Source organism: Scleropages formosus, chromosome 13, assembly GCF_900964775.1.
Source record: "Scleropages formosus chromosome 13, fSclFor1.1, whole genome shotgun sequence".
NCBI lineage: Eukaryota > Metazoa > Chordata > Actinopteri > Osteoglossiformes > Osteoglossidae > Scleropages > Scleropages formosus.
Window position 1 is genome coordinate 20,941,303 of NC_041818.1, and position 69,617 is coordinate 21,010,919.

Genomic DNA, 69,617 nt, shown 5'->3' on the forward strand with positions numbered 1-69,617 from the left:
CTGGTCTCTACAGGCAGTGAACTTAATGTTTACTTCTAAACAAAATCACACAGTCAAAGAAGTCAGACACAGAATGAACCTTCAAAATATTTTATTTTATTCGCACTTTTTTGTAGGTTTCACATGAAAACGGCTCGGAGGAAACCATGATGCAATACACCTCCACAGAGCAAAAAAAAAAAAAAAAAAAAAAAAAAAGGAAATCACATTTAATCACTTTCCAGTAGTTTCCCAAAGAGCTTCCAAAGAGCTCCCCTTCTTTTGTCTTCACCCAAGCCTCACATTTTCCACTCACTATTCTGCCTCCTGTGCTTTTTATACCTCCTTGTGATAAATACTTCAGCCTCAGTGTTTTACTGCTTGGAATTCCTTCAGTGCTTATATTTCTCTCCTTTATTCACTGTCAGCCGTTGCTTCTGCAGCTGCTGCTGTTGTTTTATTATGATGTGGATGCTGACAGAGAGATGGAGTGGAGGAGATGGGGCAGGAGCACAAACCGCCCCACTATGTTGTGATCGCTCGTGTCATGATTTTAATAGCTAGTCTTCCTGCGGCTCATTTAAATTCTCACGCTGCGTGAACGCTCGCCGGCGGGACACGGGTCAGGGTGTGTGTCTGTGTTTGCGTGTTTTGCGGGTGTGCGTGGGTGGGCGTGTGTGTGTGTGTGTGTGTGTGTGTGTGTGTGTGTGTGTGTGTGTGTGTGTGTGTGCGCGTGCGTGTTTTAATTTCCGTCCCTCAGCAGGAACGCATGTTCGCTCACTTCTAAAGCAGATGTACTCCACTTGCGTTTGTGAGAGTTTGAGCGTGTGTGGGTGTGTGCGAGTGTGTTGATTCCTAAGGCGGAGGCAGATAAGAGGAGGGAAGAGTTTCAGGTGAAGGCGGCGCAAAGACGGAGGGACTTGGGGAATGGAAAGGGAGCCACGGGCGAACGGGGGGGAAAACAACGATGGTGGGGAGAAGGAGCGAGGCGCAAGGATGGCGAGAGGGTGTGGCGCACGGTGAGGTTATCCCTGCGCTGTCTACTGAACGAAAGTGATCACAAATCTACAGGCTCTCGGTTTAGAAGAAATGGAGGGAGGCAGAGGAGCAGAGGAAGATCACACAGGGGAGGGGGTAGAGAAGCTGGTGTAAAGATTAAGTATGGTATTAATTCAGGCCCATAATCTCCTTGCCTCTGTAATTGAGGTCATACTCCAGGGGAAGGCTGTTTGGGGGTTATTTGTCTGATTTGCCTTGCCGTCAAAGTGGGAGGAGGCACAAGACGGGAGTGAACGAGTGGTAATCTGCCCCTGTCAGGGGCCCGATCGTGGCTTCATGGACCATGCGATGGGGCAGCGGTGGCGCGAGGACAGCGATGCCCTACGTTAGTCCCGACATTGCTGATCATGCGTTCGTTCCCAGCACACTTTTCATTTTGTCCAAGTTCAAAACGCTCGCAACACCGGTAGCCAGGCTTTACGGGGGGGGGGGGGTCCCGTCAAGACTTCGGACTGCCATCGTTCTCCAGCGTGCGCTGCGCTGTAACTCCTAGGGCTATGGATGTTCCCCGTTGCTGTACCGCAGCCCTACGTTCCCCAGTGTAGCATCAAGTGTCATAAATCCATGTGTCATTTTGCCCCTGGTGTCCACCTCTGTTTTCACCACCTATCTGCTCTCACTGCGAGGGCTTCGGTGAATCTGTGAATTTTCCTTTGCGAGTCCGTGGTAGGATTCGGTGCAGCTGTGAGCCGTCTGTGTGCCTGGTCACCGGCCTGCGCGTGAGCCGTCTGTCTACCGGTACTCTAACCTGTCTGCGAGCTCTGCCTCGCGGCCAGTACATTGACCCGCCGCGCACACCGGATTTGGGGCTCGGTTCGAGCTGCTCGGAGGCAGCCGTATCTGATCAATATTTTAATAACCTGAAAGGATGAAGGCCTCATCATAATCAATAAGGCAGCGTGTGGCGGCTGTAGGGGGACAGAGAGAAATCATTCCTCCTGACAGCCAGGTTGAGCGGCTCTGACACCTCGTTCATTACACTAACGAATGCCCCTTCACAGAGTCGGGCACACACACACACACACACACACACACACGGAGCAAGATGCAGCGGTGGAGCGGACTTATCAGGGCCACGGACACATTCGCTTCTCATGCTGAGCACAAAGAGAGAAGACACACTCACTGCATATAGTGAACACAACGAAAACACACACTCACTACCAATGCTGGAGACAAAGAGAGCACACACACACACACACAGAGCCATAACTCATGCCGAACACAAAAGAAGCAAAGAAACATACGGACTCATACCCCCAGTGGCAGACGCACACTTGAGCTCACATTCATCACTTGCGGATGCTCATTATTACACGTAATGCGCGCAAAAGGAAGGAATTGCACTCACACGCATTACATTATTTATTTGCTTATGAGATGCATTTCATCCAACGTAACTTGCACAGCTTTTAGTTTTGCAATTTTCTCCGTTGATCAGCACAAAATATACTTCAGCAGCTCGGGTTGTACACCTGGGTCAAGGGTACAACGGCAGCTGTCCACCTGGGACCCGGATCTGTAAGAGACCTTGGCAAGAACACCTGAATGCGGCTTCTTTCTCTCAGGCACGTCAAGCCCAGCCACAGGTGTACCTCCAAGGGTGCGCTATTTCCCTAACGACACCGCCAATGTGGCTGGCTCTTGAGCTTCAGTCGTTGCTGGATTTTATTTCAAGAACTGATTATGTCAGAATATTTTGTCATTTTAACCAAGGGAGGACAATATTCGCTTTCGTTTATTTTAACGGGTAGATAGTTGAATGTCAGTTGAAATACACACACACACACACACACACACACACACACACACACATTGTCTGCAACCACTTATCCGAAGCGGGGGTCGCGGCGAACTGGACCCTAACCCAGCAACACAGGGCGTAAGGCCAGAGGGGGAGGGGACACACCCAGGACGGGACGCCAGTCCGTCGCAAGGCACCCCAAGCGGGACTCGAACCCCAACACCACTGGAGAGCAGGACCCGGTCCAACCCACTGCACCGCCGTGCCCCCCTTCAGTTAAAATAATACATCTACAATGTCTGGTTTTTCGTCTACTGTGAAAGCATTGAAGGGGGCGCGGTGGCGCAGTGGGTTGGACCTGGTCCTGCTCTTCAGTGGGTCTGGGGTTCGAGTCCCGCTTGGGGTGCCTTGCGACGGACTGGCGTCCCATCCTGGGTGTGTCCCCTCCCCCTCCGGCCTTACGCCCTGTGTTACCGGGTAGGCTCCGGTTCCCCGTGACCCCGTCTGGGACAAGCGGTTCAGAAAATGTGTGTGTGTGTGTGTGTGAAAGCATTGATAAATTCTTTATTTTACTATTGATAATAATAATAATGTTAGAATTAATGAATAGTATGAATATCATATAACAACAACAGCAACAATAATAATAATAATAATAATAATAATAATAATAATCATCATCATCATCATCATCTGATCCCTTTGTCCAAGGCATGTTACAATGCTAGATAATGTAAACTAAGTAACTTCCACCTATGTACCAGCCCACACAGCAGAGCAATGCAACATTCTCACACACACACACACACACAATATGGGCACTTCAGATTGTTTTTTGGCCTCAATAATTGAATATTTCAGTTTTATAGATGCGTATGTGTAAAATATTTAGTTGGCTGTCAGCAAAGTACAGCATTCTTAGGCGACAGGAAGCGTCATCCCCAAAAGTCACATTTCTGCTCGTGCAAAAAAACTTTTTAGCCCCTTGAGAATAATCTGAGCCAAATATAGGAACACAGCAAGTGCCATTGTCCCATGTGGCAAATGTTACGTTTTCCTGACAGAATCAGAATGAATCTGGTAATCTGTGGTAGGGGGCATGGGACAATTAACCCATAGTTACCGGATCATTTACAGGCTCAGATACAGGCACAGAAAAGTTATTGAAATGCAGAAATGTGTGACAACACCTGGGAGGAATGACACAGTTCATGAACGTAGCCAATTGGATTTGGGTCTTGCAGAATGCTACGGCACCGGAACTTCCGAATGGTGAATGCATGCACAGGAGTTCGTGAAATCGGGTGGTTATGGGGCTCAATCCGAGAGTCGAGTAGAAACTTAGCTGCTATGATAAATATAAGTGCAAGTTTGTTTAAAAAAAAAATTAAGAAGTAAGATGTCCTATTCACTTATATTTAAATAGGGCAGACTGTGATGTTTTCTGTTATTGTTATTAGTTTCATAATTTCCAGCATATTTGTTTTTTTTTTTTTTTTTTTGCATATTATCGTCATATTTTCATTTTTTTTGCCAACCACCAAAGTGATGGATATTGTGCTGCAAACTCCCATCTTCCCAACTATCTGCCCAGTAACTTGTCATTCAGTTCAGCTACGAAGATAATTGGCTTTGGGGACCCATTGAGAAGAAGTAGCTTCCTCCTATAAGCTTTTTTGGCTGCGATCCTACTAAAACGCAGGATCGTTTCCCAGCATTCCAGATGGAAATTTTCTGCTGGGCTGTAGACCCATTTGTTATCTATTTTGGTAGAAGGGGACTTATGTTTGCTCCGCACAGAAGAGCTGAACCATGCTGCTGTTGATGGTGCCTGACAGGAGGCAGTAAAAAGACTGGGTCGGGGGGGGAAAGGGGCCTCCCCACAGGTACACGCAAGCTTATGTTCCACAAAGAAGTGGGTGTTTGCTCTAAGGTCCAAGGTCTTTGTCTGAGGACTGACACACCAGAAATATACTGTAGCCTCTTTTCAAAGAACGGTGAACAGTTCGTTGCTTCTGGGATGAGCGGAGTTTAGCCTTCAAATTCAATCTACTAAACATTCCCCCTCAAGTGGATCCCCAACCCTCAGCAATGTCCTCCAGCCAGCATGGCCATCCCTGAAGGTGCTCCAGACTGTGGAACCAATCAGATGTCTGTCAATCCATCCATCCATCTATCCATCCATCCATCCATCCATCACCAATAATCACTTGTCCAATGCTGGGTTCTGCTGGTCCTGAGCCCATCACAGAAGCATGGGGTATGAGGCAGGGTACACCCAGTATGCAATGCAGATCGCCGCAAGGAGATCACACACATTCGCACACTACGCAGTTCGGAAGTTCACTTGAAACATGTTTTTAGACTGTGGGGTAAAAAACAGCAATGGAAAGAAACCCACAAATACGGGCAGAACGTGCAAACCCTATACAGACTGAGCCGGATTCAAACCTACATCTGAACCCGCAGCCCAGGAGCCCTAAGACACCAGGTGTCTAGAGGGCCATAAGCGCCGTCTTTAAAAGTCGTTAAATGCTGTATATTACTCCTCAACTTGTGCGTTTGTGTGTGTTGGGGGGGGGGGGGGGAGAGAATGACGGAATAAAACCTCACTGTAAGTACGGAATGAATAAACCAATTCATAAATTGCTTTTCTCAAATTCTTGCTGATACGGAAGTTAATGTTTTGTTGCGGTGTGTGCGCGAGGGAGAGAGAAGGGGCTGAGTTAATGCGCATGACGGTACGTGAATGCGAGCGTGCGCGCGCGCGCGCGCGTGTGTGTGCGTGTGTGTGCGTGTGTGTGTGCGTGTGTGTGTGCGTGTGTGTGTGTGTGTGTGTGTGTGTGTGTGTGTGCGCACGCAGAGGCGCGTGGGGCGAGTTCGCGATGCGCCGCGCGGCTCCCGCAGTATAATACGGATGCGAGTTAATCAGGGAGAAAGGCAGCTCTGATTAGCTGGGGGATCAATGCAAAGGGAATTAAGTCCTTGGGACTGCACTCTCCCCTCTGTCTCAGCGCGCAGCGTCGGGGCTCCTTCGCACACCATTCAATACGCATTACTGGGCCATCAGGCGCAGCTCAGTCGCCGCACACGTACGTGGAGGCATTTTCACGTGACACACGGGAACAGTCGCTTTCTGCTCGTGCGCTCAGGCTGCATCTCACACACGTAAGCATAGAAAGACACCATAGTTTCCCACAGTCAATGTCATCGCCCACACCGGCTGAGACGACGTAAGGCCCGGCGGACTGGCGATCACTGTCGTGTACAGGCAGCAGGTGGCGTAGCTGTTACTGCTGAAATCTTCCGGTCGAAAGACTCGGGTTTGAATCCCTGCTGCGGTACCCTTGACTGAGGTACTTACCCTGAACTGGTGCAGTAAGAGTTGCACTGCCGTATAAACGCGCCAGTCATTGTAAGTGGCTTATGTACAAACCCAGCAGCGTAAGTTGCTTTGGAGAAAAGGGGGCAGCAGGTGGCGTAGTAGTTAGAGGTGCAGCGTTAGATCCAGGTAAGGCAAGGGCAGCTTTCCTGCAACTGAAGAACGTGTGGGGGTCCAGAGTTCTGACAGTTAAGACCAAGACCCGAATTTTCAACTCCAACGTAAAGTCGGTCCTACTTTACGGAGCAGAGACCTGGAGGACCACCGTCACCGCCACAAAAAAAAATACAGACGTTCATCAACAACTGTTTGCGACAGATTCTCAGGATCCACTGGCCCGTGATCATCAGCAACCAAGAGCTATGGCGGAGATCAGGACAACAACCAGTAGAAGACGATATCCTGCAAAGACGCTGGCGATGGATCGGCCATACTCTGCGAAAGCCAGCTTCAAACACTACAAGAAGAGCCCTCACGTGGAACCCCCGAGGCAAGAGGAAGCGAGGCCGGCCAAAAAACACATGGCGACGCCACCTGGATGCAGAAGCCAAGAGGATGGGCCACACCTGGGGAAAACTGGAAAAACTGGCCCAGGGCAGAGATGCCTGGAGAGCCCTTGTTGACGGCCTATGCCCCAAGAGGGGTAGCAGGCATTAGTAGTAGTTAGTTAGATCCAGGTTAGAATTCTGCCGTTGTACCATTGAGCCAGGTACTTATCCTAAACTGCTTCGGTAAAAATTACCCAGTTATATAAATGGGCAAACACACACATACACACACACACACGCTGTCTGCAACCGCTTATCCGAAGCAGGGGTCGCGGCAAACTGGACCCTAACCCAGCAACGCAGGGTGTAGGGCTGGACGTGGAGGGGACACACCCAGGATGGGACGCCAGTCCATCGCAAGGCACCCCAAGCGGGACTCGAACCCCAGACCCACCACACCACCACGTCCCCCGTACTGGAAGGTACATTGGAGAAAAGCGACAGCTATTGAATTATTAGTAGCATTAAATGAATAACAGAAGAGCGAAATTAATAAACGATCACAAAACTAATCACAGAATAATCACAAAACTTTATTTGCTAAAGAAATGCCGGAATACGACTTTCAAAGCCGCTGCCAAAACGTTCACGCTGCGAGGAGTCACCTGTCCGCAGCACACTATGCAGAGGAAGTGGTCCAGCGCTGGCAAAACTGACCATTTTTCTGCATATTGAAATATTAATCTGTATCAAAGTCGGAGGTGAAGTGAAATGTTCCGGTGCAGGAGGAATGTCAATGTAATGTCGCACACAGAAAATGGTATAGATGTGAAAGAAATGAAGTTCTTGCGCCGTGAGGAGCTGTACTGCTGTGTCCCAGAGCGAGGACCGTGACCTGAATCGCTTCGCCGCAACACCCGGCTACATCGGTGAAATGCAAATCCTGCGGCTTAAGCCACTCGGAACGCAGGGGGTCTTACTAAGGACCCGCGACCGCAACGCGGTCATCCGCGTTTGCGTCGTTCCGCCTTTGTTTCCTCAAACTCTTCCCCAGAGCGCTTTATTGGGATGATCGGTTGGACGCCGGAGCAATAATGAGAACTGTCAGACATTTACACATTTCTAAGAGAAAGTGAACGAGTGCAACACGGGGCATAAATCACAGGTGCGGCGCTGGCGCACGCAAGGATGTTTCCATCTGCCGCCTTCCTGCTCGGCCCCCGATACCAGGCCTGCGTTATCTGTCCGACTTCCTCTCCGTCTTTTATTACTCTCCCTCCGATTGCCCGCGTTGTCATCGTAATGAAGTAGGGCGCCGCAGGCTCCAGTCACGAACGCACACCTGAGCGCCGGCACACCCGCGCAAAACACGCACGCACGTTCGGTCCAGGTTGCCTTTTCACCTTGATGTTCTTTTTCTTTTTTTTTCTTTTTTTTTTTTTTTAAAAGACAAACGTGAAAGAAAATGAAATAAAAGCTGTGACATTTCTAAAAAGACCCCCCCCCCGCCCCCCAATCCATGTTTTAATTACTGAGCCTCCCTGAGGATCTGCACCCAATTTCTGTTTTGTCATACTGAGTTTTTTTCCCCCCTTCATTCGCTTCCGCGATATAACTTTCATCTATCATAACGCGCCAAATGACTACGATGCTGCCAAGCTTGTTTTCCGCTACAAACGCTTTGCGACGGAGCCCCGCGATGGCTGCCGCGGCGGTAGCGGTGTGCGTCCGCTACTCCCCGCCTCGCCGGCCCCCTGCTAACGCGATGAACAGGGAACCTCAGATTTCCCTAAAACACTTTGTGTTAAAGCACTCTCCTGGGCCGCTTTAAATTATAATGCCATTGTAATTTTTAAAGGGCATGTGGAATATACTGTGCGATGATGAAAGGAAAAATATTACAATCCCTCTTTCGGGCTTATAAACTTGTTTGTCTAAAAAAACGTTTGCGGTTTTGTTCCGTTCTGCAAGTGCGGTAGCGCCTTTGAGAACATGCCCTCAATTACTGCTTGCAAAAAACTGGTTTCTTGGGCCCAGTTTGCCGGCATTGCGTTATTCTAATGGCCTGGGTACATTTGCTCATTCCACCGATGCTTTTCTCCAAAGCGACTTACAGTGTTAATCTTTTTACCCTTTTATACAGCCAGGTAATTTTACTACAGCAATTCCGAGTAAGTACCTTGCTCAAGGGTGAGATTCTACCCCGCAATCCGTGGGGCCAAAGGCAGCAGCTTTAACCAACATGGTACTAGCTGCCTTTGTATGTTGCTTTGGAGAAAAGCGTCGGTGAAATGAATAAATGTACCCAGGCCATTAGAATAATGCACTGCTCGCAAACTGGGCCCAAAAAACAATTTTTTTTGCAATGTAATGTGACTATACCTGAGTATGTGGGTATGCGGGTATATGGGTAAATCAGTGTGTGTGTGTGTGATTGATGCAGGCCTGAATGTGTATGTGGGTACATGGGAGCCTGGGATATGTGGGTATTTGGGTAAATCAGTGTGTGCGTGACTGATGCAGAGCTGCATGGGTATGTGGGTATTTGGGTAAATCAGTGTGTGTGTGTGTGTGATTGATGCACACCTGTGTATGGGTATATAGGAGCCTGGGATATGTGGGTATTCGGGTAAATCAGTGTCTGGGTGGATTGATGCAGGGCTGCACGGGTACGTAGGCAGATGAGCGTGCGTAGATGGGCATGTGGGTACGTGGCGCTGAACGCCGCAACGCGCACAGGTTGGCGAAGGCGCAGGAGTCATAGATGTGCTCGGGGGGGCCTGCTTCGGAACAATTCAATTCGGGTGCTGTCAGGGCCGCGCGCTTTTCCCACTCGCGCATCCGCCGGCTTCCCTTCACCTTTTGTTGTGACACTGAGTTGTTAAGTGACTTTATTTGATGACACAAGCATTCTAACTTTTCTCCTTCGACCGTGCTTTTGATTGAATTTTAAATCGCTGTCAGGCGCCGCCGCGTTCCTCGAGACGCTCCCTCCGAAGGCCTCCGTCTTTGTAGAGCAATTCCCAAAGTTTTGCAGCGTTTCAATCACCCTACTTATTCGGGCTCTAATTTGAGCCGACCGAGCGCTCCGTGTCATAAATATTTCCTTAATGTGTTTGTTCTCTGTTCTACAGCGTGTTAGCATTATTTACACAGTCTGACAGCGCACGCAACGTATTCCGCATTTTGTGGCTAATGCGGGTTTTTTTTTTTTAATCAGGAAGCCAATGAATGACAATACCCTGATTTTTCTGGTTTCACCACATCCTTATCGGCTCGTTTTTCTCCGGCCTTTAAATATAAAATGGATTGGATGCTTGAACCGCCACATTTCCCGCAGATTCGTCATCTTTGAGTTTCGCCCTTCGGAGGTATTAATAGAGGACCCCCCCCCCCAATTGAACTTATTGCTCTGATAGGTTCATCTGTACTGTTCAAAGCCCATTTGTGTAATTACTTGAGAATAAGTGCTTTCAGATGCGTTTATTTTAATAACATTTGCACTTTGACATGCGCGCGCACATACGCACGCGCGCACTCGCTCCTGCAACTTTGCGTTTGGCACGCGCGTCGTTGTTCGCGCGCTTTACTTTGGACAGTATTTTTCCAGTTTGCATTAACTTTTCAGCAAATAAGTCCTTTAATGCATTTTGAAGTCCTGCTGCATGCGAAATGAGCAGGAGTAATTTATGTCTGCCGGCATCAGCAAATACAGTCACGGGGAGATGGAGGAGATTGAGGGAGGGAGTCGTGTAGGTAGAGAGGGCGAGCGTGTGTGTGTGTGTGTGTGTGTGTAATACAGGGGAAGGAGCAGTAGACGAGGCTTCTCCAACAAAGATGTCACTTGTCAGCTTCAACCCAACCAAAGGTCTCCGCCCATCCTCCGCCCCCATCTCTTTACCCGTGTCTCCTCGTCCGCATCTGTCCGCACCTGTCCCTTGTCCTTTCGCCTGACCGCTCTGTCGAACCCTCATCGCCTGCAAATACAGAGAAGGACAGCCGTAGCACAGCAGGTCGTACATGAGTTAAGGACGCAGATACACATTTAACCTGGTGGTTGCTGGGTCAAGTCCTGGGAAAGGCCCCCTTGAGAAGGGCACTTAAACTGAATTGCTCCTGTGAAACATCCTGCTATATAAATGCTGAAAGCTTAATGTCTCTTTGGATAAATGCACCAGCTAATGAAATAATAATAAAGAGCTGTTTTTTTCTCTTTTTTTTTAAAGAAAAGAAGAAAGGAAACCGGAGGAAATTGACGAACGTGTCACAGCGTTGTATTCTGTGTATTAGCGGACGCGCACATGCGGCGAGTGCGCATGAGTGCGAGTCCCTTGTGATGGACTGGCGTCCGGTGGGGGACGCACCGCGCCGGCGCAGCGCGCTCCCTGGGATTGGCTCCGGATCACTGTCACCCTAACTGGATGAGCGCTTGCCGATGATTGATGGATGAATGCGGGGAATGGTCCTGTCACTTCCGTGCGATGCCGTCGGTGGCGTTCGCCGGTGTTCTTCCCCTCGGAGGATGGGCAATACGTCTTGCTTTTGCATTATATTTATGACTGCTGTGCGTTAGTTATACTTATTTATTTGCAGGCTAATTACCTGATCTCTAAATTGCTCTTATTGTGTGACCCTGTGGGTGCATGAGGGTGTATGTGCATGAACCCTGCATATTACTGGGAGTCAGTTCATGGCATACTGCTCCTCCTCACACCCTCAGATCCACGGGAGCAGTTCTGGAACACTGTGACCATAAAAATCGATGAATGGATGGATGGATGGATGGATGGATGGGTGGATGGATGGGTGGATGGATGGATGGATGGATTGGGGATGGATGGATGGATGGGTGGGTGGATGGGTGGGTGGATGGGGATGGATGGATGGATGGGGATGGATGGATGGATGGATGGATTGGGGATGGATGGGCGTTCTGGCATTTTTCACAATTTAGAGCAAAACGCAGGTCTTTCTCTGTCGATTGCAGAGTACAGCTTGAACACACCCTGTTCCTTGTAGGCAGCCAGTCACACTTGATGAAGACACCCTGTCTGAAGTCTAATGTTTGTTATTTTGGATATTTTCACGCGGTGTTAAGGTCTCTTTAAGTGTTTGCTGAAGAATAATAACCTGCTGCGGTGCAACGAGGTCCGGCAGCCATAAATATGCTGTCCTCTGTTTTCCCAAGTTCTGAGTTAGAAAGGCCTCTTTCTGTGAGTGTGTGTATGTATGTTCGTATGACGTAGATCCAGGTGGCACAGAAGCCTTTTCAAAACGGTTCTTCTCACGTAGAGCGTGCATAAAGACTCCCGAGCGCAGGACTGCCATCTCGCCCTCGGTTTTACCGGAAATGGCGCAGGAAGCGGGGTGACGTGGAACAGCCGGGTTTACGCCCGCAGGCGGGGAGAGGGGGCAGCGCTGCGGAGGGAGGCCGCGCGCGAGGTGCCGGGCGGCTGAGACGGGCCGTCTGAGGACAACTCGGAACGGAGTGGCAATTGCGGAGAGGGGCCCAGATCAAACGGGGAGAACTGAGCCGCAGAGAGAGTTTTCTGAAAGACACGAGCAAACTGAGGAGTTTCATTAAAAACGGTAGCGGCCCGGACCGGACAGAGCAAAGGCGGTACGAAGAGAGGGATGGAGGAAGAAAGAGAAAGTGGATGAAAGCGTGACGGAAAAGACGGAAGCGATGGCCGGAAAGTGGGAGAAACGAAAAGTGTGAAGTCGGGCACTTGGTCTCCGGCCCTCCTATAGAGAGGGGAAGATGGAGAGGGGGCTCGAAATGAGACGGGGAGGGAGGGTGGGAGGGAGACTCTGTGCGTGTGTGTGTGTGTGTGTGTGTGTGTGTGTGTGTGTGTGTGTGAGTGTGAGAGAGAGAGAGAGAGAGAGAGAAAGAAAGCCCTCAGCAATGAGAACATTACAGTGGGATAATGAAGAGGTTCCGCTCTGTCACACCCGGCATTAGCCTGCCGTCAAACTGACCCCAAAGTGTCAACAAGTTAATAGCCTGGATATCACCCGAATTATTGCTTGTCACCACTCGGTAAAGCTGACACACTAATAATTTACAGGGGCAAAATAAAATAAAATAAAATAAAATAAAAAAAAAACAACAACACAGACATGTAAAAGGAAATAAAAGGGAAGGGAGAAGACAGATAAGTAAGTCAACCAGTAGAAGGGGTTCGGAGCCCAGGTGCATGACTCAGGATGATTGCAAGGGATTGAGATGCGTGTAAGATGATGATGATTGTCTATCTATCTATCTATCTATCTATCTATCTATCTATCTATCTATCTATCTATCCATCCATCACTCCCTCCCTATTGGTCTATGTGTACATGTAAAAGAGCTGGTTTGAATGTTATGTTTACTCTGAAAGCATATGTTTGTGTTCCGCACAATAACCGAGTGGGCTGTAGTTCAATTTCAATAATCTCTTAAAAAATAATTGCTTTCCTAATTACTTCTCAAACTTCGTCAGTGGAAAAACAGAGCAAGAATGCCTGTGTCCTCACCGGACAATCAGTGGCGTTTCCACCATCAAACGGGGTGAAGGTGGAGCCTGACCTCTGCCCTTCCTTTCTCCCTCTTGTCCGAGTTCCAATCAAACGTATTGATCGGAGGCGAACCGTCCGTCCGTCCGTCCGCCTCGCCCGTCCGCCCTCGCCCCCAACAGCGATCTGGCCCACCGTCCACTTGTGACTCCGTCTCCTTCCCTCTCTGCCCCACGTCTCTGGAGTCACACACACACACATTTTCAGAACCGCTCGTCCCATAGGGTGTCACAGGGAACCGGAGCCTACCCGGTAACACAGGGCGTAAGGCCGGAGGGGGAGGGGACACACCCAGGACGGGACGCCAGTCCATCGCAAGGCACCCCAAACGGGACTCGAACCCCAGACCCACTGGGGAGCAGGACTGTGGTCCAACCCACTGCGCCACCGCACCCCCTCTCTGGAGTCAGTCCAGGATATTTATTTATGCAGCTCTCGCCTCGACTGTAAACACAAGACGTGTCAGCGCTACATTTAATTAAGCGGGAGGGTAATGGACGAACGAGCCTGGGTCTGGCCTCGCGCGCCAAAGCGTTCGGCGACCGCCGTTCAAAGTTCGCGAGCGGAGAGCTGTGACGCGGAGAGACCGTCTGAGGGCGATCCTTAAATCTACACACGGGAAGGCGCTACCGGCGAGGTCGACGCACGTGCGCCCTCGGGCTCAGCGTGCACTCGGGCTCACGTGCGCGGGACACGGGCGCAAACGCCGTCCTGCGAAGCCGCCCGGTTGCGTCTACGGGTATTATGGTAAAGACATCAAAATCGGAGAGCTGTTTGATTGCGGCGTGGTCAGGGCTCGGTCGTGTCAAAGCCGCATCCGATGTTCCCGGACGTCAGTTTCCGGGCAACGTTGGACCTGTGATGAGATGAGCGTCGGGTTTGCATCTTCAATCTTCATTTACAGCGTATGAGGAAGCGGATTTCGGTGACGTCCCGGACGTGCAGATTTTGCCGAGGCGTGGCTCTGATTTCGGAACTTAAACTTACGAGAGTCATGGGCGATCCTGATTTTTCCATCGATGCTGGGAAGATGCAACACATTTGCATTCGAACGTATTAACAGGCGTACCGGGGGAATTTAGAAGACGCAAAAGGTCAAATGCGCGCCGCATCGTGTCACGAATCACGGCCTCGGCCGAAGCTTGGCTGCTGGTTCCGGCCAAGACCGTCGGCGCGTTATTCTCGTAACGGTAACGAAGGAAGCGCGGCAGCAAAATGTGCATCAGACAGAATTCAGACACACTTTTTCAAAGAGGGCGGAAAAAGGGCTCGAGAAAGAGGCCGAAACCGACGTAACGCAGAACTGACAGCGCTGACAGAAGACAGTAATTAGGCCAGACTAATTCACAACTTTCTGCAGGACTGGGGAATCGGCCACGGGATTAAATCAGTTTACCGCCGCCGTATTTCCACAGCTGCTCGAGTACATTTCTCTAAGGGTGATAATGGGGATAATGACTGTGTGTGTTCCTGCACTTTACAAAAACCTGCTTCTCATTAGCGAGATCTGTCCCTTAAGCCATGTTCCTCAGTAAACCCGCATCTGTCCTCTCGCCGGTGTGTGCGTGCGTGTGCGTGCGCGGCTCTGCATCCGTGTATATGATACGCTGTATATACATGCAGGCCCGCTTGCTTGTGCGCGCGTGTGTGTGTGTGTGTGTGTGTGTGTTTACGCACGCATGCTCGTGTGACCATGTTTGTTCGCCTCATCCGCCGTAATTTTTTTTTCCAGGGTGCTCATTAACTTCTGAGGGGATTTTCTCCTTGTTGCTATGCATTGTTTTGAGTCCTTCTATTAAATATTTAGAGGACCCTATAGCAGCTCTAAATTGAATCGCGGGGACCTCCTGTGGCAGCGGCGGGCTCCTATCTGAGCCAATTAGGCAGAGACGAGGCTGACACTAATGGGTGCTATCTGCCGCTCCCGGGGGGCCCGATGCGATACGGGCGGCCAGGTAGCGGGGGCCTCTCGCTCCGCAGCCCGCCAGTAATGCACCTAATGCACAGGGCGGCAGATAATGTCCCAGATTAGCGAGGGGACGTTCGGAGCGCTCTAATCCAATCTCCGAACTCCACTCCCCCGCTCTTTTATTAGCCCTGCCTTTTTACTAATTCACCCCCGCCGAGGGGCTCCTGGGGGGGTCCAGGTGAGAAGGGCTGCGAGGACGGGGAGAGAAACGGGAAGGTAGGAAGCGAGATGAAATGGAGTGAAGAGCGGAGGTGAAAGAGAGCGGATATTCTTTTCCTCGCGCTGATCGGCATCTGCGCAAACCCCGATTTGGGCGCGATGGCTTTACGTCTTTCTCGCGCACGCACGCACACGGCGCGACTCATCGGAGCACGGGCGGCTGCGGAACAGAAACTTGCCGATATGTAAAACTGAATCTCCGGCACAACCCAATTTGGTCCTACCGCTCACGCTCTCACACACTCTCACGCAGACGCACGCGAAGACAAAACAAAGGCCCTCGTCGTCGCGCGATTAACGACGGCTCTCCGTCTCGGCTCTCGGCCGCCGCGTTCCTCCAGCTGCCCGCCGCGTTTCATCGCGGCTCATGCGGAAGCTGGGGAGCCGGGGCAAGGGGCAGACGTTCAAGGTTGTTGCCTCTCATCCCCCAGCACCTCCCTTCGTGTTCTCCGTTTGTCCGCCCCCACCCTCCCCCTCCCCCTCCCCATCTGCCCCGGAGGTCTTCGGCGCACTTGACGGGCAACATCTGTCGGGAAACCGAATTTGATGCGACTTTGCCCTCCCCTCCCAAATCCCCCCCTTACCCTCAGTGTTACTCGTGGCCAATTCTGATCAATAAACACACACGCTCTTATCTCGCTGGCAGCAGGGACCGAGAACAACCGCTCGCGCTCACACGCGCACTCGGAGATACACGCGCGGAACCCGGAGGATTAGCTGAGCTTAAAAAAAAAAACGAACCGGTTGACTCGTGTCGTGATGAATTTAGGCGGCATCGTTAGCGTTCGCCGAGAAGGGACTAAGAGAAAGGATGCGGACAAAGGCGCCGCCGTGTTAGAGCGGAGTCTCCGATTCAGAGTTGGAATTCAGGAATGTAGAATGCGAGAAGGAGCGCCTCTGAGCCTCGCCTGTGTTTTTACAGTGCGCAGCTGTCCTGGTGGACAGGGGGTGGTGGGGACGCGTCGTCCGGGAGACCTTCCCTCGCCCCCGCCGTGCGGTTACCCTCTTCTCGCTCCCACGCGCCGCTCAGCAAGGCCGGGAGGCCGGAGGCGCCACGGGTGGCGGCCCTCACCTCGAGGGAGCGCGCGAAGAGCTCGGCCGCTCGTTCTCGAGCGCGATTCTGCAGGGAACGGGTGCGTCACCGGTTTGCTGCTTGGTCGCCGCTCGAATCCAAACCACCTGGTAAACTAGCTGTTCGCGTGGGGAAACGTGAAACCGGTTTTTTTCCCCCGAAAGGTCCAACGGAAGCGACTCGCTCCGATTCTGAATGCGCAGTTTAGGGATAGTCTGTCTAGTTATGCAGCAGCAGGTGGGGTTAGGGTTAGAGCTGCTGTTTTCCACTTGAAGGACCTGGGTTCCAATCCCCATCCCTGCTGTTGTGCCCTTGATCAAGGTACTTGTTCTCAACTGATGCGGTAAAAATGACTCAGCTGTGCTAATGGGTGATTAACTGCACACATACTTCAGAAGCGCAGTTGGAAGGATGTGGGTTTGAATCCCATCTCTTTCTCTAGTACCCTTGATGAAGGGCCTTTCCTTGGACTGATACGGGAAAAATGACCCTGTTGTATAAAAGTGTGCAAGTCGCTCAGTGCACAGAGCAAGCAATAGTGAATCACAGTAACACTTCACCGCGATATTACTGCTGGTTTTGCCCGGCTACCGGGCCAAGGCTGCTGGGACTCAGTGAGGGAGAAGGATGCTGCTGACACAAGGGCCGCGCATTTGCACGCCGCTTTTCGGAAAGCTGCCAGGACTTTGGGGACAACGGCGTTCCTGTGCGGGCGCCGCCGGGCACAGCTGGTCACGTGACGGGGCAGCAGGCAACAGCATGGCAGCGCGTCCCCCCAACATCCGGTCCATTTCTGTGTCCTCGCTATTCAGAAAGCCTCTTTCCGACTTGGCAGGGGGATGTGGCAGAGAGCCTCGCGCTCCTCAAAGGGAATTTCAATTTATGGCTCTTTTACAGATGGAAATTCTGCCTCCGTCAGACAAATTGGAAAAGATGTTCCTTTTGTCGGACTGTTGTACCCCATCCTGCCGCGTAGGTCCGGTGCCGGGCTATTCACTTGTAATTAATCGCTCTTTTGTGGATTTCTTTAAATACACATAACGGGGATGTAACGTCGCTTTTGCGCGCGCACAAACACGCAAACACACACGCAGCGACGTGATGGGATACGTCTAGCTCAGGAACTGACCAAGCACGAGTCGGCAGCAGATGGACACACAGCTTTTATCCTTTTTATGTTCCATAATTGCTGATTAAAATAATTAACCACCAATCAAAAACCAATTTGAAAACTAGACTAATTGTAAACTAATTGTGATGCTAATTATAAATACAAAAGGTCTTTCAGCTCCAATAAAGAGGAAAGGATGGAGCAGGACAGCAGAGGACAGGGCACCTGAGGGCGGTGGAGGACGGGTCTCTTTGGGTTGAGGGCAAACTGAAGCAGACGGATCTCTCTCCTACCCCAGTTGCTCTCTCTCTCGTACCCCAGTTGCTCTCTCTCTCTCGTACCCCAGTCGGTCTCCCGTACCCCAGTTGCTCTCTCTCTCGTACCCCAGTCGGTCTCTCGTACCCCAGTCGCTCTCTCTCTTGTACCCCAGTCTCTCTCTCTCGTATCCTAGTGGCTCTCTCCTACCCCAGTCTCTCTCTCTCGTACCCCAGTTGCTCTCTCTCTCGTACCCCAGTTGCTCTCTCTCTCTCATACCCCAGTCGGTCTCCCGTACCCCAGTTGCTCTCTCTCTCTCGTACCTCAGTGGCTCTCTCTCTTGTACCCCAGTCTCTCTCTCTCTCGTACCCCAGTCGGTCTCTCGTACCCCAGTGGCTCTCTCGTACCCCAGTTGCTCTCTCTCTCTCGTACCCCAGTCGCTCTCTCTCTCGTACCCCAGTCGCTCTCTCTCTCGTACCCCAGTTGCTCTCTCTCCTACCCCAGTCTCTCTCTCTCGTACCTCAGTGGCTCGCTCTCTCTCGTACCCCAGTCGGTCTCTCGTACCCCAGTTGCTCTCTCTCTCTCGTACCCCAAGACCTCGGAGTGCCAGTTACCCGTAAATGGCTGCACTTGGATCATTTCTGTTAACAATCCCTTATCTAGGTGCAGCTGTCAGTCAAGGAGATGGGTCTCGCACACACTCATACACACATTCTGTCCCCTGCTCACGCACAGTGTGAGAAGGGTACGCTGGCTGCAAGGCTGCGGCGAGACGCCACCGCTAAGTGCACGCGTACACTTTAATCACTCGGCCCCATGTTTCGTGTTGGGGGTGGCGGCACGGGGGCAGGGGGGAGCACTCTGGGAAATTGGTTAATGTCCCGCAGGACTGGAGAGGGGGTGCAGCGAAACAGAAGGGGTGACAGTGCAAGACATTACATCACGACCTCTCCCGAGATGCCGGGGTGGGTGGGGGGGGGGGGGGGGGGGCGGCTTACAGGAGGAGGTAACGGAGAGTCAATCTGGGTTTTGAGAACCGGGCCCTCGTTCAGCTACATCGCGTACAGTATGTGTACGGAAATGGGTTTAAATGGAAGATCTGCGTTGATATGTCTGCGAAGCGTTTCCTCGTGTCGCTGGCGACGTGCCCTCGGCCGGGCGATCGCGCGGCGCTGCTGGGTCTCCAGCCAGTTCGGGGACCCAGGTGGGGGACGCCTTAATGAGCTTAATGAGGCCAAAATGCTGGGGCTGTCCTGGATTCGGAGGCTGACGTCAGGCACGGTTTGGAGCAGGGAGCATCTCACGTGCGCTCAGAGACACACACACACACACACACACACACACACACACACTCACACGCAGCACGTGCAGACATCATTAGATACATAGACAGATAGCGTATGTAGACAGATGCACCGATCGCCCAAAAAAATAAGAGGAGAGGTAAAACAGGGTATGGAGTGAAGAGAGGGAGAGAAAATGAGTCGCTGGGGATGTGAGGAAAGGCGAGGGGCTGCGACCAACAGGAGGGGCGCTGATGGCAGGGCGGCTATCTCAGTGTACACAGCTTAGGGCCCCGTGGTTAATGGATCTGTGGGCAGGCGAGAAGGAGAGAGCCAGAGAGAGAGAGACAGAGAGAGACTAAGAGAGGCAGAAAGAGATGCATTAATGGCACGTTGTCCTTATTAATTGCACAGCAGTAATAAATGAGTCTAACTCAGCAGCTCCCACACACCACTTACTGGCCTACCTGTGGGGGATTTAGCATGTGCGTGTGTGTGTGTGTGCGTGTGTGTGTGTGTGTGTGTGTGTGAATTGTGTGCTGGGTAGCACAGGCAATCGGATGGACAAAAAAAATACAAGAGCATCAGAGCTGGGGAGCGGGCGATGGACGGATCCAGAGATGGGTGGGGGTGGGGGTGCACTCGCTATAACCTGTAATGTCTCACTGTGCCTCTTTCATCCTGCCCATTCAACCATCCTGCCGCACTCATTGTAAACTCTCCGGCTATACTTAATAACCTTGTCATTCTAATAAAACTGCTCTAGAATTTGAGAGTGGGATGAGAAGGGAGGGGGGCCCTAGTGTTTGGTGGGGGGGGCGGAAACATGGAACCTAGTGCCTGCTCTTCAGGTGGGTCCAGTTTAGATGTTATTATAACGACGCATGAAAATGATAAATATTTCCCTTGGTTATCTGTACCGTACATCCGCTGCTGCAATACTCATATTTACATCGTATTACTTCATTTTCACACACACATTTTCTGAAACCACTTGTCCCATGCGGGGTCGCGGGGAGCTGGAGCCTAACCCAGCAATACAGGGGGTAAGGGACACACCCAGGAAGGGGCACCAATCCATCGCAAGGCATCCCAAGCAGGATTCAAACCACAGACCCACTAGAGAGCAGGACCTGGCCAAACCCACTGCGCCACCACACCCCCCTTTACTTCATTTTCACCTAACGCTTTTCTCCAAAGCAGCTTACAGCATTAGGCTACTTACACTTATTTTCCCCACTTATACATCTGGCTAATTTTACAGGAGCAATTTAGGGTAAGTACCTTGATCACGGGCACTACAGCTGGAGGTGAGACTCAAACCTGCAACCTTTGGGTCCAAAGACAGCAGATCTACTCACCAGACCGCCTAGAAAATACCTGCAGAACTACAGACATATAACATAAGACAACCGAATTTGTTCTCACATGTAGTCACCTGCGATTCCTCGGATCGGCGCCGTACAGGCTGGGCGAGATTGGAGTAGCGTGAGGTTTGCCCGCTGGAAACGACAGCGCTGTGTGCGTCTGTGGGTATGAATACATTAACATGAATGATGTTTAATTTGGGATCGCAAACACGCACAGAGCCGGAAAAATCTGACGTGGAGGGACTGATGAATTCGGCGAGGAGGTCTTCAGAGTTAAAATTAATGCTAATAACTTTTAATATTTATTCTATATTCGATTCATATGGGTATATATTTTATTTATGTACTATTTTTATATATCTATATGTATATCTATACATATATATCTATAAAATAACATATAGTGTAAAATATATAAATATATTTATATATAAAATATATATATATTCTATAATATAGAATATCAGAATCAGAATGAGCTTTATTGCCATTTATATTTATTTATGTAAAGGAATATGTATATAAATGTAAAGGAATTTTATACATACATATATATGCACGTATGTATGCGTGCATGTATAAAATTTATATTTTTTTGTATGAATTTTATACATGCATACATACTTACACACACATATATGTACGTATAACATTCCTTTACGTTTCCTTTGGATGTCTGTGTGTGTCGACACCCCCCTCTCTCAGCGGAACGGCTGAGCCGTCCTGGTACAACACAGGTTATCTGAGACATCCGTGCTCACTTTTCTCCGTATCTGTAGCCGGCAGTGTTCTCCCTCGTACCTCGATAAGAGCTCCTCTATCGGAACAACTAATGGTTTGGTGTTCGGCGGTGCAGCTCGCCGACATGCCGCATCCTCCAGGCCGAGCCTCGTCCCGCTTTTTAGCCCCGGCGTACCTTTCAAATACGACCGCTGCAAAAGCGGAAAAGAAACGCATTCTTTGTGCGCTTGATCTTAAGCAAAAAAAGATTAATTTTGATTAAGCGTGGCCCGCGGGGGTACCACACAAACTCTTAATGATCTGCAGAGACACCCGTGGAAAACAAATCGGGCCTCGGCCCCGCGGTGCTGCCGGCCCGTGCTGCGCCGCGTCTCCGTGCCGCACCCTACAGACCCCCCCGTCACCTGTCTGTCAGTCAGCATGCCCCCCCTCCCCCTCCCAGCAGCCTCGGGCCCAGCTGCTGGCTGTCTGCATCGCGGCTCCCAGGAGGGCTCGAGGTTCACGCAGAAAGCCGCCCAGGAGACGAGGTTTCGACGCACCGTGCTCCGGGCCCGGCGCTCTCTCCGAGAGCCTCTTTCAGCTTTTATTTCACTCGTCCGAATGACGATAGAAAATCGAAACTCATGCAAGACTCATCTGCCTATCTATCCCTCTGTCTATCTGTCTGTCTTTCTACTTATTCATTCTGGAACGTAGGGAAAATCCAGGAGGACTTGTTGCACAATTAGTGTCTGGCCCAATTTAAATATACATTAGACATTCCCAATTCATGAATTTTCCACAATATAACTTTCGAACACCATTAAATTTTCAAAGGAAGTGTTTAATACGAGATAACAAATAAATGCATTTCACCGCAGACTAACTAAATTTGGGTCAAATTAATTATTCAGGCACACAATAGGTTTTAATTGTTTGTAAATAAGATATTTAATTGCTAGGTAAATAGTGCCATCTGTTGGTGGAAGGGGGTGGAAAGTCTACCTGTCAGTTTGGAGGCACTGATTCATGGTGGTGGTGGTGGTGGGGGGGGGCAGGGGGTCTGTTCAACAACCAAGGCCTTTTATGGACATGGATGCCAGGGGACACATTATTTAAGGGGTTAAAAATAAGTCCTGTGAGAAGCAGGGGGGGAAAAAAAAAAAAACAATTTTATGTGTTGTTCCATATGTGCAATAGAGGTTGCCGTCATTCCGAGTCATTGGTTATCTAATAAGACGTGCAGTATGTGTGTTAGTATGGGTTATCAGACTGGATAATGCAAAGTCTCACCCATAAACCAAAACCGCTGACCATTCCACTATTGCAGCGGTGTGATTGCCTGTGAAACTCATCTCTCTCCGGAGGGACCTTCGTCCTACCGCACAAATACATAGTTCTACATAATGGAGCGGGGGGTCGGGAAACTAATTTCCACCCTCTTTCTGGCCTATTCTAACAGGATATAAAGAGCACAAAATATGAGCGGGAAAGTCATTCTACCCGCAGCTTCCACATGGCCCTGGAGATCCCTTTTCTTTGTTCTTTCCGTTGATGCTGATGAAAGCGGGAGGCGCAAAAATGACATTTTCAGGAAAGTGATGGAGGCTGCTTACACAGGGAACTGTGCCCATCAGTCTGCGTGTCATTCATATGTGCTAATGATGTATCCTTTCTTCCCCTCTCGGTCATAAAAGAACAGAGGAGCCCTTTATGTCTGATGCTCTTTACTTGAGCGCCGCAGTAATGGGCCGGTGCCGTCCAGCCGCTGCGTCGAGCGGCAGCGGCAGCCCTGACGCCGCTCCGGTGCCGCCGGCATCCGCGGAAGCTGAAGGGCGGCGAAGGTAGAGCGATGAGCATCTGGGCCAACATCCGGGGCCAACTGGCCACACGCTGCGGCCAGACACCGTCTGTTTTCTCTACAACACAGAGCATTCAATATTTCCCCTGCTCTCAGCCAGAATTCTGGTGGAGTGCAAAATCCATCGCTGCCTCTATGAATATTCATGAGCAGGCAAGCAGGCCTAAAACACACATATTGCTTCTCAACGGCTGCTGGTTCTAATGTCTCGGCGAATGGGCCTAATTAAACTCTCAGCGCTCTCCTCGTTTACACTTTTTTTTTTGCATTGATGAACAGAATGCAACGAGAAGAGCAAGATGTCATTGGCAACAAGATCTCTGCTGTGACCGAATGTTTAAAAGAGGAAAAAAAAAACCCAAAAATTTCTTGCCACAATCAGAGATTTGCCTCTAAAACTATCAAAGCGTATTGAAACGGCGAATCCTGGGACCGTGCTTAAGAGCGTTCATCTAACAGGCGTTTGTCTCCCCTTTCTTTCTGTAGGACTTCTAAACACCTCACCGTCGCACCCAAGGCGCCGCATCAAAAGCGATCAAAAAGACACGAGGAGCTGCGACACGCCGTTGCTAGGAGAAAAAGAAAGGCGGCTGATAAAGCACAGGTTAGAGAACTCTCAACGTCAACAGAATGCACCGATTCCCCAAAAACCCAGATTTGAATAACTCGGCTTGAGCACGTGCGACGTCAATTAGTGTCATTTGTCTCCAACTCCAACATGCTGTTGCCCTGACGTGGTGCGCAAAGGTGAACGGAAGGCAAAGCGGCTGCGCCCAGAACAGTGAAGGCAATAAGGATCCCATATGTGTCCTTTCACTGACGGTAAACCAGATCCCGCTCACCTTACCAGTAGTGCCCCCTTCTTACTAGGGTTAGCAGGCTGTGCCCTTAACCACCATTCCATCTGGTGCTGGCACGCACACACACACACACACACACACACACACACACACACACACACACACACACACACTTTCAGAACCGCTTGTCCCATACGGGGTCACGGGGAACCGGAGCCTACCCGGTGACACAGGGCGTAAGGCCGGAGGGGGAGGGGACATACCCAGGACGGGACGCCAGTCCATCGCAAGGCACCCCAAGCGGGACTCGAACCCCAGACCCACCGGAAAGCAGGACTGTGGTCCAACCCACTACGCCACTGCACCCCCTCCTGGTGCTGGCAACATACAGTAATGTATAGTTAAAAAAATTAAAAAAACCCCAACTAGGAAGTACTACACAATGCAGTATGAGCAGACAATACCCGCTTGGCTTTGATTACTTTTTTTAATTAAAAACAAGCAAATATATACGATTATTTTACATGCATATTGCACAAGTGTTAAAGAACACACACACACTCACAGCAGCTATATTCAAATCCCAATCGCACATCACCACATAAGAACAACCAGTGCGTCTCCGCCTGTTATCCGCTGCCATGACAAAATATCACATGGAAGGAAAAAAAAAAGTTGAACATGAAAGGGTGAAATAAAAAGGTAGACAAATATTTGTATAGTAATGGTTGCATAACAATATTTGTGTTTGGAAGCTTGTGAAAATTACTGCAGCGGCCGACAACCCGTGCAAAGAATACAATAATGTTGGTCTTGGTCGAAGGCTCCTGGTGAATTGCAATCTCACCGAAGGTAAATCTGGTCCCAAGTGATGCGTGTTATTAGTCCTTGACATGAAGCATAAAAAAAAGCTGCAAGGTGGCAATTCAGCTGTATTAGGACTGTTAGAAGGGCTTGCAGTTTTGACTTTGAACATCAAATCTGTGCGACCGTATACACACAGCTCCGTACGGCAACGGGTGCGGCTGTGCGTCGCTCCGGTTAAGGGCCGAGCACCAGGTTCCTGGGAAGACCACCCTATTGTGTTGGTGCACTGGCTCTTGGGATGGATGCTGATCTCTCTCACACACAGACACACACACAAACACCTGCGCAGTACAAAGGTGATCCACTAACAGGCGTGGAAGACTCAGAACAAACACGTGAAACACCTTTCCCACCACTAACGCACCATAACATTGGCGCTGAATGCCAGAGATCGAGTACACTGGACCACCTCATCAAGAAGATAAAATAAGAGTTTAAAAACGAATCAAAAGGAAAATATAATAAAGTAATAGTTTTGTTTCGGGTCTCTGCTGACCTTCAGGCCGGTGTGTCCAATCAGTTTTGGTTTTGCTGCAACACATTCGACACACGTGCTCTACATCCAAGAACGTGTATATAGACTCAAAGTATGCATAGGTGTGGAACACAGGAAAAAGGAGTGAATCATGACGGGGAAGGAGACCGGAGTTAGAAAACAAAGCCCCTAATTGTAGGGCTTCCCGGGGGGGAGCGTTGGCGCGACCGCAGTATTCGGCTGTAGGGCGTGCTGGGGGCGGTGGGGGTACGGGACGCCTGTGCGCCACGGGTCACGGTGCGATGCCCAAAGAGAGAGTGCAGCAACGGTCGCTTCTTGTGGGGCTGGTTCTCGGTATCAAGGATGGCACCCCCACACCCCCGTCTCTTACAAGAGCTGGGGGCCGGAGCCGTGGGGGCTGCGGGCACCCGGGCCTGCATCTCAGCCAGGCTGTCCGTTTTCTTCCGCAGGTCCATCTTCACCAGCAGCAGGCTGTTCTGCAGCTCGGCCAGGGCCTGACCCTGGGTGAGGGGAACAGTGGGGAAACGGGAAAGAGAGTGGGCCCATGATGAAGGGGGGGGGGGGGGGGGGTGTAGGGCTTTAATGACAAAAGCTGTGGAAACCAGGAAATGTGGATAGGAGGCAGGAGGAGGGCTAGATCAGTCTGATAAAGACTTTCACTTTCTCTTTCTCTCCCTCTCCGTTTCATTACTGAGATCATTCACATGTTTGTCTCTTGGGAGGTCTTGTCTTTTTTTTTTTTTTGTTTGTCTTTTTCAGACCTCACTGCAAAGAAAGACCAAACAGAAACAGTTGAAAAAGATGGGGGAAGGAGAGAAAAGGAAAAGAATGAAACTGTCGAGTCCAATCGGGTGTGAAATTGCACGACCTTTCCTGCCGAACTGCTCCTACTACGGTACCTGCTTGGCCAGAGTGTCGTCCGCAGCGGCCAGCGCTTGGCGTAATCTCTCGCCGCCCGTGTTGCTGCAGCACGCTCTCTCCGCCGACTGCAGGTCCAGCCCCAGCCGCTGCAGGTCCAAGCGCAACTGTCGGAGACTCTGAAGGACAAAGGGAAACCATCTCTTGCACACAGAGCCGCCACTTCAGAAGGGTCACAGCAAAGGCATGGACGGATCTCTCTCCGCACAAGCTCGCACGGGCGCTACTGACTCTCTGTCCCTCCTGGAGCTTGCGATCGGCAGCAGCGGTCAGGGTTCCAGCGGGGGGAGGCAGAATGAGCAGGTCCTGGTACTGCCTCAGCTCTGAGGATGGGATTAGGACACAAGAGCAAAACGCAATCAGAAACAAGCCTCCAAATGGCAAAAATTACAATCACCGTGTTCGAACTTTCCAACAGGTTGCTAGCTGGACACTTCGGAATGACGCACATAGTTGCAGGAATTGCTTTGTATTCGCCTGGGCTCCTTGTACCATGAAAGGTCACTTTAGGACTTTAACAATACCAGTGACAGGTAAATTGAAGCCAAATGGAGTAAGAGCATGGTATAGCATCAATTCAACAATGTTTACAACTCGTATCTGGCGTCGGAGTGTATCGGTGATCAGTGAAACTGGGGACTGTTCCACACATTCATGGGATAAACTGGTCAGTCAATAGACAGAACCGAATAGGGGTGTCAAGAGAAGCTATTATTTTCAGTTTTCATTTAGCTGATGCTTTTCTCCAAAGCAACTTACAATGTTAAGCTACTTAGTTATTTACCCATTTATACAGCTCAGTAATTATTCTGGAACAATTTTAGGGTAAGTACCCTGCTCAGGGTACTAACAGCTGTAGGTAGGATTCAAACCTGTGACCTTTGGGTCTAAAGGCAGCAGCTCTAACCACTACACTACCAGCTGTCCCATTTTACTCAAGCTCAAACGTTAAGAATATAACAAAATGACTTATTTATTGTAGGTTAATGTAAGGTTTTTATAGAACCTAACCTGTGCATTAATCAAGGGACATCCATAATGTTACATTTTAGTTGACTATGACAGTTGCAAAATTAATGCACTTAAGCAAAATTAATTCTGGTCAGAATTTTGTTCATCATACGAGGAGCCAGTGTACAGACACGTCTCCAAATACACAGGAGAACAGGAGTCATCAAGCTGCGCTGACTAAGGGCCCCACTGTCTCACCTTTCGTTTTCGCCAGCAGCTCAGCCCTGCATTGCTCCAGCTCTGCTCGCACCCTGCTCAACTCGCCAGTCATCAGCTCGCCAGCCATCTGGGCCGAGGAAGACGAAGAGGCAGAGGCAGATGCCAGGCGCCTGGAGCGACGGAGGCCGCTCTGACTGGAGAGGTCAGCTCCCAGCTCAGCATCAGCTGCCTCTCTACTCTTCTGCAAGGCAGCAGTGAGGAACTCGATCTGTTCGTCTCGTTCCTGCGGAAGGATGAATTTCTCTGTCGTCACTGCGAAACTCGCACCCTTCGTTTATTTACATCACGTTTGCCCGTTCTTGGTTCAGCATCTCTACTTCTCACGAAGTAATGAGAAATGCCCAGTGCAAATATACTTACTTTAACTTAAAATACGATCTTCTCTGAGCAACTAACTCATCCAGCGGCCGCCATCGGATGTGGCCTCCCTCACCTCTATCTCCTCAGTGTAGTATCTCTTCAGGTTCTTCTGCAGATTGCTGATCTTTTCCTCATACCGCTCCTCCATCAACGCTCTCTCCGTCTCCAGGGTCTCACTACGCAGAAGGAAACACCTCGAGGTCGTATCTGCTCAGCTTTTCTAGCACCTCCACCCTGATGCTCTGCTTCCCCGCACCTGAAGTCATTTTCCATGCGCGTGATGACCTCCATCATCTCACTGCAGACCTGTTCCCTCACGTTGCCCTCCAACTCCTCCTTCTCCTTTCTCTGTCTGTGCACCTCTGCCTTGAGCACCTCGATGGCCCGCAGTAGCGCCTGGACAAAGAAGAGATGGACCGATAATCAACTACAAGACAGATTCAGATCTGTGCATCCTGGAACATGGATGAAAGCCAGCGGCAAAAACCCCACAAACAATCCAGCAGCAGCTTTGGATCCCTCTAGCGTGTGCTTTGTTGGACTGCTACAACAGATATCAAACACATGAGCACAGAGAGAGAGAAGAATGTGTGTAAGTGAAGGGAAAAGCCTCATCGCAGTGTGTCCACATGGTGGCTCCGGTTAATGATGACAAACGCGGCCCCGTTGCTCGGTTCGCCGCGTGATTAATGCATCTGCTGGTCTCGTGCTCGATTAATGGGCAGGATAAGAACTCCCACCTCTGAATCGAACATAGTGACATCTCCGTCCTCCTGGTTTTCGTCGTCGCTGTACTCCTCCTGCTCCTCCTCCAGCGTGGCGTTCTGGCTGCGGAGGGCATGCTCCCGCAGCAGGGCCTGGATATAGGCTACGCGTGTCCTGGAGGGCGCTGCGTGCACCAACTGCGTGGCGATGGCCGAGAACTTGAGCGCCTGCAGCGTCTCGTCGTACATGGAGGCGCAGGGGTTTATGTTCACCACCATGACGGAACGCCCGCGGCCGCAGAAGAAGCCCTGCAGGACACGCGTCAGTTTGCTGTCCCTGAATGGCACCACCATGGGCGGCCGAGACCTGGGCGAGTCAAAGGTCATCGTATGAATGAGGCCGCGGGCACACGTTTTCACACCAAAACATTCGCTGTCTTAATGGGGAAAATTAGTAAGCACTTTTTATTCTCCCTGGTGAATTTCTCCTGAAAACCATGTGAAATAAGCCAGTGCATCTTTCACCTGACAGTAGCTGACGGGAAGGAACACATTTGGTACTTAAGGCAGAAGGTTGGAGTATAAACCCACAGTCCAGCCACCGGAAAGGGCTCTCAACACTCTCATTCTAGGCTAACTAGAACTCAGTGTTTCAATGTGCATGTGTTGCACTCCCACCCCCAAAACGGTGAGCAGGAGGTAGGTACCTATTAGTCTGGTTGTGTCTCAGGGCAGCGATGCAGCGACCCAACGTGTGGAGGGAGGTGTTGATGTTGTTGGCCTCCTTCATGCGCTCCCCGCTGCTTTGGTCTTTACAGCGCTCCGACCCGGCCAAGTCACACACCGTCAGCCTGGGGGGGAAAGAAAGCGAAGAGGGAGCTGGGTTCAAATGGCCACTTTTAGAGTGGTACCCTTGAGCAAGGTACTTGCATTCAATTGCAGCAGTAAAAAAAGAAAGAAAAAAAAAATAAATTACCCAGTTGTATTAAATGGGAAAATTATTGTATGTTGCTCAATGTACAAACCTGACCTTGTAAGTTTCTTTGAAGAAAAGCATCAGCTAAATTTATTATTAACAACAACAGAAGAGAGGAGAAATCCCGCTTAGCATGACTGAGCGGACACCTCGTTGCTAGAGAGTGGACGGGAGCTTCATAGGACTCACTCGCTGATCTGGGTGCCTTTTCCCAGCTCCATCTCTGGGCGAATGTGCAGGATTCGGATGGAGAAGATGCTGTGGCTACAGAGACGGATCAAATCACACTTAAAAACAAAACAGTGAAAATGGAGTGCAACATTTCACAAAATTAACCTGTTAATATGCTTGTGTACCGACGTACCTGCGGCTGGAGTTGTGGTTCAGATGTGTGCTGGCAAAGCTCTGGTTGCGCCGGCCCACCTTCAACACCTTCCACGCTTCCTCGGCGCTGCGCACCTGTACCCAGGTGAGGTCTGCATGCCGCAGGAGGGGAGAGGAGAGACACGGGTGAAACCGCTGTAAACGACAGGGGCCTTGCATGCGTGCGACTGTGACGGCTGGCCACATACCCTTGACATAGGGGTTGCCGTAGCGATCGTCACTCAGTCGCAGTGTGGCCCTTTTCCTGGGTTGCAGTGAGGATGGCGTCTCCAACAGGTCATAGAGGAACTCATTGTAGATCTCAAAGAATGACACCCACACGGAGAACTGAACCCCCTCCTCCAAGCCCCCATCCCCGCTGTGGGAGAGGCTGTCCGTGTCCAGACACACACTGTCCGAATCTGCGGGACCAGAAGAATGTGAGCGCCGAGTGTCCGCAAACAGTAATGACGATCATCATCATGACCACACCGGTCTTTACGGGACTCAATGAAACGACCAGTTGCATCTCCTCACCTTCTAGGTGGGTGGTGATGCAGCTCATGGAAGAGACTCCCCCGATGCCACTGTCACAGCTGACACTGGCACCCCCTCGTACCCGAGATGGCTGGGAAGTCAGGGCTTCCTCCTGCGAGGGGCAGAGAAGAGCCCTTCTCGCTATTCACATGGGAGCACCAGTGTAGACAGTAGACTAAAGTGATTTATGCCTCTAGATTAGTATTAATGAGTATGAGGCAACCAGACTATTTCTCTCTAATGCTCCCTCGCCCTGTTCATAGGTAATCGTTTTCTCTTCACTCCAGTTATGATTCAATCACTTCCTCTTTCAGAACTCAGGAGGCCCTCCACCCCACCCCACCCCACCACTCCCCTCCCATCCCATCCCATCAGAACCCCTCTTTTCTTTTCCACCTGCATCCTTTCAAGAGATTCTTCCAGGCTCCGTCTCCCTGCTGATGATCAACAGGCCCCACCTCCAGCAGCTCACCTCCTTCAGAAGGGTGTCTCGGCGTATCTCCTCAGCCCGAACCTCATTGCTGTCCAGCCAGCGGACCTCCTGACAGAGGATGGGCTTCAGATCCAGGGCACCGTACAGCCGGCCCTGTAGCTTCCCGAACACGGAGACCAGAGCCCGTGGGAGGAGCCCAGCGTCATGGCGTAACCCTGAGGATGACAGAGGGTAAGGCTGAGAGGATGAGCGCAAAACCGATCTCAGCAAAGGGGTCAGATGACATGAGATGGACACGGTGGTCAAACCCACATCATCACCAGAACACAAGTGCTGTGTTCAGATGTTTTTAAAACCATCGAAGAGCTCACCCTGCACAGTGTAGGTCTTGCCAGAGTTGGTGACACCGTAGGTGTACAGAAGCCTGTTTTCTCCACGCAGGACGTCCCGTACGTTCTCCCGCATGGTCCGCTCGAAGAACTCTTGCTGCGTCGTGTCCGGTCCGGATATCTGCAAGAAGGCAGCTGCGAGATCAGCCGCGTCTCCTCTTCTCTCACATGCCATGCGATTCGGCACAAATACTTTTACTGAAGGAGGGATTAAAAAGCACGGCAGACAAAACGTACTGAAACGCCGCACACCCAGCGATGGTGTTGATCCAAGTTATTTAAGCACATTGTAGGCCATCGTGATACACTGAGCCACTTTGTCACATATAGTGTTACATTTACAAAAAGGTCACCCCTGCTTCTGTACAAATGGGTGAATAAATGTAGAGTTTAATGCAGTATCTGACACTGACAGTCACCTTGGATACAGGTGTCAGCTAAACACTAGTTAATCATCATTGCATGTCACGTTGAAGAGAAGCGTGTGCTAAATTAATGTAAAAGGACAGCAGCACAAAGTCAGTTTACATAAATGTACAGCTGTTTTCCCTGTTGATATTTTTGGAGCAGATAGCAGATTCTTTACATGTGCTGCAGTGTAACACCCAGGTGTTCCAGTGAGCTGCTCATCCGAAGCTGGAGTACCTGTGTGAAGGTGAACTTGTGCAAGCTCTGGCCAACTCCTCTTTCGCTGCTCTTCATGTTGAAAGAGTGCTTGGGGGCTTGTAGAATCAGGGTCTCCTCACTCTGGATGCACACACAACCCTGTAGTGTGACACAGATGGGGTGGATTGGAGAAAAGAGGAATGTGAGTTATATCTAATAAACAGAACTAATTTGTTATGCCAACAAACATACCCCATGCATGAGACCAACAGACTGTATGGAGTCATATTGCCATTTTTTTCTAAGACAAAATTGGGGGAAAAAAATGCATTAACACAAAGTTGCACCGAGAGAAGGAGGAGAGAAAAAAAAAAAAAAAAAAACACATCAGCATATTATCATACTGGTGACAATTATCGAACAGCACCCTTGCAGAGCAACCCATACAGTATCGGATTATGGTCACAGCTCAGCATCACAAACTGATGTTATTCACAAAAATGTTTTTTTAAACGCAATAAAATATGCAAAAAAAAAAAAAAAATTACACATACTTTGCACTGCCATGCAGTTCCACGTAATGCATATTTATATAAATATGGCATCTTAGCTTGGACACGTCAGAGGACATGATCTCACCACAGTTTGTGGTTAAAATGGTTGCATTTAAATGGGATGAACTGAATTTGCATTTCAAAACAGTACAGTTAATGTACAGTATATTTTACTGCAGTAAAAATGGCATAAACGTCACCCTATATGAAGCTAAGGGCCTGTTACGGGATTATTTTCATTAGTACTGTACTGGATTTTTGTTATATGGGACCCTGTTCTGCAGGGGATGATCGCAAAAGTCAACAAGGCTATGAACCTACAAACAATGGGTTTTAACTATTTTTCAAGGAGTTTGCCTCCATGTGAACTCTCTGGCTGTTCTGGGTCAGGTCCCTGATTGAACCCATAACCACTCACCTGGTCTTCCCCTCTGCCCTTCTCCAGCTCCGTCAGTGGTCGAACGCGCAGGTACACCCTGACTTTCTCAGGGGTCCCATCTTCCTCCTCGCTGCCCCGTCTTCCTGCCCCCACCTTCTCCTTCTCCGCCAGACAGCAGGAATTTAAAAATCAAAAAAAAAAAAAATAATAAAAAATTGGGACAAAACAGCACAAGAGCAAAGTCTTTACTGCCAACCTGAAATAGGTTTACAACCAGGAGGCAAGAGAACACAACTCTGAGAGGATAAGATAGAGAATTGTGGAGAAAATTATCCTGAAGGGAAATGGCTTTAATTTCTTTATCCTGTGCAACCTAGAGAAAAACATTTCATGAAGCATCAGACAAAATAATCAGACCATAAATCAGTGCGTGAAATAAAGAGACTCATTGTGAAACGGTAGCTGCTGGCTGTGTGACCAATCAGTTTTGAGGATGTTTACATAGAAATAAAACCCAGGGTCCCCTAAGGCTTGAAAAAAAAGGGCAATAGGCCTCAGCGAAGAGGATTCCATCAAACAAATGGGTTCTGGAATGTCTTTATAGATTATATCAATTACATGCACGGTTTTAGGGTTATGGTGAATGCAAACATGGAGTGTAATGCTTGCAATCAGTCCACCTGCGGATGGTTCGCTATATCGATGCCACCGCAGACCAAGAAGCGGGAATCGTCCCACGATGCATTTCAGGGGATCCTGCACCGCTTACCTCCGGCCCCATTTTGCGGGGCTCTGCTCCGGGGAAGATGAGGGAGACCTCGGGCAAAGCGGCGTCGCAGGTGCGAGGTCCAGCAAGAGCGCAGATGTCTGCAGCTGTCGACTCGAAGACAGCGGCTCCGCCCTCCTCCTCATCCGACAGCAGACCGCGAGGAGACGCCAAGTGTACCGCCATGGCAACAACCTAGGAGGAGGAGGACGGATGGAAGTTGTGAGAAATATGTTTCCATGTTTGGTCACCATTTCTCTGTAGCCAAAGGAAACAACAGAGCGACAAGTGCTACAGCCCAAAAAGCACACAAGGGCCTTTCGGATGAAGAACAAGGAGCAGCTCAGTTCTTTCCTGAGCCTTAGAGAGTGAGCTCAGCAAACCTGCTCACAGCAATGATGTGGAATTCAGAACCCAGATGAAGAGACGTGGCTGAAGACAAGGTCCCATTCATTCACATACACACACACCACCTTCATACTAGACTGTCACATGGTCATAGACAGAATCCTAAAACCTCCTCCCTACATGTCCGAACACTAAAGGATTGTTGAAGTAATGGTGGCACAGCGAGTAGTGCTGCTGTCTCACAGCACCTGGGTGGTGTGAGAGGACATGGGTTCAATCCCCACTCAGTCTGTGTGGAGTTTGCATGTTCTCCCCATGGGTTTCCTCTGGGTGCTCTGGTTTCCTCCCACAGTGCAAAGACAAGCTGTTCAGGTTTCCCCATAGTGTGTGAGTAACAGAGAGAGAGAGTGTGTTCCACTGATATATGGATGAGTGACCCAGTGTAAATCACTGCAGTGAATAAGGTGTGTGGGCTCATAACACTACAGAGAGTTCATTGGAAGTCACTTTGGAGAAAAGTATCTGCTAAATAAATAAACACAATGTAATGAAATGGGAGAAAAATAAATGAAGGTGAATGTTCAGCCCAGATTGTTGTGTGGAAAGCAGCACACTCCAGCACTGTGGGAGTGGAGGACAAGTAATTAACTAAATTTTTATTCCTCTGATTATTTGTGGTTTATGAACACTTCTATGAATTGTAAAAATACTACATTATATAATGAGACTGCAATAAGGAAGGCATTGTAAGTATTGCCTCATACAATAATACTTGCATTATAAATTTACAGCTCACTGTTTCACAACAGAATTCTTTGTACAATCATAAAAAGTATACATTACATTTAGATTTATTTATCAGACACTTTTCTCCAAAGTGACTTCCAATGAACTCTGTGTAGTGTTATGAGCCCACACACCTTATTCACCATGGTGACTTACCCTGCTAGATACACTACTTACACTGGGTCACGCGTCCATACATCAACATAAAAGATCATCATATCGTATATTAGACAATTTTTTAAAAAAAGCAATATTAAAAACATCAGTGTTAAGGTTTATTTAATAAATGCCATTTTACTACCACCTATTAAATTACTAAATTTACACATTTCCTTCCAATTATAACGGTAAGTGGCATTAAAAGTGCAGAACCAGAAAAAGAAAGTTTTTTTGCCATTTTTGTAATTTAATAAGGTTTTTTCCAAACTTTTGCGTTTCAAAAGAGGAGGTTTTTTTTTCCAACCCTAACCTGGTCGCTTCGTCAAAACACGTGAAACGACGTGAGTAAGTTTAATTAATAACGATCAAAAAGTAGAGTGTCTTAGGAAAAAATGGGGAGGGCAGCGGCTCGGCTCTCCCTCAGAACAGCAGTAATTTTCAGCGGATTTATTACTACCGATATCGACACCATATTATTATATGGCATATAACAATACCGATCGATCGGATCTCAGTTACTTTTCACCAGCGGAGACACCACTTCCAAGCCGTCGGAGACCCTGCGCCCCCCCGAGACCATCGAAACTTCCATCGCACCGGACTAGTAGCGAGCGAGGCAGCGCGCGGGTGGCGGAGGGAGATGAAACAGAAGCGGCACACGAGCCGGGCCACGTGCCGCGTGCCGCGTGCCGCGGCTAAAGACTAAGAGACCCGCGCTTCCGAGCGTGTTGTTCCGCGCCACCCGAGTGACCGGTCCAGCTCCATTTTACCAACAAGAATTTGAGGCGAGAAGCGGATCGAAGGGGGACTCGGGGAAGAGCAGAACTCTGTGTGTGTGCGCGTCTAGTATGAACAACACTGCCAGTTGGTGCAGTAGCAGTACATTGACACCCCCCCCCCCAAGCCGAGACTAGTACGTTAGCAAAGCTACATTGATTGAAAGGACTTCAGTTTCAGTCTAATTCTTGTTTATTACCTATGTATTTATTTATTTTAAGCGTTCTTTGGTCTAGTTGTTCTGCAACACGAAAAATTACAGAATGCAAATTTACATCTCATTTCAGATTGCATGACCGGCGGAGCTTGGTCTGCAGATTCAGATTGGAGGTTAACTTAATATATAAAGTCAATTATGTAAAGTAGAAAATAAATGTAAATCATAATGAAGACAACCATACCGATTCGTTACCTTGTAGTTATCTCTCCAAACAGACGCACGAGCTCTTCTCAAATCTTTTACCATCCACTTTTATTAAAGTGGCTTTACGCTTTTCACCCCCCCCAAAAAAAAAAAAAAAATCACAAACTCCAAAGCACTTGTTTCAAACACTAAGATCCTCACTGCTGCCGTTTAACAGCTCACCCTTTTACAGGAGCTACAGTACCCTACAGTACACAACATTAAAACACAGCGCTCCCAGCCAACCAGTTTAAATCCCGCGCCCCGGCGTCGTGTCCAATCGTAGCTAAAGGTGCGCGCAATTGTCCAATAGTGAGGCTCCAAGAGCAATGGAATGTATTCACTGTCCAATAGAAACACGGCAACCTTTCGTTCTGACGTTTAGTTTCCACATTCTTGAGAGGCCTGAAGGGGAAGGTCGTAGCGTTGCTGAGGGAAGGGTTACGGTTCTATCAGGTTGAATCTACTTTATCACATCACATGGTTCCTTTCTGCTCTAAAGGATTTTTTCGTGGTCAGAATCAGCTCTACACAGCGTACTTCGCTTATCGTTTAAAGGCCAGTTTGAAGTCCTTGTGTTTCTGGTTCAGTTTAAACATCCTATTTGTTTAAAACAAAACAAAGCACAGCACTGTTAGCAAGGTGCGCTCCATAAAATCTTGGTTGCGTTAGAATTCTACTCGAAGAAAGGAAACCTTTTCTATAACCCGGTGCGCCTCGTCTTTGACTATTACCACCAGGGTCACAGAATTCATAATAAAGCCACTAGGCGGCGGTTAACGCGACTGCATTAATCACAACAGAAAGTGCTTTAGTAATTTTTTAAAAGCCGGCAATAAGTTTTTGTTATTAATGAAAACATTTGTTTCTGTAGAATATATACATTTGTGCTTTTCTGTGTCAGAACAGGAGAAAAGTGGAGGATGCGGGCATCGATCCCGCTACCTCTCGCATGCTAAGCGAGCGCTCTACCATTTGAGCTAATCCCCCTAATACTTACATGTCCTCCACAGACTCTTTTATACACGCATAGTGTCGGAGACCGGAAGTGTTAAAGTAGGCCGCCGGAAGATGATATTCACTAACAGCAAAATGGCGAGCGGGGTTGGAAGTAAGTATTTCCCCTCTGGCAATTAATATGTTTTTTGCTAAAAGGTTATTGAATTATAAGCGAGTTGAAATCAGTATTACTACCTTTAATATGATTAATTCACAGTTTCTAGAAATGGTTTTTTTAGGGGATGCTGGAAAGTAGAAGTTGAAGACTTAGCAGTAGCTATTGTCACTAAATTGTGTGAGGTTGCTAAGCTAACCGCCTCCGGTCCTGGAGTTCGGGGTCTGTGCAACACCGTAGAGCACTTTCTTTGTTTCAGAGGCTCGACGAATGAAAACATTTGTTTAGCTGAGCTGGGTTACTTATTCGCTGTGCTATGGGAGTATTTTTGAGAAAACAAGACAAGTCTCCTCATGCCGGTGTCCACAGTAAATCCTTTTGTGCTCTTTTTCCAAGTTGAAGTTCAGTTGCTTACGTACGGTACGGTCTAGCCTTCTTTGCTGGGATGCACTTTTGTTTACATCGAGTTGTACAAAAAATACATACATGAAAACACATGTTGTTTTTTGTTTTGTTCACAAGTCTGTGTCGTCATGCCATGCTCCCCTAGTCACTCTGTTCACTCTTCTCTCTCTGTCTGTGTTCGAAGAGCACAAGATGCTGGCCCTGGGTCCAACGGAGCCGTGGTCTGTGAGGGAGAAGCTCTGCCTGGCCTCCTCTGTCATGAGGAGCGGGGACCAGAACTGGTGAGAAACGGAGCTGGATCATCATCATCTTGCCGCCACACACACACAACAGCCAACTTCCGTTCACTTGGCCTTTCACACTGATGCTGTCACTGATTGGGGCAGCTGGTAATGTAGTGGTTAAGGCAGCTGCCTTTTTCCTCCAAAGGTTGCTAGTTTAAATCCCACCTCCAGCCCGAGTGTCCTTGAGCAAGGTACTTATCCTAAATTGCCTAAAAATCCAGTAAAGTTAGCCAGCTGTATAAATGACTACATTATTGTAGGTCCCTTATCTTTGTTAGTCGCTTTGGAGAAAAGTGTTAGCTAAATGAATAAATCATTTATTCATTGTGTGATGCACTTTTGTTTACATTGAGTTTTACGAAATGCATACATGTAAATATGTGTTTTTTGGTTTTGTTTACAAGTCTTTGTCATCATGGTCCCTCATCTTCACTCTGTTCACGCTTCTTGTCTCTCTGTTTTTTTTTTATTTGTGTTTATTAAATGTAAATGTGATTGGTAAATTTTTCTGCCTGGATCTCTCGCCAACTCCTCTCTCGCCATACTCGGGCGCTTGTCCCTTGGTTGTGCTAAAGAACTTCCTGTAGCATGCTAAATTAACCTGTTACTGTTTTTTCATAGGGTGTCTGTCAGCAGAGCCATAAAGCCCTTCTCGGAGCCAGGACGACCACCTGACTGGTTTTCCCAGAAGGTACGAGCTCAATGTGTGGAGTCAATGAATTATGTTGCATAGGAGCCAGTACTACAGTGGAGTGAAGTGGTTAGTGAGACAGACAACTAACAAAGGGCATCACGTAACGTTCTGGCCTGTTTCCTTGTAATCCTTTGCTTCAGATCCCTGCATCTGCTCTAGTACTGTTGATCAAGATACTTACCCTCAATTGATTCATTAAGAGTATGTTCCTGTGTGTATTAGTAAATTATTGTAAAGTTCATTGTTTAGCACTATATAAACCATACACTGCATTGTGGGATCTGCATATCTATGCTCTCTTGTGTTCTGGCAGTCTAGGGTCTCATGTGTATACTCATGAGTTTGTGCTTGGAACTGTTTTGCAGCAGCGCGCTTTAATTTGCTTAGAATTCATTTAAGTGTATAATTTAGCTGTCGTCTTAAATCCAGTTCACGTACACTGTCAGGAATTTTATGAAATCATTATTTTTAATTTTATTTCTATATACACTAAAATCTCAATGAAAATTAAATTTCTGCAATCAGTTCTTTTACCCTGTAGACCTAAACTTTAAAATCTAAGAACTTTAAAATAATACATCAACTAATTTCTAAATGTATTGCATAGTGTTAGAAAAAACCTTCAATATAATGAAATCCAAACAAACTTCTTTGTTCTTAATACTGTTCCAAATGTAGAATTAAACACTTTTGATGCAGGTCCAAGCATTTTATAAACAGGCCTTTGCATGCTACCACAACTAGGTATGAGACTCAGAAAATCTTTACAGGCAATATTGAATAAAACTATTAATTGTTGCTGTGTTCTAACTTCTTGTACAGGTTTTTACTTATGACAATAGGTGTAATTTAAGAACATTTTGGCCTGAATTTGGGATGGATGTTGGGCAAATTAGATTTTTTTTTTTTTCCTTTCCCCTGGAAAATAATGGGTTAATAACATTTATTTTGGGTTAAGTAATTTTACTGTCTGGATTTTCAGTATTTGGTCATTTTCAGGAATGAATTAGGATGGCTTAAGAAGGATCATTGTAAAGTGTATATACACAAGCAATTGGAAGAGATCTGTTTATTACATTTATTTTAGCAGACGCTTTTCTCCAAAGACACTTACAATGGATACTACGTAGTGTTACCAGCCCAAACACCTTATTCACCAAAATGATTTACACTACTAGATACGCTATTTGCAATGGGTCACTAATCTATACATCAGTCGAATACCCACTCTCTGTCACTCACACACTATGGGGGAACCTGAACAGCATGTCTTTGGACCATGGGGGGAAACCGGAGCACCCGGAGTAAACCCACACAGACACAGGGAGAACATGCAAACTCCACACAGACTGAGTGGGGATCAAACCCACGTTCTCTCACACCACCCAGGTGCTATGAGAGAGCAGCGCTACTCGCTGGGCCACCATGCCGCCCCGTGACATATTTAATGTCATGTATGCACACTGAGGACATGCACATATTGCAAAGCATGTCCCTTGTGTCCTAGTACTTTATTCTTTTCTCAAATTGCTATGTGACTTGCCCATGGCTTCTCAGTGGAAAGTGAAACATTTTATTCATAGTCCTGGTAAAACACACTCTCATTCACATACGTTTATTAACTTTCTCTGCCTCCTGCAGCACTGTGCCTCCCAATACTCTGAGCTACTGGAGACGACAGAGGCTCCAAAGTGAGTATTGACCTTTTTCCTCCAGCACCATAGGAAAATGTTGATGTGTGTGAAAATATTGTCCCATTTAAGAGCAGCTTGCATGTGGAGGCACAGGTGAGATTTCTGTGCATTATTTAGACTGTTGCTAGGTGCTCGTGTGGGCAGTGCTGCCTATCTGAGTCCCCCTGTGAAACACACATCTCATATTGCCCTGCAGGCGGAAGCGCGGCGAGAAGGGGGAGGTAGTGGAGACTGTGGAAGATGTTATTGTGCGCAGGCTTACTGCAGAGAGGATCGAGGAACTGAAGAAGCTTCTGAGGGAAACTCAGGAGAGATACAGGTATACAGAATGGACTTGCTTGCATAAACCTGGCTGTTTTTGCACTAAATTAGCAAAGATCTTGTGGGAACCATTTGGCAACCTCCTTTTGTAATTAGAACATCAGCATCCTAAAGTGTGAGGTCATCTGGGTCCAAAACAAAATGCCATTGCTCAATAGGCAACGGTGCCAGCATAAGCTGAGCGCTCTCCACTGTGTTTAGCCCGTGGCTCTCTTTCATTCTGACTTTGTCATGAGAAGGGGGGAAAAAGGTGTGTTACAAATGCTACCAGTTGTCCAATTTTCGACTGCTGCTGTGTTCGTAGGAAGCTGAAGAAGGAAGCAGAGATGATTCAAGCTGGGCAGCTGGACAGTAAATTGGAAGAGCTCTGGGGGGAAATTGTTCAGTAAGATAAATTTTGAGTTTGTCTGTCTGCATTGGCTGCATTCCTGTCCTGTGTTCCCATTTTCCTTTCTAAGGTTTGAGGTCCCCTGTTTTTGTTTGTGTGTTGATTTACTGATCTTGATATGGTTGTATTTTTGAGCAATTTTGAGAGTGTGATGATAGCCCTTGGATGTGTACATTTTCTGACAGTCTTTCATTTTTAAAATGGCCTTTTTTGGCAGGAAGAGGAAGCAAGATGAGGAAGAAGCTGAGCAGAAGAGAAAGGCTACAGATGCTGCTTATCAGGGTACTTTACACTCCTTTCTGTCCATTGTGTCATCTAAACAGCCCTGAATAACTCTGCAGGCAGTTGAGTTCCAGTACATTTGTCACAATCTTCTCCCTAACTGCTCTCAGCGCGGCAGGCAGCAAAGAACACCCCCAAGAGAGTGCCCAGCGTGACGGTGCGTTCCCCCATCGGAGTGGGTTCACCTGCCATTGAGGGTCCAGCCACAGACAGACACCAGACACCTGAGGATCAGAGCTCCACACCCACAGTGAGTATTCTCACACCACCCGACTATGGATGAACATTCTGGATCATCTGAGGAAAACGGTTAATCTGCTCTTCTTCAACCCAAGACCCCAGGGACGATGGTTTTTGCACCATTGCCAGAAGTGCCGGGTCCTGTAGCTGTGGAGGCCAGCATGGGGAATGCTGTGGAGGATTCACCACAGAAGAAGCTCCTAAATCAGAAGGGGACGCCACCACCCTCACCCTTGCTCTCCGAGCTGCTGAAGAAGGGCAGCCTATTGTCTGCCAGCACCCGTTGGGTGAGGACCAGATGGCTCAATGAGCACAGTGTCCAAAAGAGGACATGTGTAACCTTTCATGGTGAAAGATGACATGAGCCTGGGTTGGTGTTTCAGGTGGGAGACGGGGAAGCCACCACAGGTCTCACAAATGGACCGCAGAGGTCAGACTCTCAATTTGTGGCTGCGGTGGTCCCTCAGTCTTCAGCATCCAATGGTAATTGATTCACAGTAGCCATACAAATAGTTTTTCTTGATTTTTGACTACTGTTTCTTTGCTCTTTAGTAATGTGTAGATTTATAACCACAGTTTTTAAACTGGGTGTTTAAAGTATGGTAACTGATTAGCATACATTTCCAAACGTGTTTAGGAGCTAGTCTACAGGTTCATCTGTTTTATGAGGTTATAATGGAGCAGTTTTGGCTTCTTGTGATGTTAGAATATGCTGAAAACCTCCTAGGTGCTCCAATGCTGTCCCACCTGCTGGAGGCAGGTCCTACTCCCCAGTGCGCTGTCACTCAGGACTCAATGTCAACCAATGACCTCTCCAGTGCCCCATCCTCTGAAGCAGAGCCCGCAGCACCAGATGACTCCTCCACACTCAACTCAGGTCTCACCTAACTTATACCCCCACTTGGTGGCTGTGTGTATTTTGTGCAGGTCTTTGCATTGCTGGAGAGTAGGTTCTGTCTTGAGCTGTGGTGTATGTATGCAAGTCTGTGACTGTAAGAGGTTGTCATGACCCTCTGCTAGTGAGTAACTTTTAGCTTCCATCTGCACATCTGGGTGTATAGGTGGAGATGTGGCTGTGGAGATGGAGGCTTCAGCCAGTCCCCTGCCAGAGGAGGAGAAGGTGGAGGAGCTGCCAGAGGAGGAGTTGGTGACTGTGTCCTACATGGAGGATGATCTAGACCTAGAGACGGTGGGGGACATCATAGCCATCATTGAGGAGAAGGTACTAATTAAGACACACAAGGTTTTGATTTTACCTGCAAAGTGCGTAAGGTGTAGCTGTACGGAGATGGTGTTCATCCTTCCTTCAGGTAGATGACTCATCGGAGGCCCTAGATGCTGCAGCGGTGGAGGCAGCCTTGTGCTTGTGTGAGGAGGCCGCCGCTGCCCACGCCCTCGCGGAACCCTGGGAGTCAGAGGCCTTCAAAGCCATTGAATCCACCCCCATTGACCCAGCGGTCTCTGCTGAGCACACAACCCCTGTCTCCACTTCAGTGGGCCCCTCGCCAGCACTCAGGGCCACTGAAGCAGAGACAGAGTTGCCTGAAGACACAAGTGGAGAGCCTGGGCCTGAAGAGGAAGCTGTCCTCTCTACCTCCCTCGAGACTGATGCTTCTGCCTGTCTTGAATCTGCGCCGTTGCTGCCCGCAGACCCTGATGGTGCACAGAGCCAGAACATGATCAGCACCCAGAACTTGGGCTTGCAGCCTGACACCCAGGACTGTGTGGTTGTCCAGGAAGGCCAGGAAGATGGGGGCACCCCCAGCCACACAGTTAAAATTGAAGTGGAAGAGTGGACGCAGCAGGAGCCTGATGCCCCCTGTGTAGGTGTGTGCAGGCCCTTCCTCCAGCAGCACATGTTCTCCATGGTTTCCACCTAATTCTCTCCCTGTTTCTGTTCCAGACTCTGAGGACAGTTCCGTGTCTGGGAAAGACACCAAGGTATCCCCTCCCCTTGTGCCTCCTTGTTGAAGCACTGATGAGCCTGGGCTGAAAAGGTGTTCAGAAGGAGATGTTCCCCTACATCCCACCCTCTCCCTCCCACCAGATGCAGGAGGTAAAGGAGGAGGACGGTGGAAGCGATGGCGAGGAGGGCAGTGTCTCTGAGCTGAAGGAGCCCGGGGAACAGGATGGTGCTGATGGCGAGGCAGAAGCTGAGGGGGACGGGGCCTACTTGTCAGAACTGGAACCGGCAGCCAGCGAGAGCGAGGATGGCTACAGCCTCCACGCTTCCTCCTTGCACCGCTATACCAGCGCTGACTCGGTCCCCAGCAGCCCAGCCTCGTCACAGTTGTGAGTCTCGTGAGTGGTAGAGTTCGTGGCTGCAATAGAGACCTAGGTAGAGTCCCACCTGTGCCAGGAAGGCTCCTCTCAGCCTCTGCCGCCATCTGCTGAACTCTTCTTATTGTGCTTTCCTTAGCTCCATGTCTAGTGAGGACCAGGAGGCCCTCCAGGCACAAAAGATCTGGAAGAAAGCCATCATGCTTGTGTGGCGAGCAGCAGCCAATCACAGGTCAGCACTTCTGCCCTTCTTGTGTGTGAGCTTTAGTGTTGCCAATAACGGGGCTTACTGCTGCCACCGAGGTCACTGGACGCAAAATGTCAATTGAATGTTACCAGCATGGAAGGGTGCATTTAATGATTTATGAATTTATGGATTAATTATGTTCTATTATAGATACGCCAGTGTGTTCCTGCAGCCAGTGTCAGATGATATAGCCCCTGGGTATCACAGTATTGTACACAGGTGAGTCCCAGTTTCTTTTTTGGGACATCTTTTGAGTCAGGCAGTTAGCACTGGGGCTTCATAATTTGGACATGGGCTTGCATCCGGCTTGGTTTGTGTGGAGGTTTTTTTCCCCCACAGTCCAAAGACATTTCTTTCATATGTAGTGGTGATTCTAAATTGTGTAACAGGGATATGTGTGAGTTTTTTATTGCTCTGACGTATAAATGGGTGAATGATTGTAGGTTGTTTTGTGTACTTAACATTGTTAGTTACCTTGGACAAATGAGTTAGGTGAATACTAGTTAATAATAATAAAATAAATCAAGGGGATATGGCTGGTTCAGTCTGTTCAGGAGCAACTTTCCCTCTAGATGTCTTCAGTTTTTCATCCTTCATTCCAACGTCCTTCTGTTCTGAATTTGTCCTTTCAGACCCATGGATCTGTCGGTCATCAAGAAGAACATCGAGTCTGGTGTTATCCGCACCACGGCAGAATTCCAGCGCGACATCATGCTGATGTTCCAGAATGCGGTGATGTACAACAGTTCGGACCATGACGTCTACCACATGGCCCTGGAGATGCAACGTGATGTCCTGGAACAGATCCAGCAATTCCTCGCTACACAGCTCATCATGCAGACGTCTGAGTCTGGAATCAGCGCCAAGAGCCTTCGAGGCCGAGAGACAGCACGCCGACAGGACTCCTCCGAGAAGGTAGGGGGGCAGTGGGGTGTGGCGAAGGGGGAGATGAGCAAGGGACAGAGCAGTACCACAGCAACCTCTATGAGGGGTTTAGGGTTTAGATTAAGGATGGATATTGCCAGTCCTTCAGGAATGTAGGGCCTGCTGGTTTCCCTGCAATTAGCAGTTGATTCACACCTGGAACAGGTGAGTCAACTTCCTGCCTACACAACACCTTCGGTGCAATGTCAGCAGTTAGCTAGAATGAATTCTACTGGGGTTCCATGAACTGCTGGTAGTGAATGACAAGGAGAAGGTGATACAGTGCATCCAAGTGAGGTGGCGGCAGCACGAGAAGAGGCCAGTGCCAGTTCAGTGCAGACAGGATGAGCTCTTTGTGTGAGCAGTAGCGTGATCACTTGCATGTTTTCGCCTAGTGAATCCTCATGTTCACACGCATGCATCCATCACAAGCATGAGCTGCTGCTTGGATGTGCAGCTTCTTTCATCCCGAGTGTCAGAGTGCTTTTTGTACGTGGAGTGCTGGCCTGGGCTGCTCAGCTCATCCCACGATGCATCTGGCCAAGCGCTCAACATGCATTCCTCCCTCCCAGTTGTTGGCATGGTTATATGGTCATCTCACAGTTGTGACTCGATCGCATACGTTCTATAATGCGTTGTAGTGTATCTGTGTATGCATTCGCATGGTCTTGACAAAAGACAGACTCTATACAAATGCCAGATTTACATGCAGACATACATATTCACTCTGACACACAGACGCTGTGAAGTAGTCTGTGTTCTGCTTTTGCTTTTTCATCTTGAGCTTTGGCTCCCAGTGTGACCTGGAACTGTGTGAATGAAGAGAGAAGCATCCTGTGCAAGGAAGAGAGACCACTGAATTACACCCACTTTTCCCACCCTCACTGTTCCCGACAATACCTTAACGCACAGTGTGAAGCCGCTCATCCCGAGTAGGGTTGTGGCAAGCCGGAGCCTAACCAGGGCTGGAGGGGGAGGGGACACACCCCAGACGACACACTAGTCCATTGCAAGGCACCCCAAGCAGGACTCGAATCCCAGACCCACCAGAGAACAGGCCCCAACCAAGCCAGCTGTGCCACCGCACCCCCTATCACCTTTACATGAGGCTTAATTATCAAAAATAACTTGGATGTAATCCAGCTACTGATTCTGTTACAGGATTAATCTAAAAGACCTGCTGCAGACCACAGTACAGTAACCTTGTACACCCTCTTGTCTACAGCATGTCCTATGGACAATTAGGACTGTTCAAGTGCACTGTCTTATCATTAATTACTTCTGCATTGTAATGTGAAGTTATACAGCGAAAGGAAGCAATCAGATCTGGTAATCTGTCATTTTACCTTCTGAAATGGCTAAAACCTGTAAATTTTGAGCTATGGCTCCTTTCACATGTAATCCTTGAGAAACTGGAAATGTATTAACTTGTGACTTCCGGTGTGAATGAAGAGGAGCTGCGTAAACATTTGATTTGACTATTAATAGGCTGGCCTTTTAGACATCTGAAGTACAAATGAACGAAGGCAGCCGTGGCACTCTGCTCAAAGGATTTAAATAAACTGGAGACAAATGAGATTAAATCTTCATTTGTCTGGACTAACCTGGAGGTGTTGCCTTTGTCATACATCCCATGCAAAAACATTAAATGTGCACATTGCCCTATTCAGATGAACTGTACATTTTTCTCTTTCAATTTCATCAAGCACTTGTCCAGTGTGGGGTTGCGTTGGTCCAGAGGACTATAGGAAGAGTAAGACATGTGCCAGGCTACTCCTACCTCCTGCCTTGAGGGGACATGAGGAACAGAAGCAGTAGAAGAACATGCACACACCACACAGACTGAGATTCAACCCAACTTCCACCTGCACAGCCCAAGAGCTATGAGGCACCAGTATTTCCCACTCTGCTACCACACTGCTCTTTACGAATTACTGCAACTCTACATTTACCACTATCAATAAACACTTTTACAGGTTAAATTCTCTGAATCAAACTGAAAAACTGAATCAGCTGGAAGTTCAAAAACATAAATGATGGCACAAGTCCATGTTTTCTCCTTGCTCTTATTGCATGTTCTACATTTCCTTTTGAATTTCATTACTTGTTCTAGATGCCATTTTCACTGCATTTGTGTGTCTTTGTGAATGCATGTGTGCATACACACACACACACACACACACACACACACACACACACAAACAAACAAACGTTAGACTGCAGCTTGTCTCGTGGGAGATGTTTGTTCTAAAGTGATGCTAATGTAGTGGTTTGTATGTGTGCCTAGTTTTTCTTTCTTTCTGCTTTGTGTGTCTGTGTGTGTAAGGCTTTTCTCTCACTGTATCGTTTGTCCTCTCCCAGGACTGTGTCCCCATGGGCTCTCCTGCTTTCCTTCTCTCTCTCTTTGTAAGTACCCAGTCTACAGCTCACTGGGCTGCGCAAAAATTCACACATTGCAGCTTCTGTGCTTTGCTCACCTACACACACACACGGTAGCTGCAAGATTGTTTCTGTGCCTTCTTCTTTGTTGTTTTAGTTATTCCTTTCATTAGGGTTTGTGAAATATTTGTATTGTAGGAATTTTGATGCACACACTAAAGTGCAGTCTAGCACCATCTGCTCTCTTCTGGCCCCTGTGGGATGAGGAGACGCGTGTGTGTGTGTGTGTGTGTGTGTGTGTGTGTGTGTGCGTGCGCGCGCACGCCCTTAAGCATCAAAGGTTATGTTTTTGGTCAAAATCTGGTTTTGTGCAATAGGCACCGCAATAGTAATGTAAAATTGTTTCACAACACTGATGCATGGTGAGCTTCGTCACCTAGACATCACAGCATAGAGACCAGAAGTGGTGTGGAGGGAGGCGAGACCCTGCAGACACAACGCTCCGGTGCTTCGGCCGTTAAAACAAACACTTTTCCTCACCACAATGACAGTAGACACATATCACCAATGTATGACTTAAGACTCACTTTCCCTCAGTTAAGTTCTACTGTGCATGTGTACTACTTGAGTCTTGGTCACCAGCAGACAGCCTTCTGCAGAGGTCCTGCTTGGCAGAGTCTGACTAGAAAAGGATGTCAGTCACAGATTGGTTGCCTAGTCTTACACTGACAGTTCAGATGTTAGATGGTAACATGCAGAAAGCATGAAGTACAGGTCATGAGCAGATAGACACATGGGAACAGGAGAGGTAGACAGGTGACATACACTACATACAGTAGCAGTCAAAAGTTTGAGTACTCGGACACCTGGGCAACACCTGTAACGGGATGAAGTGGAGAGAAGAGGGGAAGCAACAAACACATCCTACATCTCAGGGAACTGCTGCAGAAGAGCTGGGTAGACATAGTGGCAAATTTCCTGATCAAACTTAACTGATTACCTTGTGAAAACAGAAATGTCCACCAAGTGTAGACATTTCACTTGTACTGAACTGTTGTACTTAAGTTTTTTTCTTCCGCCCCCCACCCCCGAGTTCATTAGTGAAGTGTGTGCGTGGCTGTAAGTGTATGATAACTGAGTTTGGTTGTGTGAGACCAAATGAAGTGTTCAGCTGTGTAGCTTGTCATTTTCTCATGTTTCTTAGTTTGTAAGAAATTCTTCATGTTCATTTGTTCCTGGAGTCAATGCTACTGTTCTCTTCTGCAGGATGGCGGCACTAGGGGGCGCCGCTGTGCCATTGAAGCTGACCTCAAGATGAAGAAATGAAAAAGCAGCAAATGTGGAAATAGGGCAAGAGGAGACTAGCTGGTGGAGCACAACTGACTTGCCAAGATCTTCACAGGAATGTGAGCAGAGAGATCCTGGACTGAAACACAAAACAGACTTTCTCTCTGGTATTTGTAAGCCTCCTTTCTGCTGAATGTACCATTGTACTTTCGGATAAACAAGAACTGTGACGTAATCTAAATGAGTCAAAAGGCATGTTTGTGGAGTCTTTCCACAGGAGGTTAATAGGCAGCAAATCTAACAAAAATGCTTGTGTGAACATGTGTGTACAGATCTGTGTACAGATTGTGCTTTTCTAAAAAAAAAAATGTATAGTATGTTTAATAAAAAACAACCACAGATGACTGTCCTTTACTCGAAGCAGATAATGGGGAAATGTCCCCGTGTGCAGGGGTCTTCCTTCTGCATGAAGACATCATTTGGTTATGGGGGGGGGGGGGGCAGGCAAATGAGAGAGGAATAAATGGAAAACAGTTTGCAATGCTGGTATTCAAAATAAAGGATAAGGGGGGCAGTTTCCCTCAGAAACCATGAATCTGCCCCTCTTTCAGTCCCCCAGCACTCCAACACATTAACGCTTCAAATCAGTGGCTGGATGAAAGAGGTGGAATAGTCCTAAAATTGTCTGACTAGATGGGGAAAAGGCTTTTCACCAAGCAATAACTGAAACAAATGACAGGCCGTCTGGTATCTTTCCACTGCAGCCCAGAAAGAGAGAGCTGGACAGGATGAAAGAGCAGAGTGGGTCCCCTCTTATTTCAATTCTGCACAAATACAAACACTACAAAAGTATACTGTAAGTTTTATTAAACTAACAAAGATATTAGTGCCATTAGGGAGTACAATTTTTAATCATATTCAATTCAAATGTGGTAGGCTTCTGTATGAGACTGATGAGAAGCTAGAAAGGAAAACATCTTGGAAATAAAATTACAAACACAAAACAGGTAAAGGATGTTGGAGATATGCTGCAGAATGTGCCAATTTTCTCTCACAGTAATTGTAATTCCAAACAAAGTACCCATGTAGCTGCTAGTGACCTCTGATGCAGAAACTTGGCATGTGATAAAACCCTGTGGTAGGAGGTGACTGGATGGGCTGCACCCCCACCCAACATGCAAAAATTGAGTTTGTCCATCTGTAGGACTAATAAAGGGGGAGCAGCAAGAAATGCCGTATACTGCATTGGCTCAGTGTGTCAGTCTGTCCTTCAAAAAAGTATAAAAGTGCACAATTTGATGTCAACCATCAGAGTTCTGTTAAACTAAAAATATGGAACCTCCAATGAGCTGAAAAGACCTTCAGTGATAACTATCATGTGGCTTGCAGACAGAATGGCTCTGAGTCAGATTTCAAGAGAAACACAATTTCACTATGAGTTGTGCTGCACTCCTGAAATGACAGTTTCAGGAGAACAGACAAATACAGATACACTATATAAATACATTACACATCAGTAACAAGGATGTGTATATATGTGTGTATCTGTGTTAAGTACCTGTGTTGGATGTCTGTCAGGGCATTGGCTCTCTGCCTTGACACACAGCTGCCAGATCTTACGGTTCATCTGCTAATTTAACATCTTCTAATGAACCTTACAGCCTCTGCCAAAATTTGCATTTGGATAATGGTTCTCCTGCAGGAATTGTAACACAGCACAGCAGCCAAAAACGGCACCTGACCACAACATGTACAAAACAAACTGTGACCCCTGTCCTTAATGTAAGGAAGTTTAAAGAGGCTTTTCCATGTTTTGTGGTCTTCAGCCCAAAAGGGTGACATTCTTCACACCAAAATCAGCAGCTCTGAGGACTGAAAGCTCGTGCTCACCTATGCAAGTGAACACAAATAAATAAAAATGTAAACGTAAAAACTTCACTAGGGCACTGGCTGCAGGCCATCTAGAAGACTTACAAAGTGCAAAAACAAGGACCGGATTAAATTATTATAAAATCCCAGGAGGTCATGTCAGAATCCCACCAGCTCACTCGCCCCTCTGTCGGCCCACCAGGCGGTGCAGCTTGTCGCAGCTGTCCAGCTTCATGGATTCCGCCTTCTGCTTGAGCCGCTCGTCGCGATACAGCTGACCCAGGTTGGCAAGGTCTGACTCTGAGTGAGGAAAGACAGACATCCGTCAATCTGTTATCAGTAACTGCTGGTCCAGTGGTCCAGGGCATATCCTGGAAACAGGGTGTGAGGCAGGGTACACCCTGGAGGAGATACCTGTCCATCACAGGGCAATTGTGCGCACGCATGTGCGTGTACGGGCACGCACGCGGGGCAATTAAAAGGCACCAGTTTACCTAAAACACATCTTAGGAATGTGGGAGGAAACCAGAGCACCTGGAGGAAACCCAGGTGAATACCACGAGAACATGCAAACTCCAGACAGACTGAGCCAGGTTCAAACACACAACCGAACCCACAGAACAGGAGCTGTGAGGCACCAACACTGTCCCGCTGCACCACTGTGCCATCCTACTCAAATCTGCCCAATGCAAAACTACAAGTGCTAGTTCAACTTAGAGAAAGGAAGACAAGTTCATGCGATAGCCACATAACCACCCCTCTGAGAAACTGGAGATCACTGACCAGTTTATCAGTGTCCAGCCTGAGACAATGCGGTCACCGTCAGCCTCTAAAATTCCTGAGTTGGGAACCTGTTGGCAAAGCTGCTCTGGAGTTGTACACTGTGGTCCAGAAAGCAATAAAAATACATAAAGAAGACATACTCTGCTGTTTCTCCTTCCAGCAGCTGCTCTGCAGGAGCTCGATATACTCCTTCTCGATGGACTTTTCCAGCTCCCACAATAAGGCCCCATCGTACTCCTTCTGGAAGCCTTTGCTCACGTAGTAGGGCACGCCAAGGTTCTGCGTCTCCCTGGAAACCACGAGGCCCATGGTCCTGCAGGGGGTCGCAGGTAGGCACAGTTCACACACACAGACTGCACATCAGAGCACAGCAGACGGTCAAAGGCACAGCCTGAAGATGGAACAGGGGAATCCTTGATGCCATATTGGTCACAGAAGGTATCAGCCTTGGGACAAAATCTACAACAGCATCTGCATTCGAGTCGCACTAAGTGTTTCCGTGACTGACCAGAACCAATCGAAAAGCAGCGAATCAGCACACGCAAGAGCCTCTGGAATTGCCTCCAAGTTCTCCCTTTTTCTGCCTACACACCAAGGATCTAGGGATGCCTCTGAACTGCAGCCATGTGAACGCTTTTGGCTTGTCATTTAGATTTGCAGAGCAAGCGTTTTATCTGTCGGGAGATGAGTTCGCTGGTGAGAGTCGGAGTGCTGAGGTCAACAAGAAAGAGAGAACTTCTGACACCTCCTCACACATTCCTTTCCCAGCTGGAGGCACTGACAGCAGGAAATGTGTCCACAAAGCTGTGCTGTGTTCTGCCTCGTGATTTTTACAGAGCTGCTGGTTCAGCGTAGACCTCCGTGGAGGATGCTTGCTGGAGTGCGCCCTGCCCCCGGCCCCCACTTACGGTTTGTAGAAGAGGCTGTATGGAGGGTTGGTGTGCATCAGCTGGGTTACCACAGAGATCAGGATGAGCCCAAGTACAGGTAGGAGTGGCAGCAAGGCAGTGTAAGAGTTCTGTGAGGAAATCAAGAGTGCCACCTTGAGTCTCCATTGCATAAAATAATACGTACAAAAATGAGCTCTGCGGTCCTCAAAGTGAATTCAGGAAACCTTGCTTGCAGGTGTACTTGTGCACAAGAGCTTCTTTACCTGAGTGTGATTGTCATTCTGTACCCCCTCCTCTTCCTCCCGTCGCTGGTTCATGTGACGTGGGCGTGGCTGGTAGTAGTGTGCATAAGTAGCACCGCTGTTGGTGTACACGTGGATGTTGCCTAGGGCGAAACTGCACATCAACTTCACAGAACTGAAACTCAGTGAGGGGAAAAAAGCTAACTTCCCCATCACATACTCACTCGTTGGAAAACGGCCCCCGAAGAAGATATTGAAGAGCTCCTCAGGGGATATATCTGACTGAAAATCCTGGTAGTAGCTCCGGCGGTGGCGAGGCCGCGTCCCCGGGTGCGATGAGGACTCGGCCATCGACTCTTCCCCGTACAGATCGTACTGCTGTCGCTTCTCTGGATTGCTCAGCACAGCATAAGCATTACCGATGGCTATGGGAAAGGGGGCGAAAGAAAGGGAAAATATTCCAGCCACATAACCTTGTCTTCTGTACAAAAAGGAAAGCTTTCATGAAGGAAGACATCTTCATACGATACTCCACTTTTCCTCCAGTGATCAGCTGGATACCTTTGAAGGCCTCTGTTGCTCCAGGGGCAAAGTTCTTGTCAGGGTGGAATCGGAGAGCCAACTTCCTGTACGCCTTCTTTAGGTCCTCCTCGTCAGCATTTTTGGACACACCGAGGATCTCGTAGAAGTCCTTGCACCGCTTTATTCTGTGGACAGGCAGGAGAGACTTCATTAACAAAGTTCTTCAATTTTGTCTCTTCAGTCTGCCACTGTGTTGTAAACTGTGAGGAAACTCCTCTATGCTTCATTGCACTGTTCTTAGCAGGGATACCAGGTTAACTGTATACCTTCTCAAACTGCTCCATATGCAAAAATACAACAAAGTTATGTTTCAACCATTTATTTAAAGCTGCACATTCTCATACATAGTTCAAAATCAATGCTAGTTTGCTGCACTGGCCAGATTCCTGACATTAGAGACTTTTTCTTTCCTTGGAGGGGGTCCTGCTCTCTGGTGGGTCTGAGGTTCGAGTCCTGCTTGGGGTGCCTTGCGACAGACTGGCGTCCCGTCCTGGGTGTGTCCCCTCCCCTTCCAGCTTTTTGCCTTGTGCTGCAGGGTTAGGCTCTGGTTCACTGTGACCCCGCTCGTGACAAGCGGTTTCAGACAGCATGTGTGCTTCTTTGTAGGGCACAGTTACACTACTAGCACAGTGCAGGCATCGTGCACTGTCATGCTGTTCTCAGGGAGATGGGCTATATTTTGCTATTTTAATTAAATTCCCATTTTTATGGTTGTGAATTTTACAGAAGCAACTGAGAGCATGTGCCCTGCTCTGAAGGACAACAGCAGGCATTCTCTAGGCCCTTGAACAGAAAACCTTTAGGATACAAGTCCCATTTCCTCAACCTACTTGCTACATGCTGCCCTATATTCACCTGAGATACAGAAAAAAAAAAAAAAGGTTTGTGGATGTATTTAAAATATTTATAGAAAGCTGTCCAAGCCCCACCCTAAAACATGCGGTATGATTTTAAAAGCATAGTATGTCCTCTACATGGTGCATTGGGACTCAGTGTTGCAGGTTAAGGATATAACAACCTACACTGGATCTGACATGAAACCATTTCACTGCCTCCAGACCAGCAGTGTGACGTGACACTTTGTGTGATGGGCCACTGTACCTGAGCACACCCTGCAGCTGCTCCTCTGTGTACACTTTCCCATCTGCACCGCCACGGGCACTGCCCTGCTGCTCCTCGTTGGGGTCTTGATCCTGCCACTCATGGTCACGGCTCCACCTCTCACCAGCTGCACTCCCATTCCTCACAATGGCATTGATCAGAGCTGAACGACACAGATGCAGGCAGGTCAAAATACTTGATCGCTTACAAAAGCAAGATGACGCAGCAGCAGCATCCTTCCCTAGGGCTGTGACACACTGTGACCCACTTCCTAATAACAAAACCTGCTTCCTTAGTAAAACCAAAGTCAAAGAAACGTTACTGCGGCTCACGGTTTTCCAGTCTAACAGGAAACATGAAGTAGTGCACACAGTGGGTTTGTCTTCCTAGAAAATTCCACTTCACAGTCAGAAGCTGCTTCATGCCTACCTTAAAGCTACATTCAGGATAGAATGTTAGTGTACCATTTCACAATGGGGAGCACTGGTGCTCATGGGCTCGGGGTCTGAATCCAACTCTGACTACGTGAACTTGCATGTACACCATGTTTGCGTGTGCTTTCTCCAGGTGCTCCAGTTCCCTCTCACAGTTCAAAGACACATTTCAGGTGAACCCATAAGTAACTTGCTCTCACTGTGTGCCTGAGCGAGTGAATGAGTGCGTGATCACCCTGCAGTCAAGCATGGGTTCTGGACCATCACAACCGTGGTGAGTGAAAATGAATGGATGAATGGAGCTTTTGAGACCCTGCAGTGCTTTTGGTCCAAAGAAAGACGCAGTCAGCCTTGCGAGAAGAGCATGATGAGGAAAGGTGATGCATTGCCAACTTCACAGAAAAGGGAAGTGGTAATTCCCCAATTTACACGTTACAGTCAACTCCCGTCACGTGGAGCTCAGCGTCTCCACCTTCCTCAAAGATCGACTTCACCGATCAGTGACGTCACTCAAAGGCTGAATCAGAGTGACGTCAGCAATGGGTGACCGAGCTCTGCTACTGACAATGAATAAAGGAGTCTCCCGCTCTGGGATACAAATCATGAAACGCAGAGCACCGGTTTGCAGCGCGTTACCTGCAGCTCGGCTGCTGGGGTACAGTTTCTGGGCTTCGTGCAGCAAGCGGAGCGCCCTGTTCCTGCGTCCGGAGCGCAGACACACTTCGGCTTGTTCCACGAGCCTGTCCGCGTGCTCCCTCTGCATGATCTTCACTTCAGGCTGCGCGCCTGCCGAGTCCAAGGCTTCCAGTTCCAGTCAGCGCTACACGGCTCATAACTGCAACACTCCCCAGTGCGACACAAGTCAAGTGGGACTCGCTCTGCTGTTTTACCTTCAAACGGACAGAGTGAGACCTCAACTGCGAAGGAAGCGTTTTATTTCAGCTGACTAGTATAAAAAATGTCGCAAATCAAAATTCAATTGAATTGCCACAGCTCACTGTGTGTGTGACTAGCCTAGCTACTTAGCTAGTCCGCTTTCCGCGTCCGTCTACAACGGCATGACAACGCGCTTTCTGGTTGGAAAATACATTATATAAATTTTGCAAACTGCCTGTCTAGGTTAAGATGAAGAAAGACCCGTTAGCTAAGAGAAGCCACAAAAGTCTCCAATTGCCCAATTCCCATATCGCTAACCGGAAAGGGAGAAAGTGTAACAGGAAATGTGCATTTGATTGACAGGGATTTGGTCCAATGGGGAAGGACGTTGTCATATCCCTACATGGCCAGAGCAAGCGCAGTTCTGTCAAAACTTGGCGTCACTGCGTCACCTCATTTTAGGTATTGAATTAATCCTTCCTTTGTGCACGATGGACTATTAATCATTCACCATTATTTTGCACATAAAAAAGGGCGAAAATATATGTTAGCAGTATATGCACCTTTTTAAGATACCAATTTACTGTGTCACCCTATGATGAGTCCTGTTCACAGTATGCCCTTCCTCTGGGATAGGCTTCAGACCACCATGACCCTGCATTAGACAAGTGACTATTAATAAACAAATGGGCGGGTAGATATTACTATGTCTATGCATCTGTTTTGAAACAAATTAATGCATTCAGTAAGTAGGTTTTTACTAAGTTACAGGCTAGTGGAAGCTGATAGTCAAGAATTCTTTACCAAATGTGAAAAAAGATAAGCCAAAAACACAGGACAATGTGTGGTTTAAGAGTACAATTTTAATTGCGTTTCCCCCCACTATTCATAATACTGAGAAAATGACCACTTTTAATGTCCCACCTCTATCACAGAAGTGATATGTCCTTAGTTTCATAAATATTAAATTATACAAAGTGCACTGCCTTTATATTCACATATTTTTCTTTTTACACACAGCTGGGCACTGTAGCTTGCTTAGCCACAAATACTGCCCTGAGCCAAAATGATTCATACTCAGAGCAAACACATGCAACACACACATACAGCAGCTCTTCACAGGTGGTGTGTTTTCCAGTGGCTACCAGGACAACAGTTTTGAGTGAGTAGGACTCATGTGAGCCAGGGTGTGTTCCCAGCATACAAATAAAAACTTCAAAAACAAATCCATATAAGAGTAACTGGCATGCAAGGACAAGTTAAAAAAAAAGACAACTTTTTCCTAAGCACTTGCAGAAATACTGATCCAGTGTTCATTCCCCCCCATCAAATGACATGTACTAAAACCCCTTTCCCCAACCAAACCACTCTTTCACTTCACAGCTTCATAGTTTTAGACTTAACTAAAAGTTGCCTCCAATAGATCGACGTAACAGTAGTTTTGTCAGCGGAACGTGTGGCCATTCTTCCCCGTCTCCCTGAGAACGTCATGAAAATGCACCGTGCCTGCACCTGTGCTAGTAGTGTACCTGTGCCACACAGCCGGACATGTGCAGTTCTAAATAAATTCGCAGATGACGGGACTAGCGGATGAGTAGAGCTTCCTTTTGACCAGTTTGTAGCTGGGGCAGAGCCTCAGCACCTTGTCCGTGACAAACAGCTGCTTCAGAGCGGGCCAGCCGTCCGAGTCGGCCTTGAGCACGACGGAGAGCTCGAACGTGGGTGTGACACTGCGGTCGGGCGTGACCGTGCCCAGCGGCTGCAGTGTCCCTTTACTCTCCAAGAACACCTGGATTAGCGCCCCCCGAAGGCCGCAGGGCTCATCGGCGGAGGACCGCAGGATGTCGTGGGCGATGCGGCCCGTGAGCTGCCGGGGCAGGTGCAGTTCGCGGCAGTGGAGACGGGAAGTCTTGGCATCAGAGAGGCACAGCTCAATCCGCTTAGCCAGCTCCACCTGAAGGATCTCCTCAGAGTCCTCAAAGTCCTCCATGGGGCCCAGGTTCTCCCTATCTGTCAAAAGACAAAGTTGTTTTTTTTTTTTTCCTCCCCCCCCTTCATTTCACTTTTTACATTTTCGCTGCTTGGACTTTTTCTAAAATACACTAAAAGCAGTCACTATTTTAACAAAGATCACCATAAATAAAATCTAAAGTAAACAGACAAACAAACATGCTGCTATCAAATACTTAACACTGAAACACTGATCTACACAGAAGAGAAATTCATTTGAACATGGCACTGATCAGGTGATGATGGCCCCACAGGAGTTCACTTTCACTTCTGAGACAAAAGACCCTATTATTGTTTGACAGTTACCAAATATGAGCACTACAGAAAACAAGACCTAGAGAGCAGGAACCTAATAAACAAATTTCTGTCTTGATAAAAAGTAAAATTAACACTGAGCAACACATTTAAGAAAAAAAGTTTAAGGTGCCATCAGAGTAATTTAAATTAAAAAAATTAGGAATTAAAGTTGCTGATTTTAAAATATTTGTAACCTTGCAATTTACACCTCATAGTGATAATAATAACAACAACATGCTAATCTAAGAGGAAACTCACCTGACAACTTCTCTGCTGCCCTATACTTGTATCCGACTTCCAAACGTGGGTCCTCAACTCCGTTTTTAACATTTGATGTAAACTGATGGATGAGCTTCCTGAGCAGCTCAGCTACACCGTCCTCCGACAGCGCCGTCATACCGTTCCCGAAGACGAGAGCCTGTGTGTACACCATCGTGTCCCCCGACAAGCTGCTGTGTTCTTCATCGGTGACTGACACTCGATCCGCTGCGCTCTGACAGGACTTCGCTCCTTCGCTCCATTTAAATAGCGGCCGCTGTTGCATCAGATGACAGCGCAGCGCTGCCTTTGCGCATGTGCAAACCGAGGGAGGCGGCTGCCGCTACCTTGGCAACGAGCAGGAAGCAGGAAGTCTCCTCTCGGTGAGTTTAAATAGTGGGCGTTTGTTGCATCAGCTGACGGCGCGTCTCTCCGTTTGCGCATGTGCGGTGCACTGGCGGCTTCTCCTGTTACCATGGCAGACGGGTGTTGAGCAATAGCGGTGTGCGGTTTAATCAGACGTGCTGTACGTGTGTCGCCGGCCAGCGTAACGACGGTGACTATTGCATCTTCAATTTGCGCTTTCGCTCTAATTAGATATTTCTGGAACGTCTAAAGTTGCTCATTGAATGAAATAAGGCTCCACAACCTATACTTTTCAATATAAACATACATGTGGAAATAATATACTCTACTAAAGTGTCAGTTTATGTTTTGTTATAGGTTACCTAGACTTGGAAAGACATAATATAATGGTGTATAATCCTGAGCCCCTATGTTTTTTTTTTTTTTTTTAAACTTTTGCTTTCAACTGGGACGTTTGCTTTTGGCATCACTTTTAAAATATTGCATTTAAGTTCCCCCCCATTGGTAGGTCAACACATGCTCTGTCAATTCGGATCATTATTGTTAATATCCCACCATTCCTGTGCAGTTTGTACCATACCATTTATAGCTGTGGAAGTCAACAGTGTTCATAATTATTTTACTTCTTAGCTGATTTTTTTTCAAAGCAATACACAGTATTGGACCCATTTACACAGCTGGGCATTTTTATTGATGCGTTTCAAGGCAGGTGTCTTCCTAAGGGTACTGCAGCAATCAATATGAATGGGGCTTGAGCCTAGAAGCTTTAAGGCACAAATCCAAATCCTTAACCGCTATACTACCTGCTGCTTTTAAGAACATAACCCCATTATTGTGGGTTTTCTCTATAATCCAATAATTTGTGACGGGTTGTGACAAAATGTATGTTACAGCCCATATTTACCCAGCAGTCTAGACAGTGTGAAACAATTTTAGTCACGAGAACATTTTTTTCGATTTAGCTGGCAGGAAGTGGACTTGTAAATGTCTACCTGCCCCCACCCTTTCTCTTTATAAGGACCTGTGTTATGTTAGAGAGAGGTGCTGGACACCTGCCAAGAGGAAGAAACTCTCCCTGAGTCACGTATTCGGGACTTTTCATATTAATTTACTTACTAGCAATTTGCAACGATCTCAGTATCTCCAGGAAGCTGTAATTAGCAACATGTGATATGGAAGTATAAAATAATAGAGCTGAATTAATGGGCAAACTCCAAAGTACAGTGCCTAATCCTACAGTAGTATGCAGGTGTTGGTGACTTACACTGCTAGATACATTACTTACAATGGGTCATTCATCCATACATCAGAGGAACACACTCTCTTTGTCACTCACACACTGTGGGTGAACCTGAAGAGTATGTCTTTGGAGTGTGGGAGGAAACCAGAGCACCCAAAGACTTACACTGCTAAATACTCTACTTACAATGGGTCACTCATCCATACATCAGTGGAACACACTCTCTCTGTCATTCACACACTATGGGGGAACCTGAACAGCATGTCTTTGGACTATGGGAGGAAACCAGAGCACATCCACACAGACAGAACATCCAAACTCCACACAGACTGAGGGGGGAAATCGAACCCACATCCTCTCATACTCCCCGTTACTCGCTGTGCCACCATACCACCTTTTACCACCTCTACGCAGTTGATGAAGTCCCAGTGCACACTATCACTGTTTTCACTATGACAGAACAGATTTGTATAAAGTTTCATGAAATCATGTAATTTGTTTGAGCTCTTAATGAGAGTGAAAAAGTGTAACGTATTCCAGAACTGTGCTTCTTAGAGCATGAGATTAAAGTTTCTGGACCCTCGAAATGGGTGCAAGGGTTCCCGACTCCCGACCTGAATGCTGAGTTGAAAAGCAGGTTCCAAATTCATCGGGTCATCACTTTACCAGATCTGAACATTTTATTGCAACTCAAAGTTTTGCCTGAGAAACGTTAGACTTCCTGACATCAGGCATGTGACTTTGAGACATGTGTGAGTGTCACAGCCTGTGTGTGTGAGAGCTCTGAATTTGTCTTTGTTGCGATTTCTATTCTTTTTTTGTTGTATATCTAATGAAAGAATACTTTCCAAGTCCTTGATGAACTCATCCTTGGTTTATAAATGCCTCAAAGTCTAAGAAAGTGCAAGGCATTTTAAATGTCTTTTTGCGTTAGTGTGAAATCTGCACCCTAATCTGAATGCAGAATGATGAGAAACTCTGAATGACAACAATATGCTATGTGAGAGAAGAGGAGCAGTATCTGCCCATGCACATTTTCACAGTGCGATCCCCCTGTGCGAGCGACCCTATTCTCCGGAGTGGCGTACAACTCAGAGAAAACAGAAATGCATTTCACAACGGATGAAGAGACAGAGATGCAGACACATGACTTTCTGAATACAGAAAGTGACACCAATACCACTGTTTTTGACAGCATACATTACATTTAGCTGACACTTTTCTCCAAAATAACTTACAATGCACCTAGAATCATTTACCCATTTGTACAGCTGGGTAATTTCAACTAGAGCAATTTAGGGTAAGTATGTTGGTCAAGGGTACTAGAACTGGGATTCAAACCTGCAACCTTTTGGGTCAAAGGCAGCTATACTAGCAGCTGTCTGTTATATGAGTAACTGCATGTAGAATTGATTCTCTTAAAGCAGATAATCGAGTGAACGTTTACTGAGCAGGATGGAGATCAGGAGATGTTGGTCAGGAAGAGAAGTGTTCTGAGTCCCTCTTGAACAGAGAGGGAACTAGCAGTTGTGAGTGGGAGAGGGAGCTCATTAGGCCACATGAGAGACAGAACTGAGAATATTCCATTTACACACACACAAACACATTGTCCAAAACCACTTATCCCAAGCAGGGTCGCAGCGAGCCAGAGCCTAACCTGGCAACACGGGGTGCAAGGCTGGAGGGGGAGGGGACACACCTAGGACAGGATGCCAGTCTGTCACAAGGCACCCCAAGCAGGACTTGAACCTCAGACCCACCAGGGAGCAGGACCCAGCCAAACCAGCTGCACCGCTGCACCACCGCACCCCTGTATTTCATCTGTCCTTCATCAATAACTGTTGCAATGCAGGGTTGTGTTGGTCCAGAACCTATCCTGGAAGCACAGGGTGGCATACAGGGCACATTCTGGATGGGACACCAGCCCGCTGCAGGGCAATCACACACACTCATCCATACACACATGCACACTGCATGTAATTTATAGTCACTGGTTCACCTGAAATACATGTCTTTGGGCAGTGGGAGAAAATCAGAGCACCTGGGGAAAAACCACATCCCTCTGTCTGTCCATCCATTTTCAATGACCGCTTGACCTGATCAGGGTTGCGGTGATGCAGAGCATTGGGTGCAAGTCCGAAGGGGGCGTATACCTCGGACTGGATGCAATCCATCGCAGGGTAACCATACACACACAGTCATTCACCTGCTCACACACTAATGGCAATTTAGGATCACCAGTTCATCTGAGTTGCAAGTTTTTGGACTGCAGGAGGAAACCAGAGCATCTGGAGAAAAGCCACAAGAACATGCAAATTCCTCACAGACTGAATAGGATTTGATCCCAGGATTCTCCTCTCCTAGTACAGTTTTTTGAGCTACAGCAGAGCACTAAGTCAGATCAGCAACTCTCAGGTTACACTGCCGTGTCCTTAATGACTACAGCACCTGCTGCCCTGGGTTCTTGTCTCAGTTTCTGCTCCAGTCTCAGCTTTGTCTCCCCCTACAGATCTAGGTGAATTTCAGTGGGTGGCAGCTACATTTTCTAGAACAAGTTCAACTGGCTGTCAGCCAAACCAGACTGGCTCAAACCGGATCCGATCAGACCCGGGTTAGGGCACCAGGTAGTTTTGTGGCGAAGGAACTTGACTTCAACTCCAGAGCAGCACCTCCCGGATTACCGCAGCAAAATCATCTAGCTACATAACTGGATGAAGTGTGGAAAAACTCTATCATGTACCAGTCACTCTCCACAAGTCTTTCCCAACCAAGGTTTAATTAACCTGTTTGACCCCATGTGGTTCTGTGCCTAGGGCTGCCGCCTCCAGCTCTGAAAAATAAGAAGTTCTCACACATATGCAATGTCTACAGCCGCTTGTCCCAGGCAGGGTCGGGGTGGGCTGGAGCCTAGCCCGGCGGCGTGGGGCGCAGGGGACACACCCCGGATGGGATGCCAGTCCGCTGCAAGGCACCCCAAGCAGGACTCGAACCCCAGACCCACCACAGCTCAGACCCCGACCAAACCCGCTGCGCTGCTGCATCACCGCCCCCCAGAAGCTGACATTTCATGTCGAAATATAATGTAATAAATATAGATATTATTTGCTGTTTGTTGCATATACGTCATACCCTAACCCTGATACCTAATAATGAGTCGTGTTAAGTGCAGAAGACCCCCCAGAACGGTCCAATCTGAGACGTGCAATTGCTAAGGCTGGCCCTGCTGGTCGTGTACGTCAGGAATGTCAACCCTCACATTTCACTCCGTCAATGACGGCACTGTTCTTCTACAACTGGCGCTTCTGAGGAAGTCCCGGCTGCACATGTAGGCTTGTGATACAGCACGAGTGTCCCAGTTCGGTCGAAGCGCCGGGCATCATGTGCTGAGCCCATGTGACCTGTTGCATGGAGTTGCATCAGTCTGAGCACCTTCCGTGACCCGGAGCGTGACGTTTGGAAGGGCCGCTCCCTGCCGTCGACGCCACCTGCATCGTGACCAAATGAGTGGCGGAAGCACGCGATGGGGCTGCCTACACGTCTGAGCGAACCTCCCCTCTGAGGCCACGTCCTTCTGGGTCCTCCTTCATTTTTTCGCACGGTCATAAATACACAGGTGTGAACGTGTTTGTACTACTTGCTAAGGGTTGTAATTTTTGGATTGATTCAAAATGTTCAGATTTTATCTCACAGTTTTACGGATGCTTCACTGCTGTTATTAACAGAAAAATAAAGTTCCACCTGGGAGACAGTAGCTTATGGGGTCGAGGTGTCCATCCATGCCATAAACTGACTCGGCAAAAAAGGCGATCCTTACCCTCTCACTGTTGTCCTTCACAGCGATAACGACAGCGGAGTAGGGGACATGTCCCCCCAGTGTCCCCCAGTATACCTGTATAAGTCCACTGAGTAATATTTGAACATTTTTTTGTTCCTCATACCTGACTGAGTGCCTCCTGAACGAGATGGGGGTATTTCAACAAACCTGAATTCAAGGTTGTGAAGTTTTTCTTGTTCAGTTCAATGTAGAACTGGCTCCCTGTCCAGGATGCAGCCCCCCCCCCCAACCTTGTGTCCAATGCTCCCGGATAGGCTCCGGTTCACCAGGACTCTGCTCGGGACAAGCGGTTACTGAATTTACATGGATGGAATTTAGTCTCTGCATTCCAAGATTAACAAGAGCCTCAGAGACCAGATATAACTGTACTTTAAATAAAGCCGCGTCCATATTTCAACGTTAAATCCATATTTTCTACTTTCATGGACCGTGCATCATTTACTTCTCACTATTTTCAGTGTAGTGGCCATCATGGCCTTACTGTGGTGTAGCAGGTCAGAGAGGTACACAATATCCCACTTGACAAAGATGAAGTAGTGTCTTTATTGAGGTAAATATTGCTGCTCACTTTCACCACTCATATGTTTGTCCAGTACAGCCATCACTGCAGCAGTAAAAAAAAAACATCTAGTCTATAAAAGCTTAACATGCACACAAGTTTAACCATTAAACTCTTTATAAATTAATTGTTCCTTTGGAAAAATGATGTAGAAAAGTGTACGAAATCCACCGTGCTACCGGCAACACTGGGTCGGATGTATGTAAGTGTCCTCCACTGGGTCCCTGAGAGTCTGGGGAGCGTCGTTGCTGATCATGAGCGTTGGAAGCCTGGACAAGAAGTCTTGCGGAGGTGTGGCGTTTCTGGGGAGGCCGACCTCCCTCCGATGAAGGCCCTCTCGGACGACGGCTCCGTTGAGCACTTCTCCCTGGGGCTGCTGCACGTATTTCAGTATCTCCTTGGACAGGAAGTGAGGGTCGGCCTCTGCGTCGCAGTCGTCTGCGGAACACGGGTCACCCGTGACATTAGACACGGGCACGGACGGCAGATCTTTTACCTTAGCCATCTTGACTCACCTCTTGTAAGGTAGTGCTTGTGGTTGGAGCTGTTGCGTTGCAGTGGAATGGCTCAGGTTCAAACACCACCCCGTGCTTAAGCACCCTTGATCACGGTTCTTACCCTCATTTGCACCAGTAAAAATGACTCTGCCGTATGAACGTGTAACTCGTAAGTATCTTATTGTGCAAACCTAAAATTGTGAGTCACTGGAGGAAAAGTGTCAGCAAAATTAATGAAAAATAAGCCTTACTCATGTAGAAAATCCCTTAACAATCTGTTAATGATATATTTTCATTATAGTGGCGTGCAGACATGTGACGCGCTGCATTTTGAACCCAAGTCCACATTTAACCACGCTTCACTTGTGTTTACCCCTCAATCTAGATCACTGTCAAGTCCAAACTCATGTCTTTGGAAAGCATGGCTCACCATCCAGCAGAATGAGCTGGTAGCGGTTCCGGCACTCTGGGGAATTGTCCAGGATTTCCTTCAGGGTCCGGTAGAAGAGCAGGACTTGCTGGCGGCGCTCATTCACTCCAAACCCCACCCTGCTGTCGTGCGACATCTGGTGTAGAGTGTCCAGGGGGGTTGCGTACTCCACTACACAGTAGTGGGGCTGGAACACACACAAACACACAAAGGGCTGATAGAGTAAATGGGACTGCTGGTACTGTAGCGGATAGGGCGGCTGTGTTTGGGCCCACAGGTTTGAGTCCCACCTCCAGCCGCAGTACCCTTGAAGCAGGGACTCATACTAAATTGCTCAGCTTTATAAATGGGTAAATGACTGTAAGAAGCTTAACATTGTAAGTTGCTTTGGAGAAAAGAATCAGCTAAATGAATACAGTAAATGTACATGGGCTGAGTACAAGAGCCCTACCTGCATTTCCACAACTCGGCCACCAGGTGGCGCTATGGTAACAGAGTAACTCTGCTTCCCCTCAGTCTCTATTAACCTCTGCAGCAAAGGAGCCCTTTTTTCTGCAAAATGTCCCTCTGTCAGAGGTGTAGAGGGGTGGTGAAGCGTATCTAGCGGAACTCACCCGCTTCTGGTCGTCGTACACAGCGTGCACACTGTGCTTGTAAACCCGGCTCCTGATTCCCGCCCTGTCGATCACTGTTTCTGGGAGGTTCTCATAGAACCGGATGCGCTGATCCATGTCCTCCAGCTGGTTGAAGACGGAGGCGCTCAGCGGCACGAGGATGTTGACTTTCCAGAAATCCCTTTGAGGCAGGATGTTGCTTCTGTGCTGAGCTCGGTACTCCTCAATGGTGGCCCTGAGTCCTGCAGCAGATGGGTTACGAGTGACTGAGGGTCTCTCATTTTAGGAAATCCTTTCGAGATCATATTCATTCAATAGTCATGTTCAGTGGAAATAGAATGGTTGGCTCTACCGCCTTTGGATTTGGAGGTTGCAGGTTCAAGTCCCACTTCCTTCTGTAGAGCCCTTGAGCAAAGTGCTTTGAATTGCTCCAGTAAAAATTATGCAGCTGTATAAATGAGCAAATAATTGCAGGTAGCTGAATGCTGGAAGCTGCTTTGGAGAAAAGTGTCAGCTGAATGAAGAAATGGTCACTGGTGCAAAGAATACAATGTGTTGGACTGCTGGACCCAGTAAGATGAGCAAATGCACTTGACCTCTGTAAATCCAGCCATCCTCCCTCCTCTAGTTCTAGGACCATCTACAAAAACGAGGTCCAGATTTTAATAAAAACATTTCTGGATCCACACAGAGAGTGTACTAAATTGCCCTCAGCTATCCATTATGACATAAATTCACTTTGCAACACTTCTCTCCAAAGTGACTTATACTGTTCAGTTGCTTACAATTAATTATATAACCATATGTGGAACTTTTAGTGGAGTAACTCAGCATAACTTCCATGATCATGGGTAATGCAGCAGAAACTAGGACTGGAACCTGCAACATCCCAGTCCAAAGGCAGTGGCTATAACCACTATATTGCCAGGATTTAGTAGGACTGCATTAGTTTTTCTACACCTGGATGACTGTTTTAGGATTGGGACAGAGCACCGTGAACCTCGACTGACACGAACCTAACCTTCCATGACCCAGGAGTCTGCTTTTGTGCCCTTGAGAGGGACGTTTTTACGTGAGCTGCTCCGCCGAGACACTCGCCTGCTAAGCAAAAGCGTAAGCGGCGTTCAATGAGAAAACATGTTTAGGTTGGACATACTTGGAAGCACCAGCTTCAGGTATCCCGTGTAGAAAGACCAGGCCAGTCCACAGGCCACATCCGTCTTGCGCTGCTCGCAGATCCAGGAAACTTCCACTGGAGTGGGACCCTGTGGGAACACAGAGGAGGAACCCTAAAGCACTGTCTGGCACGCGGAAGGCCGGAAGAACGCTTGGATGGGCTGTGTTGAGCACACGCTTGCTTTGATCAATGTGCGCTTCCCTTCATTCATGCAGCTTTTCCCAAAGCAACTTACATTGCTGATAAATACAACTTTATACTCATTTACCACGGTCAGTTTTACTCCATCAGTTCAGGGTAAGTGCTTTGATCAAGGGTACTACGGCAGGAAGAGGGATTCAAACCTGGCTCCTTGAAATGCAGGGCAGCAGCGCTAACCACTGCGCCACCTGCTGTCTCTGCATGCGAGTGGTCGTGAGCTTCTGCTATGGTACTTGGGGCCCGAAGTGGTGAGTACATTCTACAGCCTTACATTACATTACAGCATCACATTTACTCGCATATTACATCTGTGCATTTGGCAGAGGTACAATTCAGGGAGCGCAGCACAGATGATTGTTTTGATCTGCTAAAATCAAGCATATTTCAGCCAGGAAAAAAAGTTTTGCTCTCTTTGACTCGTTTTTTTTTTTCTGTTGTGTTGATCAACAGGTAGTGGAGCAGCAGTTGGCGCAGTGGTTAAGGCCACAGCCTCGGACTCAAAGGACCCGAGTCCGAGGCTCACCTGCTGCTGTAGTTCATTTACATTTATTTATTTAGCAGATGCTTTTCTCCAAAGCGACTTCCAATGAACTCTATATAGTGTTATCAGTCCACACACCTTATTCACCGCAGTGACTTACACTAGGTCACTCATCCATACAGCAGTGAGTGTGTCACATCCACACCCACACCTCAAAGAGCAGCACCTGATCCCGATTAAAGCCCCTGGAGGCACTCCCCAACCCATTCTCACTCGCGGAATCTCATTGAGACAACCATCCCCCCCTTTGCCCCTATGGCCTCTTCTCCTTCGTCCCTGGTTCCTATTCTTCGTTCCCCGGCTTCTGATCATCCGCCTTGCCCCCTGAATTCATCTACGGCTCTTCTTCGCTCCCACTCTGACCGCTCCGACTCTTTGCCCGTCCCCGACAACGAGAACTCACCTGATCCCTCAGTTCCAGGTAAACAATCCTGCACTTGGGTCCAGCCTTCCCCGTGTCCTCTGTTCCGCACGACACAGTGGAACACACTTTCTCTGTCACTCACACACTATAGCGCCCTTGAGCAAGGTACTTCCCTGGAATTGCTCCAGTAAAAATGACCCAGCTGTGTAAACTTCTGCTAAAATAATGCTGTGAGACAGCAGCGCTACCACAGCGGGTAGGGCTGCTGTCTCACAGCACCTGGGTGGTGCGAGAGGACATGGGTTTGAACCCCACTCAGTCTGTGTGGAGTTTGCATGTTCTCCCTGTGCCTGTGTGGGTTTTCCTCCGGGTGCTCTGGTTTCCTCCCACAGTCCAAAGACAGGCTATTCAGCTTCACCCATAGTGTGTGAGTGACAGAGAGAGAGAGTGTGTTCCACTGATGTATGGATGAGTCACCCAGTGTAAGTAGTGTATCTTAGTAGTATAAGTCACTGCGGTGAATAAGGTGTGTGGGCTGATAACACTACATAGTATCCATTGTAAGTCTCTTTGGAGAAAAGTGTCTGTTAAATATATAAATCCAAAGGTAAATAACTGAACACCGTGAGGTGCTTTGGAGAAGAGTGTCAGCAAAATGAATAAACAGTTCCAATGGATCACCCCAAACAGCTTTTTATACATTTCCAGCGAGTCATTTCTCTGAAAGTTTCTGCCAGAAGCTGCCGGTGGAGTACAGAGCCGTGAAGGATGCTGACTGACGGCATATGGTAATAGTGTGGGCACTGTGAGGCATCTCCTAACCGCAGAGCTCGAGAGTGTGGTCCAGCGGGGGTTTCCACTGTGGGAATGGGGACTTACCAGAAAGGGCCAGAAGATGTCTGAGGGCAGGCTAGCGGAGGAAGGTCGAGGCTATGAGGAGGCTATTGTAAATATTACGATGACCACATATTAATCTTCTGCTTGAAGAATTAACTTTTGACCTGCATGACAATTCAAAGGAATTCTTGCATGTCTGGACATCCTTCTGGATCTTATTAGATGGTGCTCTGCGATCACGCATGTGAAATATCGTAGCCTTTTGATCTTCTGCTCTTGTTTTACGCATGCGGATGTGTCCGCAATTTCTCGTTGTAATGTCTCTGAGACTCGGCGTTGATAACAGGAAAAAAAGGAGAAAATTTTAACTCCCGAGATTTCACCGTGTGTCCCTTCAAAGTTAGGTTTGGTATTCCGGAGGTACGCAGAACCCATGATGAATCGAAAAACTTGTTGATCTATGAAAAACTTACAACAGAAAGGAGACATTTTTAATGAAAACGCAAATTCGTTGCAGGGGGTCATATTGTGGTTAAGGAACTTGTTTAGTGAAGTGAAGGTTGTGGGCTCATTGCCCTGAATTTCTCCAGAAGACCATGTGATGCTATGAATGGGCGGCTTAAGAGTGAAGGATAAGCTGAGCAAAGGAATAACAATAGAAAAAGTCAGCTGATGAGCCATCTGCTCTTTTCTTTACATAAATCAGATTATTTCTGCTTCCTGTTCTAATTGAGGTAGTGCTGACTCAGGGGTTCCCCTTTGGCGCCGGTTTCTCAACAAAAAAAGAAGTTTATTATGATGCAAGGAACAGGGAAATTTATTGTGGTCTTCAGCCGTACGTCAATATTTGTCATTTATTTCTTTATTTGTTTTATTTATTTGATTTTTTTTTTTTTTAATTTTATTATGTTTCCAAGAGAGGGAGGACAATATTAAATAAAAAAATACTTATTTATTAGGACAATATTAAATAAAAAAATACTTATTTATGAGGACAATATTAAATACATGGGGGGGTGCGGTGGCGCAGTGGGTTGGACCGCAGTCCTACTCTCCGGTGGGTCTGGGGTTCGAGTCCCGCTTGGGGTGCCTTGCGGCGGACTGGCGTCCCGTCCTGGGTGTGTCCCCTTCCCCCTCCGGCCTAACGCCCTGTGTTG

The 69,617-nt window shown here is 48.0% G+C and overlaps 5 protein-coding genes and 1 non-coding gene across 7 annotated transcripts in view; 1 reads left to right on the top strand and 5 right to left on the bottom strand.

The window, feature by feature from the left end:
• Positions 1-24,344: 24,344 nt before the first annotated feature.
• Positions 24,345-36,037, bottom strand: kif20a (kinesin family member 20A). Its single transcript, XM_018733481.2, has 18 exons — positions 35,928-36,037; positions 33,449-33,640; positions 32,719-32,838; positions 31,786-31,905; positions 31,123-31,261; positions 30,791-30,966; positions 30,319-30,430; positions 29,991-30,203; positions 29,783-29,894; positions 29,608-29,682; positions 29,150-29,293; positions 28,479-28,809; positions 27,995-28,134; positions 27,812-27,914; positions 27,358-27,601; positions 26,380-26,471; positions 26,130-26,267; positions 24,345-25,730 (listed from the first exon to the last, which is right to left on the bottom strand). The coding sequence occupies exons 1-18, from the start codon at positions 35,979-35,981 to the stop codon at positions 25,383-25,385; spliced, it is 2,853 nt and encodes a 950-aa protein (XP_018588997.1). The 5' UTR covers positions 35,982-36,037; the 3' UTR covers positions 24,345-25,382.
• Positions 36,038-36,835: 798 nt separating this feature from the next.
• trnaa-agc (transfer RNA alanine (anticodon AGC)) lies at positions 36,836-36,908 on the bottom strand. Its single transcript has one exon. It is a non-coding gene; the product is annotated as a tRNA-Ala (tRNA).
• A 46-nt stretch (positions 36,909-36,954) lies between these two features.
• On the top strand, positions 36,955-48,909 carry brd8b (bromodomain containing 8b). Of its 2 annotated transcripts, XM_018733229.2 has the most exons (20): positions 36,955-37,029; positions 37,622-37,718; positions 38,343-38,412; positions 40,057-40,106; positions 40,306-40,428; positions 40,735-40,815; positions 41,036-41,100; positions 41,211-41,350; positions 41,436-41,627; positions 41,724-41,823; positions 42,068-42,217; positions 42,402-42,562; positions 42,651-43,167; positions 43,244-43,281; positions 43,388-43,632; positions 43,760-43,852; positions 44,018-44,086; positions 44,500-44,782; positions 47,153-47,197; positions 48,437-48,909. In XM_018733229.2, exons 1-20 carry the CDS (start codon positions 36,990-36,992, stop codon positions 48,494-48,496), a joined length of 2,619 nt encoding a protein of 872 aa, XP_018588745.1. In that variant the 5' UTR covers positions 36,955-36,989; the 3' UTR covers positions 48,497-48,909. The 2 variants fall into 2 exon arrangements, with proteins under 2 accessions (XP_018588745.1, XP_018588746.1); XM_018733230.2 differs by lacking the exon at positions 47,153-47,197.
• A 440-nt stretch (positions 48,910-49,349) lies between these two features.
• On the bottom strand, positions 49,350-55,561 carry LOC108922872 (dnaJ homolog subfamily C member 18-like). Its single transcript, XM_018733279.2, has 8 exons — positions 54,995-55,561; positions 53,925-54,087; positions 52,803-52,948; positions 52,466-52,666; positions 52,263-52,384; positions 52,018-52,127; positions 51,250-51,422; positions 49,350-50,626 (listed from the first exon to the last, which is right to left on the bottom strand). Exons 1-8 carry the CDS (start codon positions 55,119-55,121, stop codon positions 50,502-50,504), a joined length of 1,167 nt encoding a protein of 388 aa, XP_018588795.1. The 5' UTR covers positions 55,122-55,561; the 3' UTR covers positions 49,350-50,501.
• Positions 55,562-56,079: 518 nt separating this feature from the next.
• Positions 56,080-58,060, bottom strand: LOC108923016 (DNA damage-inducible transcript 4-like protein). The gene is made up of 2 exons (XM_018733463.2): positions 57,800-58,060; positions 56,080-57,244 (listed from the first exon to the last, which is right to left on the bottom strand). The coding sequence occupies exons 1-2, from the start codon at positions 57,972-57,974 to the stop codon at positions 56,793-56,795; spliced, it is 627 nt and encodes a 208-aa protein (XP_018588979.1). The 5' UTR covers positions 57,975-58,060; the 3' UTR covers positions 56,080-56,792.
• A 5,914-nt stretch (positions 58,061-63,974) lies between these two features.
• sting1 (stimulator of interferon response cGAMP interactor 1) overlaps positions 63,975-69,617 on the bottom strand; it is a 12,601-nt gene continuing 6,958 nt past the window's right edge. The window contains exons 4-7 of the mRNA XM_018733388.2: positions 66,497-66,605; positions 65,341-65,582; positions 64,727-64,913; positions 63,975-64,237 (exon numbers count right to left, since the gene is read on the bottom strand). Of these exons, the coding sequence (XP_018588904.2) occupies positions 63,975-64,237; positions 64,727-64,913; positions 65,341-65,582; positions 66,497-66,605 (801 nt within the window). The remainder of the gene's footprint in view (positions 64,238-64,726; positions 64,914-65,340; positions 65,583-66,496; positions 66,606-69,617) is intronic.

Excerpts from the sequence above, each read along its gene's own strand:
- kif20a (XM_018733481.2), bottom strand. The coding sequence starts at position 35,981 with ATGGTAAAAGATTTGAGAAGAGCTCGTGCGTCTGTTTGGAGAGATAAC. Across the intron at positions 31,906-32,718 it reads AGGGCAGAGGGGAAGACCAG|GGTTGTGTGTGCATCCAGAG; the intron begins GTGAGTGGTTAT and ends GTCACACTACAG. Across the intron at positions 31,262-31,785 it reads ACAAGTTCACCTTCACACAG|ATATCCGGACCGGACACGAC; the intron begins GTACTCCAGCTT and ends GCCTTCTTGCAG.
- brd8b (XM_018733229.2), top strand. The coding sequence starts at position 36,990 with ATGATATTCACTAACAGCAAAATGGCGAGCGGGGTTGGAA. Across the intron at positions 41,101-41,210 it reads TACAGATGCTGCTTATCAGG|CGCGGCAGGCAGCAAAGAAC; the intron begins GTACTTTACACT and ends AACTGCTCTCAG. Across the intron at positions 41,351-41,435 it reads ATCAGAGCTCCACACCCACA|ACCCCAGGGACGATGGTTTT; the intron begins GTGAGTATTCTC and ends CTTCAACCCAAG.
- LOC108922872 (XM_018733279.2), bottom strand. The coding sequence starts at position 55,121 with ATGCAGAGGGAGCACGCGGACAGGCTCGTGGAACAAGCCGAAGTGTGT. Across the intron at positions 52,385-52,465 it reads CGGGGGCCGTTTTCCAACGA|GCAACATCCACGTGTACACC; the intron begins GTGAGTATGTGA and ends GTTTCGCCCTAG. Across the intron at positions 50,627-51,249 it reads CTGGAAGGAGAAACAGCAGA|AGTCAGACCTTGCCAACCTG; the intron begins GTATGTCTTCTT and ends TTCCTCACTCAG.
- LOC108923016 (XM_018733463.2), bottom strand. The coding sequence starts at position 57,974 with ATGGTGTACACACAGGCTCTCGTCTTCGGGAACGGTATGACGGCGCTG. Across the intron at positions 57,245-57,799 it reads GGCAGCAGAGAAGTTGTCAG|ATAGGGAGAACCTGGGCCCC; the intron begins GTGAGTTTCCTC and ends GTCTTTTGACAG.